The following is a 70,816-nucleotide window of genomic DNA, read 5'->3' as shown; positions in this document are numbered from 1 at the left end:
GGACACATTGAATGTATTCCTAAAGATAAACAAGGGAAAGTCATAATTTAAACTTTTCAGTAAGAAGGGAGGCAGAAATATACTTGATTCGAAAGCAACTTTCTTTGCCTTAATGAATTCCCATATATCAATGTAATGCTTTTATGAAAGAAAACTGCTTTTCAAACTCTGTACCAGGTCGTCAGCGACAATCATGATGATGTGGGGTCTGGGCGCTTTCCAAGCTGATGGCTTTTTCCTTTTCCTTCCCAGCACGTGACTTGAGTTTAGGATGACGAAAACGAGCAATTCATCGACAAGTGCAGTCTGTCATACTGCAACAGGTGAATCAAAGGCAAAATCACTGGTTAACAAGTTGTTCAGTTCACAGTTTTTAGTCCAAACGATTTCATTCTGCAGCATAAATGACATACTTGACATGATCAAGGGCAGAATCAAACAATCGCACGACCGGCCTCCCTGCTGTGCAACTTTCTTTGATTTCAATTAGTTCCAATCGGAATTCTTGTTTAGCACTTCCCGGAAGCAAAGATAGTACACTGCTGGATTAGACCAGCCGATAAATCTTGCAATTAAAACACGACTAACTTCCCAATCTTAAGCGAATTTTGATTTTGTCGTGTCTCTTTGCTCTTTGCTTGTGTCTCGAAGCTCAGCACTGAGCCGCTTGCTAAGCGAATTTGGCACAAACATGAACCTGCCGGGACAATTCTTGTCAAAACAAATTATTAAAATAAATAGACAACTTCTCGTTATGAGCAAGAGTTGACAACCTTTATCCCTGTTGAAAAGCCAATAAAATATGTGTTTGAAAATTGAAAAGATTGACAAATGATATGCTAATCACTTAACACCTTAAGTTGAACAATCTTTGGCAAGCGAAATCTTTCTTTAGCCAATGCAATTATGCAGTTAATCGTTAAATAATTGTCTTAAAATTGTACTATATTATCTCCCTTTTAGGAAATAATTTCACAATCAACACCAAGTTAATTAACTTATAGCTGTTGGTGTGAAAGGGAGGGTTTGGTCTGGTTATAACACAATAGAGAGCAGGTGACAATATTTTAAAAAAGCGTTAACCCCGAGAGAAAATAAGACACTGAACATAAAATAATATTTTAACCAAACATAACTAATGAGCTTGATATTTCATATATTCGCTTTCATAAACTTTACTCAGCCACTCCATCGAAACTAAAAGGTGTGAAGTACCGATTGAAATAAGTTATTCGGTGGAAAATTGCAACCTAGAGTATAAAGGAAGTAGCTCCAGTCTGAATATCTTTAATTAACTAACATAAAATCTTACCAGAGTAGCAACTTCTTATACCACACTCTTTGCGTCCCCATATCGGATATACAAGAAATGACTGGCTATATAAGCCTGTGGCCAATCTACGGTTGTAGTCTTGTAAACAAATCTCCCGACAACCTAAATATCGTCTCAGTTATTAATTATTTAAGTTACCCTGAAAAAAGGCCTTAGTCATTTAAAACTATTGTGTGTGTTTTATTGTTCACTCTTTAACTTGACTATTGTCGAAAAATCGTATCAACCCGTATCGTTCAAGGAAATAAGTTAAGACTTAAAAAAAGGTCAAATACTGCAGCGGATTATAGAAAAGCGTCTCTATTTTGCTCAATTTGAATATTTTTCTTTCATTCCTCAGCTAAATTTTCTACATTTGATAACAAAATAAATCTTTTAACAATCGCAACGATCTGTTTCTCAACACAGTATAGCACTGGTTTACAGGTCATGTATTGTGTATAAACAATTCATCGACAAGTGCAGGCTTTCGTATTGGAACAGGTGACTTAGAAGCAAAATCACTGCTTAACAAGTTCCTATAAAGGGGTTCGTCATGTTTCTTCTAAACGATCTCATTCTGCACCATCGATAAAATAATCAAAAACCGAATTAAAATTTGCACGGCCAGCTTCCTTGTTGGAAGCATTTCTTTAATTTGGTTAATTTATTATTTATATGGAAGAGTTCCAACCCGGCAGAGCCTGCCTCCCTCGGGACAAAGGCACTACATGGTGGATTAGCCCAGCGTATAACATGACCCCCCTTCAAAACCAGAGCAAATTTTGTCGTTTTTCTTCGGGAAAAGAAGATTGGTAACCATTTTGCTAAGCGAGAGGGGCCCAGAAATGAATCGGTCGGGATCTCTTCTTGTTAGAACAAAGAAATAAAATAAACAGGCAACCTTATTAAATGCATGAGGGGTAAAGCTGACAACCCTTTCACCTGATAGAAACGACAGTCAATTTAAAATACCCGTTTATACCAATTGCAGTGATTGATAACAGCTATGACTATTGCTAAAATACCTTCAGTCTAACAGTCTTCGGCACCCGTGCAACGAAAAGTATATCTTGTACTCTGTAAAGAAAGGTATTGGTCTGGACACAACACAAAAGGGAAAGGGTGACCATTTTTTTTTAATGAAAGTTACTCCGAAATAATAGTATTTTAACAGAACATAAATAAGAAACTTTGCTTTGTCTCATCATCGATCCGTACCAAAATAAAACTTAAGGTTTTCTTTTATTATTTTGCGAAAAAACTGCAACATAGGATCTCGCTTTGCGTCTCGCACTCGCCAAAAAGAGAACGCGTGGGGACTGGGCTGAGCTTCTTTATTCGATAGAAGACTTAGATTCACATAATTTACATTACAGATAAACTTAACCGAGAGTTAAAGTATCTTAAGCGCTACCCCTAGTCATTTTATGCTGTTAATTTTGTTAGCTCCAGCTTGATAGGTCACCTGTTTTTTTTTTTGTTAGAGGCGTTTGCTCTGAGTTTGCTCAAACGAGCGACGAAAAATGGTGATGCCAACGCTATACACAAACTAACCACAGAATCGATTGGGACTCTCCTGAATGCATAAACTACAGTACAAACTATTTTCAACTACTAACTCTATAAAGCTGATGCACAAGCTTAATGTAGAACAAAAGCCTCTTAACAGAAATAATGTCAACAACTACCAGCGCCTTAGCTTACAAACGACCTATTCACGACGTAAACAAAACCGACGAAAAGCTCAAATTAATTAAATTCAAAATTATTTTTTTTAACAAATGCTCGCTTAAGACAGGTGACAGATGTTATCTTTAAAATTAAAGTTGGAAAATATAACAATGGAAGAGATGCCAATCTAAAATAATCGAACTCCGGGAAACCGAATTTTGCATTCAGGTACCTCTTCGACCTAAAAACAAAGCAAAAAATAAAGCTTCGCCAATTTAACCACAAAATCGCGTCAAATTTCTGAAACTTTTTCCCAAAAGGTTAAAGGAAGTCATTCTTTTCATACAGTTGTGTATGAAACATCATTGTCTTAGTTTTCGTTTGTTCCTTTTGATGCGTGGCCTTTTTTACAAACACATATGTTACCAAGGTTTTTTAGGAGAGCCTTGTCAGGGCCCAAAGGCCTATTCTTGGCAAGTTCGACTCAAAACGATTTTTAAGGTGATGATTTGAAATTTTTTAAAAATACCTGCAGTGGATGCAGGGTTTTTTTTCCCCAAAACACGATGGCGATACATTTATAGTATTTTCATTAATCATAATTGTTGTTGTATGATGAATTTTTTTCTTCATAATTTCCTGAATGTTTCTATCGCATTCAGTTGAGCGTGGACCTGAACTCCATGTACGCTGTTTAAAATGTGTGGATCAGTAAAGAATAAATCAAACAATGATGATGATGATAAGCAAAACCTTTATTACTGTCAATAATAAGAAGGATTTCTATAGTTTTCTGAAAAGCTAAATCAGTTGACTTGGGTTTTCTTACTTTAAGTGTATTACCAGTAAATAAGGTCATATCTCTACAATTTCACGTCGGTTACAGATTCTACATCCTTCCAAGACCATGTATTAGTATTTTTGATGCCAAAAATTAAAATTATTTGGCCGAATACAACAAAAAGTCTTCTCGTAAAGGCGTAATACACCAAATGGGACTTAAAGGGTTAGATATTTTACAGTTTCGCCATGCAAAAGAAATAGTGAACAAGCATTTAAGCTTACATTTGCAAAACATTCTTCAACGGTTTACATGTAAGTGTGTCTAAAATTAAAGGGAGCGAAATAGCGAGCCCACAGCTTTGCTCTACCTCGATCCAATGGGATGTTGGTTATGCATGTTATGTCTCAGCAGCATGGTTTTAATAATGTTTGTTTAACAGTCTCCCGAAGTTCTCGCCGACGCCACCAATAAATGACAGGATTTAAAGAAGAGTTAAATAAAATGATTGATGAGGCGTACAAATTAAGTAACATAACATCCTTACTCCGAGTACCTGAGTTAAAAATAATTATTATTGTCAAGCTACAGTAAGGTAGAAAGCAAACCAAAAACGCAAAAACCACGTAAAACGTGTTGATAACAGAATTTCGTAACTGTTTCATTTTCGAAATTGTCTCTGTACTCATTTGAATTTGAATCTGTGCCTGGTGTCTCCTTAACACCATGAATATTTTACTGTAGGCAAAGCACGTCAAGGAAAGACAAATGACGATGAGAGCCATACCGATAACAAGGTAGATACGAAAACCTGCCATCCTTGTCAATGCCAAAAGTCCACTTGTTGTCCAAATGGTGATCTGGAGATAAATTACTTTTTTCGTGGTAATGAACTCCGGATACCTCAGATGAAAGTGAATCGCTAAATATCTGTCAATGCTAATGGCTGTGACGGTAAACATTGAAACGACTACAAAGAAAGAAGACGCAACATTGTACATAACCACGAGCGTGCAATTCACCAGAAGACCCTTGTAACGCCTGAGCAAAATATTGATGAACAGCGGCTCCACTACGACACCAACACCAAGGTCAGACATAGCCAGTCCGAGAAGAAGAAAATTTGCGGTCGAATGCAAGGTTGAAGAACGCAAAATACTGATAATAATCAAGAGATTTCCAACTGTGGCTGCAGCTGAAATAATGCTGTTAAGGATAGCGTTAATAAGTAGAGCTAAGTCTGCCTCAAGCAACAGAAGTAACGGTATCTCCATGACACATGAAGCTTGACTTGACATGTTTAACTCGGCCATCATAACTTAAAGCCAATTCTGAAGCTCTGCCTTTTGCGTTGAAGACACTGATAAATAATTCGTATATTATTGTTTAGAAAGGCAATAATTAAACCTTCTGTCAATCAAATTTTAATTAAAAGAAGGCTTTGAATATTAATTGCTAGTTGGAGATTTGTCTCAGTTAAATATCTTTTCCATAACAAAATACATAATTTATGGAAACAATACTCGACAAAACTCTGAAAGCTCTAGAAGCTGATTATATCAAAATGGACTAGTTTTATTTCGCATTCAGTGTTTTCAATTTATTTTGTAGTAAACCAATTTTTACAAGAGAGATGCATAAGAAAACATTACTGACCAGGTTATATTTGCACTTCTGAGCATTAAAGTAATGTTTAATAAACAAGCAGGAGTGCTTTATCAAGTTTAAAGCACGAGGCGCAGCCGAGTGTTTTAGACTTGATGAAGCACGATCTGCGAGTTTATTGAACGGCTTCAAAGACATTCCTAAATAAGCGTGTCCCAATAGAGTTCATATCATCGATGCCTCTGTGGCGTTGAAAATTAGCATACGAAAAAATATTACGTAGAAAATAAGTATGCAAGAAAATCAAATCTTACACGTGTTTTGAACTGAACGAAGAGGACATGGCGTCCACTTCCAGGGCTTTTCGGAAGCCCAAAAATGCCGAGGAAGAGAGGAAATTATTAGAAAGTGCTACCCCAAAGTCAACATAGGCAGCGACAAAGTGGTCCTTGAAAATTTTTCGAGAATGGCAGAATGGTAGGAAAAACCGAAGTCAAGCAATCGAGCCTTGCGCCTTCAGAACTGACAACTCTAAAGTGCAATGCTTGGACACTGACATAACCAGTACGACGGCTGAGTCATTGAACTTTTGGCTGATTAAATTTGCCGAAGAAGTGTGCAAAGAGAATGGTGAAAGGTACAGAATTTTTCTGGATCTGTATTTAACAACTGTACTATTAATTTTGTACAAAAGTAAATGTACTGCGTGTGTAAAGAACATTAAGGACCGATTATTTAAACGAAGCCTAAGTTAGACGTGGTTTAAGGGTAAATCGAGGTTTAGACGACGACTCCATTAACTATGGCTAACCAGAGTCTAAGGCCCCGTTTACACGGGTCCGGACAAATTTTTGCACGGACGAATTTTGTACCTGGACCGCCTGTTTACATGGATCCGTGCAAATTTTGTTACAGATTGCAGTGGTGTTTACACGGAACCGTGCAAATTTTAGACCAGTCGCGGCATTTGAATGGCTTTTTTACGTCTCTGTTGTGATTGGTTATCGCTAATGTTTTAAGCCAATCATGTTTCAGCTAATGCAGCACGCGGCAAATCAAACATGGCGGCAGAAGCGGCAGACAAGAACTTTACGTGGTCTGATGAAGAAATTAATTTGTTGCTTAATGTAGTTATAGACTACAAAGCAAGCGTGTACGTTGCCTCGATCGATGAAGATGGGAAACAATGGCCATTTGCAGCAACGTGTTCGACAAAAGCCCAGCTAATCCCGCCAAAATAGCGATGCAGGCTGCCGCCGCTCGTCTTCTCATATCTGTGAACTGCTTTCTGGGTTTCTTTTGCCTCAAATGTTTAAATTTTTAAAGCAAAATGTAACAAAATAGGGGCATAATGCAACAAAATGTTTCATATAGACTCTTGGTTTTAGGCCATCGTAACTTGATTAAAAACATAGGCACGCTAAGCGTGCAGGAGTTATTTTTACCGAATGGTATGGTGTATGATCTTCTCTTCTCGGTGCTTCGTCCTCCTTCTCCCATCATTCGTCTACTTCTTCCCTTCCACTCCATACTCCCTCCCCCTCTCTCTCTTCAACAAAACCCCCCCCCCCCCCCCACCTATCATCTTCCGCGGCCTCGCGGGCTGTGCCTGTGTCGCCGTGTGGCCTGGTTCGCGTCGTCCCTCGGGTCCGTTCTGTCGGGGCGGGCTGGCGCCTGCTCCGCTTCCGTGCTGGGGGGATTATGTGGATGTTTGGTGGTGAACTGTGCGCTACGACGCCTGAGAGCGAACAAATGCGAGGTCGACACTTCATTCATCGTCTGGGTTACTCGAGAGCCTTTGATTTCAATTTATGGGGTGGCTTGGGGTGAAACTGGGTGATTGTCCTGTTGGGATGGTTTATGCCAAGGGTTGAGCTATTTGTGTATGGCAGCCCACGGAGTCACTTTTTGCACAAAATTTGCTTGCAAACAAAATAATTTTCACGTGCATTTTGATACATCAGAACTGTTTTATTCAATACGTAAATTTTCATCATTTAATTGAAAAAACAAAAACTAATTCAATTATCAAAATGTCACAAAATGGCACGTTCTTATTCCGTTTAAAGCGGTTATTTTGTTGCTAGCTTTCTAGTAACCATTTCCTTTCTTTTGTTTGTTACGGAATACTTTTGGCTTTTTGCCAAACACTGTAACATGATATTGTTGTTTTTCTCACTTTTGTAACATGGCACCTTTGTTTTTTAAAACGAACGTAACACGATACCCTTGTTTTTCTAAAAAAAAAGCCACGTCTCCATATAGACATTGAACGAAAAGTACTATAATAAACGAAGTAATAAACGAATCAAATCAAAAACCACTTTCTTCGGGAAAGTTCTTTAAAGCGCACTACACCTGGAGTAATTGTTTCCTGTCAGAACTGTTCAACAAAGATTTTCGTTCATTCACAACGTAAATTCTATTCAACAAACAAGAACTAATTGAGTTATCAAATTGTCACGGAATGGCACGCTCTTAGTCTGTTTTTGCTATCGATCGTAGTTGCTTTTAACAGCAAAGTTTATACTTGTACCGGTTCATTAAATGTTTGAACGAGATGTTTTTCAGTTGATTTTTATAGTTTACTTTTGCCGCCCGCTTTGCGAAGTTTGTTGGGAAATTGGAAACTTTGTTATGAAGTTGTCAATTTACGTTGCGAGTTTTGCGAATATAATTGCGAACTTCGATACAAAGTTCCTAACTTCGGCCCGACTGAACTTTTCAAGTTTGGTAGAGGAGAAACAAGACATGTTGCTCGGAAGTCAGCGATTTCTGAACTAGATGATTTTAGAACTGGTCAAGGAAGGTTCAAGTAGCTTGAAGTGCAAGACAACGTTTCGCATCAGCGATCACGCAAGTGATTTGCCGATAAATAAATTTTATGCATGTAGAAATTTGGTCAAATTTTAACTTTTCTGTATGAAAACACATATTTAACGATTTCTGTAAGGCATAATCTTCACTGTCTTCAATTTCAAGTCTTCTGCGTTTGTAAACCGGATGAAACTGGATGGTTTACCCATATATACAATTGATTTTAATCGAAGCCGACGCGACGCGACAGGGAAGACTAATTTGTTCGAGACATGTTTACCGCTCGCGGAACATAAACGTTTTTCATTTTTATGACATTTGTTTCCAACAGTCTAGCGTAGCAAAGCCCTTTTTGATAACATAATTACAGAAGGTTTTAATAAATTCGGGCCGAAGTTGGGAACTTTGTATCGAAGCTCACAATTTGATTCGCGAACTCGCAACCTATTTGGCAACTTCGTAACAAACTTAATTTCCCAACGAACTTCGCAAAGCGGACGGCAAAAGTAACGACAACATTATTCTTCAAATCTACATTGTGCAAATGTTATATGTAATTTTTACTACGGTCAGGAAAGCTAGCCTCTCCAAACGTACGCTCGAATAAGAAGAATAACAAGTTAGTGTTGGGCCTTTCGCTCACGGCGTGTGCGTTGTAAGTAGGGGAGCGTTACGAAAAACGTTTTTAATCCAGGGTTAATTCACAACTCACCAATTCCGCCTCCTACAAATCTAAAATCTTCGAACGAAATCGCTCACTACAACTGTGTCAGATTGCTTCCCCCTTATAAACTACAATTTGATTGGTTCTGATAGTACCTGAAATCTGATTGGTGTGACAAACAAACATACTTCACTGACCCACTGACTGACTGACTGAATGATTACACGGGAACATCATGCCGACTAAGAGCTATTTTTGAAAAAATAACTCAAATATAACACAAACAGCGGTGATAAACATTATGAAAAATCGCATTTTAATAAACTTGACGTTTCGTATGCTAAGCTACATACATTTTCAAAAGTATGACCGTTAAAATTTTGGCAACTATTTATATATTGTTATGAAAGGGGTCTGGAACCGAGACTGAGACAATTGATCTACAGCAGTAACTTAATATTACATTAGGTTAATAAAGTAACAACCTCTCACTGCCGACATTGGCATTTAAAGAAGGTTGTCGTTCATGAATGTATAAGGTCTCTTTAATCTTGCAGTGGGGTCAGTTTTGCCTGACGCAAGGATTTCAAAATGATCCCATTTGATGTTATGGCCTGTGGTTTTTATGTGATCAGCAATAGCTGATGGATGGTCGCATTTAGTGAGGGCCTTAAAGTGTTCAGTTTTTCTGTCATGCAATCGTCGTTTTGTTTTCCCAATGTAAACATCGTCACAGTCCCAGCAGCTAGCTTTGTAGATGACCTTAGATCGTTGAGAACGGTCGAGGCGGTCTTTGTACGGAAAGAAGGATTTGATGCGGCGTGTGTTCTGAAAAATGATCTTGAGGTTGACGAAAGAGTAGAAGTTGGATACACACGATTTAAGGCGTTTAGTGATTTGGATGCTCGGAAGACCTAAGTAGGGTAACAGGATTATGACATCTTTTTTAGGAACTGTCGCAACAGGGGTGTCTGGCTTGTTTTTGTGTCTGTTCAAAACATCGTTAACGTTGTACGTGATAATGCCTTGAGGGTAACCATTTTGCAGCAAGAGCTTCCTGAGATCTTTAATAGCGGATTGTAATAATGAGGCAGAGGAACAGATTCGGAAACAACGATAGGTAAGTGTGCGGATAAGATTAATTTTGTATTTTCGAGGTGTAAATGAATCCCACTTGGTGTAGAGGCCGGTGAAAGTCTTCTTCCGGTAGACAGAGGTCATGAAAGTGTTGTCGGGGCAACGTTTGACAAGAATGTCTAAAAAAGGAATCTCATTGTCTTGTTCAAATTCAATAGTGAACTTGATACTGTTGTGCCTACTGTTTAGATACCGCAAAAACTCATTAGCAGTGTCTTTGCTGTCAAACAAGGTGAAGGTGTCATCCACATATCTATACCAACAAGAAGGACGAACTCTGGCGTTCAAAACCCACTTTTCCTCAAAGTGGCACATGAAGATGTTAGCCAAAACTGGGCCCAAAGGCGAACCCATGGCTACACCATCAATTTGGTCGTAGTACTGGCCATCAAAGAGGAAATGGCTCTTCTTAGTGGCGAACTCCAACAATTTCTGCAGAACAGGACGGGGCAATGTCAGTGGATCAGGAAGAGAATACAATTTTTCTAGACCAAGTGGGATTCATTTACACCTCGAAAATACAAAATTAATCTTATCCGCACACTTACCTATCGTTGTTTCCGAATCTGTTCCTCTGCCTCATTATTACAATCCGCTATTAAAGATCTCAGGAAGCTCTTGCTGCAAAATGGTTACCCTCAAGGCATTATCACGTACAACGTTAACGATGTTTTGAACAGACACAAAAACAAGCCAGACACCCCTGTTGCGACAGTTCCTAAAAAAGATGTCATAATCCTGTTACCCTACTTAGGTCTTCCGAGCATCCAAATCACTAAACGCCTTAAATCGTGTGTATCCAACTTCTACTCTTTCGTCAACCTCAAGATCATTTTTCAGAACACACGCCGCATCAAATCCTTCTTTCCGTACAAAGACCGCCTCGACCGTTCTCAACGATCTAAGGTCATCTACAAAGCTAGCTGCTGGGACTGTGACGATGTTTACATTGGGAAAACAAAACGACGATTGCATGACAGAAAAACTGAACACTTTAAGGCCCTCACTAAATGCGACCATCCATCAGCTATTGCTGATCACATAAAAACCACAGGCCATAACATCAAATGGGATCATTTTGAAATCCTTGCGTCAGGCAAAACTGACCCCACTGCAAGATTAAAGAGACCTTATACATTCATGAACGACAACCTTCTTTAAATGCCAATGTCGGCAGTGAGAGGTTGTTACTTTATTAACCTAATGTAAATATTAAGTTACTGCTGTAGATCAATTGTCTCAGTCTCGGTTCCAGACCCCTTTCATAACAATATATAAATAGTTGCCAAAACTTTAACGGTCATACTTATGAAAATGTATGTAGCTTAGCATACGAAACGTCAAGTTTATAAAAATGCGATTTTTCAAAATGTTTCATTTTTGCTAAGCAACCAGGCAAAATATAACTAGATTCCAGGCCTTAACCGCGCTATCTGTGCAAAAAGTTGCACGGTTCGGGTGTTTACACGAGTCCGTACGAAATATGGAACCATGCCGGTCAAAAATTTGACCTGCTTTTTTCAGGTCCCAAATTTGCACACTTAGCCGTTCAAAAATTCGTCCAGTTCCGCCGGTCCCGTGTAAACGCAAGGTGGAACCGTGCAACTTTTTGTCCGTGCAAAAATTTGTCCGGACCCGTGTAAACGGGGCCTAAATTGCATTATTTAAACGCCGATGGGCCGAAGTTCACGAAGACCACGTTTAGACGACGTCTAACAAGTGTAGCTATTGTTTTGACATCATGCATGCGTGCTACTTCCAAAGGAACACTATTGTCTTGCTGTTGTTTTCTTTTAATAAAAGAGCTGCATACATAATGTAGTATAGAGCTGTGTGGAAATATTTTCAAGAAATTGTACTTGTTTTTTTTAAAGGAAATGAAACAAATGGAATCAAATATCTCTTAAACCAGCTCGGAGGTTCAGGAAGCGCATACAAAATACAAATCGAGAAAAAAGGTGGCTGCAATGGGCTAGAATCAGTGAAAATAAACAGTTAAACGACGTTTAAACCTACTGAGGAGCAGGTCTAACTTGCCATTGTTTGTTAGTCAACGGTTAAACTTCATCTAGACGCGGGTTATGATAAACGTTGTTTTAATAATTGGATTCGCAGGCTAAATTCCGATTTAGACTTAGTCGCGGTCTAAACTTCGTTCAAATAACCGGCCCTAAATAATCACCACCATTTGTTGTTTCAGTTGATGTATTGCTAATTAATATTCATAAATCACGTGCAGTGACTTTATATCTGATAAAACACCGCATACAAATAAGGAAGAGGTTTTATCAATATAAGGTCGATCCACGTGACGTATTATCGACCAGTTAATGGGTTGATGGGCTTATGAATTTTTAATGCATTTTTGAATTATTAATAATTGCTGGATAAAAAACAAAAGTAAACTAACGAACATAAATGAAAATAATTAAATAGCATATACGTCGTTAAACTTTAAAGTTCTACAGTATAGCCACTAACAAAGACAAAAATTGACAATAAAAGTTGACAGTTACTGTGATGGTAAAAATGTTTGTGGCTAGTCTGGCACAGCCTTTCGTCCCGGCCGGGGGTGGGGGGGGGGGGTGTTGGTTGGTTGAGGGTAATAAGTCGGTACTTTACTTTGACGGCATAGCGGAGCAGGAAACGGTGCAAGTATATGTCAATCAAGCCGTTGCTAAGAAAGACGTCACCAAAAGTTTTGTTTTTCTTAGAAATATTCAAATATCAATGACTGCATGCGTGTAAAATGGCGGTTTTTGCGTTTGATTTTTCACGCCGCTGAGATGTTTTTTTCGCTTTTTCAGCTAGATTTCTCCCCTGATGTTTCTCGTCATAGAGTATGTTTGGGCGGTGTGTAGTAACAAGCAAAAACAACAACCAAAATGTATAATCATTTCAGAATCATTGGATTATTTAAAAAAGTATAATTCAAAAGCCTTTCTTTTGCCAGACTGGTCACCATTATCACTGTGTGTTGTTTTGATGTTCGACAAACTTTCAAGGAGCAACAAATTGCAAATTGCTGTTGTCCTTTATGCACGGTCAAGACCAAAACATGCGAACTTAACAGTGAACTTTGTCAAGATTTTCACTATGCCCTTAGCAACCATTTAATAGCTACTGCGTACACTCGGTTGCCAGGCACCCCTATGCCGCATTTGTTAGTCTCTGGCACCAGCCAATAGACTCTTCAAAGACCTTTCTGCTTTCAATTGGCAAACTCGCAAATTGCGCAGCAAGTCGGTGATCATGAAGGAAATTGCGTAAGTGTAAACAGTGTAACAAGACTGTTTGCAGTAGCAAATTTCGTAGCAAGGCTGGATGGTGTAAAAAAATTGCGCTGCAAGTCTGTCTGGTGTAGAAAATTGAGTAGCAAGTGTGTTTAATGTAGCAAATTACGAAGCAAGTGTGTTTGGTGTAGCAAATTACGTAACAAAAGTATTTGGTGAAGCAAATTGCTTAGGTCTGTTCTGGGAATTAGCGAATTACGTGGCAAGGGTCTCTGGTGGTCCAAATAACGTACCATACGTGTATGGTGTAGAACAATTACGTAGCAAGTGTGTCTGGTGTAGCAAATTGCGTAGCAAGTGTGTCTGGTGAAGCAAATTGCGTAGCAGGTCAGTTTGGTGTAGCAAATTACGTAGCAAGTGTGTCTGATGTAGCAAATTACGTAGCAAGTGTATCTGGTGTAGTAAATTACGTAGCAAGTGTGTCTGGTGAGCATTGCGTAGCGGTCAGTTGGTGTGCAATACGTAGCAAGTGTGTCTGATGTAGCAAATTACGTAGCAAGTGTATCTGGTGTAGAAAATTGAGTAGCAAGTGTGTTTGGTGTTGTAAATTGAGTAGCAAGTGTATCTGGTGTTGCAAATTGCGCTGCAAGTCTGTCTGGTGTAGAAAATTGAGTAGCAAGTGTGTTTAATGTAGCAAATTACGAAGCAAGTGTGTTTGGTGTAGCAAATTACGTAACAAAAGTATTTGGTGAAGCAAATTGCTTAGGTCTGTTCTGGGAATTAGCGAATTACGTGGCAAGGGTCTCTGGTGGTCCAAATAACGTACCATACGTGTATGGTGTAGAACAATTACGTAGCAAGTGTGTCTGGTGTGACAAATTGCGTAGCAAGTGTGTCTGGTGTAGCAAATTGCGTAGCAAGTGCATCTGATCTGTTGTAGCAAATTGCGTAGCAAGTGTACCTGGTGTAGCAAATTGCGTAGCAAGTGTATCTGGTGTAGCAAATTGCGTAGCAAGTGTACCTGGTGTAGCAAATTGCGTAGCATGTGTATCTGATGTAGCAAATTGCGTAGCATGTGTACCTGGTGTAGCAAATTGTGTAGCATGTGTACCTGGTGTAGCAAATTGCGTAGCAAGTGTGTCTTGTGTAGCAAATTGCGTAGCAAGTGTGTCTGGTGTAGCAAATTACGTAGCAAGTGTGTCCGGTGTAGCAAATTGCGTAGCAAGTGTACCTGGTGTAGCAAATTGTGTAGCAAGTGTACCTGGTGTAGCAAATTGCGTAGCAAGTGTACCTGGTGTAGGAAATTGCGTAGCACGTGTGCCTGGTGTAGCAAATTGCGTAGCAAGTGTATCTGATGTAGCAAATTGCGTAGCAAGTGTACCTGGTGTAGCAAATTGTGTAGCATGTGTACCTGGTGTAGCAAATTGCGTAGCAAGTGTGTCTTGTGTAGCAAATAACGTAGCAAGTGTGTCTGGTGTAGCAAATAACGTAGCAAGTGTGTCTGGTGTAGCAAATTGCGTAGCAAGTGTGTCTGGTGTAGCACATAACGTAGCAAGTATACCTGGTGTAGCAAATTACGTAGCAAGTGTATCTGGTGTAGCAAATTGCGTAGCAAGTGTATCTGGTGTAGCAAATTGCGTAGCAAGATGAAGTGGGTTTGTTGTGGCAACTTACATAGACAGTTCTTTTTGGTGTTGCAAATTACGCAGCAAGTGTATCTGGTGTAGCAAAGTGCGTAGCAATTGAGTTTGGTGTAGCAAATTCCATAGCAAGTGTCTCTCGTGTAGCAAATTGTGTAGCAAGTGAGTTTGGTGTAGCAAATTGCGTAGGAAGTGAGTTTGGTGTAGCAAATTACGTAGCAAGTGTGTTTGCCGTGGCAACTTACGTAGACAATTGTATTTGGTGTTGCAAATTACGCAGCAAGTGTGTTTGGTGTAGCAAATTTCGTAGCCAGTGTGCTTGGTTTAACAAATGGTGTAACAAATGGAGCAAATTGCATTGTAAACTTAGGTCACAGCTTAGGGAGTGCAACAATTGGCTCGGCAACTATAGTAAATCTAGCAAATGGAGGAGGAAGTCTAGCAAATGGCGTAGCAAGCGTTGCATTGTGTAGCGTGTGTAGCAAATTGCGTTGCAACTGTAGCAAATGGCGGAGCAAGTTTAGCAAATGGCATATCTTGCGTAGGAAATGGTTTAACAAGCGTAGCAACTGGTTAATAAAGCTTTTGTCTTGCAGGATGGAGCGAAAAACTATTCCAGTATAATCTTACCAAATTTAGTCTCTTTATTTAGAACCTTCGAAATATTAATCAATCCAGAAGCAATATATGCTCACATTCTCCCTAAACAAAGTCTGAAAACCCTCCGGATTGTCATAAAGAAAAAAGATTGCCTTCTGACGATTTGCTCTTGTCTTTTGAGATGAATTCTTGCGTCATCAACCTTCTTTGACTATTGTGTTACCTATGGCAGTTTGTCTTGAAGTCATTTGGAACTGTTCAATGTGGATAACAACTTGTTCATCCGGGACACTAAAGAAGAAATTGGTTTTAGACATGCCCCTTGTTGTGAATTTATGGAGGCGTTTCCTTGGACTCGTCTGGGTGGAATAACTCCTCCGCTCATTTTGGCCTATTTTCCATGTGGTTGTCCCTTACTTTTGCAACCTTAAATTCCAATTAAATTCGTCGATTAGTCTACGTTAAATTTCCGCCTGATTTAGACGTCGAATTTAATTCAACCGAATTTAATCTCTCACCCGAGTCTTCAGCACTTCTGACTAGTGGCAGGGATGATTCCGGCTAAAACTAACGGGAGATCGCGAAATTTTTCGGAGCGGACAGATTTAACGAAAACAACCTGGCGAGGTTTAATTAACGAAGGCATTATTGCTGGATAAAATATCCAGAGAAAGACAGGGGAGAAGGCAGCTGCGACGTCGAATGTTAACACGGGTAGTGATGAAGAAAAGGTTTCTTGCGCGAGTTTGTTAATCGATGTTTCTGCTGTTACAATAAGTCGAAGATGAAGGTGTTCAGGGTCACCGGAGTTGTCGTCGCAGTATCAGAAATACATGGTGGCGGGAATTGGTCTGGGTGACATATGATGAAGGAAGATTCAAGAAAGCGTTACGAGTGTCAAGAAAAACATTCAACTTTATTTAAAAGAGCATTCGACCTGACATTGAGAAAAATACCGTGACAGAAATTAAACTCCCCAAGGAGCACACTGCAAACAGTAACCAACACTTTGTTTGCCTCCCATCCCACCGTTTCTTCGTTTTCTTCCGCAATCGAACATTCCAACCGAAGACACACACTTCTCCCACAAGCTATACATGAATATTTTGTGGTCCTGTTGCAATTTATGCAAGCGGACGGCATTTTTTCCTCCACAACCGAAGAGATAATTCAACGACGTGCGAAAAACGCGAGAAGACGCCTGTGCGCATGCGGCATGAACGAGACTTTCCACGAATCAACCACTGGCTCAATGGGGATACATTATGATAATGTATGCAATTAATTCGATGCGTCTGTTGTGCGACGTCTAAACTGAAGACGCACTATCGATATTTTATCCGTTCTACCGAGACGAATTCAACGTCTAGGACGAATTTAATTAACAGACGAATCGTATTTGATTTGTACGTCACACAATCGTGGAATTTAATTGCTAAATGATCCCTGAATTATTTTCGTCCCAATTAAATTCGACGATTGTCCGACGTATAAACAGTGCCTAAAGTTACTGTTCGCCGATTGGGCAAAGTAATACAAAGGTAATACAAAGGATTTTTTGCCCAATTAGGAGGCAGCATTTAGAGAGCTGTTTAGAACTGGCGTGGTAAGACTCTTTCCCTAGGGGCCCCTTTCTTTTGCTCCCATTTTTCTTCGTCAATTTTTCTCGCAGTTTCGACTTTCGCTCGCAAACACTACTTTTCCCTGGGTATCCGAGGATGGCATGACTCAAAATATACTGTCATCCAAACGTTTCCCCTTTCCTTCACACCAAAATTCAATATTAGAGGAACGTTGTCCTTTATAACACTTCAAACTTTCTCACCAACATCCTAGCGCCTATTCAAAATCGTAATGGCTTTTCAGTCCCTAACTCATAGAGATTTGCCAGTGATATAGCTGACATTAGGCATAAATAGATTGTGCTCAGCAACTTTTGAGCAACTTTTAGCGTCTTGAGCAACTTTTTGTAGTACCAGCAACCTAGGGCAACTTTTGCCTTCCTTGGCAACTTTTGAGCAACAAATTGTTATAAAACCGATCCAAACCATAAAAGTCGTTTCATTTCGAGGGATTTTTATCTTTTTTTATTTTTATTTTTTATTTTTTATCTATTATTGAAATTATGTTGAGTTTAAAGAGCATATTGATTACAACAAAGTATTTGTATTTCTCATATAACAATGGCTTTTTGGACTCTTTTAATGATTGTAAGAATATTTAATGAAAATTTTTAAATGGCATCAAACAAACAAACACGTTTTGAGTATTTATCTAAAACAAAACGACTCTAGAGCAAGCAACTTTTCTAAATTTTGGTGGCAACTTTTTGATATTTGAGCAACTTTAGAGCAACTTTAAGGTATATTCTAAAACCAACCTTTCCTGAATTTACTAGCACAATCTATTCATGTCTAGCTGACATCAACATCGTCGATTACCAGTGCAATGTTGTGTACAAAATCCCTTTTACATCGGCGAGACAAAAAGATCGTTAAAATTAAAATTAAAATTAAAATTAAAATTAAAATTAAAATTAAAATTAAAATTAAAATTAAAATTAAAATTAAATTTAAAATTAAAATTAAAATTAAAATTAAAATTAAAATTAAATTTAAAATTAAAATTAAAATTAAATTAAAATTAAAATTAAAATTAAAGTTAAAATTAAAATTTTAAATTAAAATTAAAATTAAAATTTTAAAATCAATTTTTTAATTTTATTTTAATTTTAATTTTTTTAATTTTAATTTAAATTTAATTTTTTAATTTTATTCTAATTAATTTTAATTTTTTACTTTTAATTTTAATTTTTTTGATTTTAATTTAATTTTAATTTGTTTAATTGTAACTTAATTTTAATTTTAATTTTAATTTTAATTTTAATTTTTTTAATTTTATTTTAATTTTTTTAATTTTAATTTTATTTTAATTTTTTTAATTTTAATTTTAATTTTTTTAATTTTAATTTTAATTTTGATTTTGATTTTAATTTTGATTTTAATTTTAATTTTAATTTTAATTTTAATTTTAATTTTAATTTTAATTTTAATTTTAATTTTAATTTTAATTTTAATTTTAATTTTAATTTTAATTTTAATTTTAATTTTAATTTTAATTTTAATTTTAATTTTAATTTTAATTTTAATTTTAATTTTTTTAATTTTAGTTTTAATTTTAATTTTGATTTTAATTTTAATTTTAATTTTAATTTTAATTTAATTTTTTTAATTTTAGTTTTAATTTCAATTTTAATTTTAATTTTGATTTTGATTTTAATTTTAATTTTAATTTTAATTTTAATTTAATTTTTAATTTTAATTTTAATTTTAATTTTAATTTTAATTTTGATTTTGATTTTAATTTTAATTTTAATTTTAATTTTAATTTTAATTTTAATTTTAATTTTAATTTTTTTAATTTTAATTTTAATTTTAATTTTAATTTTAATTTTAATTTTAATTTTAATTTTAATTTTAATTTTAATTTTAATTTTAATTTTAATTTTTATTTTTATTTTAATTTTAATTTTAATTTTAATTTTAATTTTAATTTTAATTTTAATTTTAATTTTAATTTTAATTTTAATTTTAATTTTAATTTTAATTTTGGATGGATATATTTGTTTCGTAGGAATGCTTCTGGATCGTAAGGATTTTTTTCGATCGTAGACAAAGAGACAATTTTTGTAAGTTTACAGATTTTGCCAGACTGTTTTATTCACAATCCGTGTGTAGAAGGACACAGAAAAGAATCTATTACTGTTTAAAGATTTACATTGTTACACAATAAATATTTACTTAGGAACCAAAATATAATGAAAGTCAATTCTATAAATTCCGAGTACCCTGGGAAAAGACAAGTGAAATGACAGAGAGTTTTGTATAGCAAACGGATATTTGAATCAAAAAATTAAAAATATGATGTTGAAACTTTCCGATTTCTGAAACGTACTAAATCGTTTTTGGAAAAGGCTTTAATTAAAGTCATAGGAAATGCACTCGTATCTGATTGGTTGTAACGTCGAACCTTCGCGGTGAGGGTAAAAGGCGGAATGAGTTTGCGGAATGGCATAATTATGCGGAATGTAATTTACGCGGAATGAATCATTTACATAAATTATACTAAAAAGCGCGCCAAATTTTAAAAGAGAAGCCGCCTTGTTAAATACTGCTGGCTCAAACAATCAAGGACTGAGCAGTATGGACGAGGAAACTTCCATAGAACATCGTTGTGAAGATCATTTCACCGTTCAAATCACCGATTTACGCCGAACAGAAGCAGAGAAATTATTTTCGCTATTTGCCGTGAGGCTTCCGAGGACTTGAATTATCGACTTGCTGGCGTTGGCTGAGTACAGTGTGAGTAGTTCTGTTAACATGAATGAAAACTCTCGTCTATTTGCCTCAAAATACAGAACGATATTCGTTCTAAAGCTACGTACTTCAAGGCAAGACACACAACTGTCAAGTTCAACCCATTTGAAGAGAAGTTTTAAAAAGACAACGCATTTAAATAAATGAAAGCAAGTGACGTGTTGTTAGTCGCCCGCGAAATAATGTGTGACCGTGTCACTGCCTTGTTCCGGGAATCGTTTCTTTCTAAATCAAAACTTGCTAGGGGTGGGAAAAAGCTAGTGGTTTCATTGAAGGCAACTACTTTTGGTATATTTCTAGCTTTTTATTACAGCGATGAAGAGATCGTGACACGGCCTCTCCGCTGGTGTGATAGATAGTCACTGCTAAATATAATGGCCCCCCCTTCTTCAGCAAAAATTTTCACCTGGCACCCCCTCGAAATCCGAAGTTTTTTCGATGACCCCCCCCCCCCCCGTCAAAAACACAAAACAGAAAAAAACAATAATAAGGTGAAATTAAAATATATCGAGCCTTGTAGCCTACGCAGGCTAGAGCCTTGTGACTAAAGAATGTATCAGTGTACAAAAATCACATCCCAAATAGCTGGCATTGCCTCAACTGTTTATTGTGGATGCCGGCTGTTAATATGGGCTCTCTGCATTTGTAACCAATAAGCTGTTGGGTTGAGCTAATGGCGTTTGGCACATAACAAAGGTAGGGGGGTCCGGGGGCATGAAAAATTGAATATTCAGAACCTCAGGAATGTCATTTTGGGCATTCTGGCAAGACTTAAAAGTATAATTATTTTCAGTGACCCCCACCCTTACAGACCATATTTTTTTGGCTGACCCTCCCTTTGAAGTCAAATTTTTTGGATGGCTCCCCTCAAATCCCACCAGCCCCCCCCCCCCTACCTTATAAAAAATGAACCGTCCCTAACGAAAAGCAAGGCTAGTAAACTTCAAATGAAACAAATATGCCGTAGTGTTCGTAATCTCTCTGCTTTTTACCCTGTACTTACTGAGGCTGAGATGACATCTGCCAAAACTGGACTTTCTGTCTCGATGTTTTGTTTAACTTATACCAATAACCGCTACATGAATATTAATACAAAGATGTATAAAGATAAAGATCTACGGTCGGATGCTTTTCCGTCGCTGTTTTTATCTTTTGACTAAAAGCGATAAACCGTCCACAGAATGGGAAATCCTTAGCATTGGGGAAACACTGGCCGCCGAAATATTTTTCGTAGAATCCGTGAAGAACATCATACGACTCTGCTATTTTCAATCGATTGTCATCATTAAGCCCGCAGTATTTAATAAAGCGGCTGCTCTTTAAAAATTGGCGCGCTCTTCAGTAAAATTTATGTCAATGAGTCATTCCGCGCAAATTACATTCCGCATAATTATGCCATTCCGCAAGTCATGCCACATGCCATTCCGCAAACTCATTCCGCCTTTTACCCTCACCGGAACCTTCGTGTCTTTTTGTGAACTGTCAAAATCACTTTAAAATAAAATACACATTATTCCTTTGTATGTCAAGTATTTGACATGATTAAACTGATGTATTGTCAATCATAAGAAATATTTCTTGCTAGACATTTGAAAGTCTGTACTTTCAGCAGTTGTTCTTGTTGCTTTTACAACTACTTAGCACTCTTTCGATGCATCTCTGGGAAAATATGCTTCACCTTTATCTGCGTTCTACGCCATGGAATATTGCCAAGCCAAATCTCGTTCACGCTATACTTTCTCTTTGCCTTTGTTGTTCCTTTGTCCATTATTACACATTCGTATTGCAAGACTTTTATTTAATTATGTTCTCAGATTTAGTAAGGGTGTACGGCACCAGGACCAAAGTTGAAGATATTTCTGTCAAACAAATTGCAATAAGTATTTCGTTCACAAGCTCGGTTATTCATCCAGCGTTATATGCATTTGGAAATGCAAATTTCCGACGCGAATTTGTAAGAGCTTTTTAGAGACTGTAAAACATGCCTTTTATGAATGAACATTGAGAAGTCTATTCGAGGAAAAATCAAATTGTAAATAATGAATCAAAGCCAGTTGGAAACCCCGTTGGCGGATTTTCTTCCAGCTACAGTCACTGATTGATTAAGCAGTAGCCAGACAACCTACCTAAAAAAAACTTGGAGGAAACTGTAGACAAAAGAATACCATTGTCTCTGCAAATGTTGTATTAAAAATAACACGCGATGGCGTAAAAATTGTGACGGAAAAGTAACTCGTTTTAAGAAAAAAAAATCGTTTTGAGCGTGTCCAGAACAATAAAAATTCGAGTTACCTTTCATGTTTTAGTTACTGTAAAGAAGCGCTTCGCGTTATGTTTGGACAAAGTTGTCAGGTGTTTCCGAAGTGTCTACGGATTTTGATATTTTATTTGTCCTTTGCTGACTGCTTGGTTGTGTTTAGAAAATAAACCCGTTAAGGCGGCTGGTATACAAACTACTTATTAACCGAGTGTGAGGTCATTACAGGGGAATCTCAGACCGAGGCCTTGATGTATTGACCGAGCGACAGCGAGGTCAATACATCAAGGTCGAGGTCTAAGGTTCCCCTGTAATGAACGAACGGACGAGGTTAATAAGTTATTTATTATATGGCCTTTAAGCACTATTCAAAAAAGAGTATAATCAAGGGAAAAAACACTGGAGGTAAAACTCGTTCTCTATGGCTCTCTTCGTCGCTTATACTAAAGAAGTATCGGTATGCTTATATTTTTCTTCTTTCAGTTATTGAAAAGATAGTTATATTTTGTCGGCATTTTTTGTTGTTTTTGCCCCCTCGCTTTTACTCAAAACTCAAAAAACCGTCGAGCCGAGAAAAATTTTCATAATGCCCGGTCATTACAAGAAAATAATGCCCGCTCAGCAGCCAATCAGAGCGCGCGTACTATTGTAGCCATATAATAATAGAAAATAATGCCCGAAGGTAAACGATTGTCCGAAAAATAGACAGTTGGCCGAGAAGCAAAGTTTCTTCATTTTGGGAAACCTTGCTGCCATGCATGACGAAGTTACTTTCGAACGTATTGTCCGGAAATGGGATAACTTTTTATGCCCCCCCCCCCCCCCCAACCCACACCAAGCGCCTTAAAATAGACACTTTGCAGAGGAATAAAAAATATAGAGAAATGTTTGTCTTCGTTTGCTTTAATTTCTCATTTGGACGATTGTCTTTATTCATTTTCTCGGAGTTAAAAGGAAGTTTTCCTTTTAATTGGATTTATTGTTTATTGTGTTGCAGAAGAAAGATCAGTCTGCTTATCAAAAAACACAATATTGGGGTTTTACTCATCAAAAGCTCTCAGCGTGATCTTTCATTCTAAAAAAGATCATTTAAATAAAAGACAGTGGAATTGCCGCAGAGTAACAGGATGTTTGCAGCAAAATCAAGATAAGCAGCTGCTATCACAACTTAAATACACTCGCGGCTTTAAATGCTGAAAACTCTAAACTAAGTTACCTGGCATATTTGGAGAAGAGCTTGTGTCTTATGGCTTTAAGTCAAAAGTTATAAAAACACAATAATATAGCCTTTAATTTTTTCTAGCTTAACATTTAATTTGACTTCAACTTACACCCATTCAAACGTGCTCATGGATATAAAACAAACAAGACCTGCGTGTTTAGAAAAAATAATTAATAAGTCACTAATATTAATAACGTCAACGGGCTTCTGATTGGTTCTTACGTTACATTTTATGCTCGTTTATTTTATGTCAAAATGAACCTCATAAATTCATTTATATAGTACGAATTCTATTTGATTGCAAACTGCGAGACATTTTCAAGTTTTCATGCAGCTGCTCCTCTGTCTCTTAACTTCTACAAATAGTAATACTTCATCACTTTCAGTGGTATTGCGATGGGCCTCGCGGAGGATTTTCCCAAGTTTACCTTGGTATTCGACTCTGTTTTCCTCGCTCTGGGTTTAGCCAGTAATCTCTTCGTATGCTTTATTATGACACGACGCAATTTAACAGGAAAGAGTATCTCCAATTTTTACATATTTCATCTCTCACTGGCAGAAGTGATTTACAGATTGGTTTTGGCTGTTATGGAAATCTTCAAGTCGATGACAGACTACAGTTCGTTATCCGACGATCAATGCAGAGCCATGACATTTTTTCCGCATGCAACGTGTTCGGCTGTTTTTGTTTTCCTCGCTGAAATAGCCATGGATCGTAAAACTCACATTATAAATCCATTAAAAAACTTGGGTCTCGCTAAGTACCGCAAGACGAGAATTGCTTTGATCTGGTTATTTTCTGTGGCCATTTCTGTCCCGATAATATTTGGTGCCCACGTCAACCCATTCCTGTTCATGGGAAAGAATAACTCATCTCAGCCAATTTCTTCATCATCGGTGTTTATCTGCGTTTTACTACGAGGAAAAAGTCTAAGCCAAATCTGCTTCACGATTTACTTTCTCTTGGCCTTTGTAGTTCCTTTGTCAGTAATTACACATTCGTATTGCAAGATTTTTATTTTCTTGCGAAAAAGAGCCACAAAGCGTACCATGAGTGCATGTTACATAAAGTCCAAATACAAGGCCCTTCGTATGTTGGTGTTAATCGTTGTGAGCTTCTTGCTCAGTTGGGGACCACTCATGCTCATGGAACTAGCAAAGGTTTACGGTGCTGGTGTTCGATTTGAAGATATTTCTATCAAAAAAATCGCAATGAGTATTTCGCTAACAAGTTCGGTAATTCATCCAGTAATATATTCATTTGGAAATGCAAATTTCCGATGCGAAGTTGTGAAGACATTTAGATGGTGTAAAGTATGTATTTCCTCAAAGACATTTCCATGATAGAATGAGAGACGTGTTGGAGCTAGACTAACCCTTGCTCTCAAGTGTAGATATGATAGTAAAGGAATGAAATGTAGTCATGGTGGAGGACACGACCCCACAAGCTATCATCGGACACCGCGCACTCGTATGATGCTGCCAAAGTGATCCATTACTTTCAGAATGGATCACACAGAAGCTTTGAATCTATGGTTTTTAGAAAGCATCCATTATTCTTATGGCTAACGGCCACAGAAGATCACATTTACTGTTCTGAAATTTGGCATAAAAAATATACTGCATCCCGGCCAGGAGCACTTCCTCGGTCTTTTGCAGTGCCAATGTTAACTTCTGCAGCTAGGATCTTAGCAAGAATCTTCCCAGCAATGAAGAATAAATGGCAATCAATGCATGCTGAAGCGATGACGTTTCACAAGGGGTCTTACAAAAGTTTAGGAAATTTGTCAAAAACGTATCGTAAATAAAAGTAGCTGACACCTTGTCGTGAAAAAGACTGTTATTCAACTGCAGCGTACATTAACTTGAGGTCTCAGAGAAATTGCGTAAATATCATCATACTACACCGTAGCACTGAGGCAAAAACTGAATGGATACTTGATTTTAGGAATCAGAGAATGCTCTGACAAATTCAAGATCTACTCCATACGCGTGATCAGAAGATGCTTTTGATACACAGGGGGTACTACTTACGCTAATTTAGATTATCTGCAACCTAAAAAACAGTGCGTATAATCGAGGGAACTTGATAACCATAGCTTCTAAGAAAAATCTTCTGTTCCAAACTGTTCGGCAACGGAAACGAAATTAACTTAATATTAACTCTGCGCGATATTATTACTAAACTGTAGTTCAAAGCTGCAAGTAACAATAACGGTTGAACGGGATCGAAAGCTTTTTAGTCGATACATGGTTCCGCTTTAATAAGGTGCTACGCCACGGCGATTTCGCAGACTTTTGGTCTAAACTGTTCTAAAATTAGTGGTAGGCAATGTAACCCAAGAAAAGATATCTTTGAACATCTAAAGAAAGATATAATCTTAATTTGCTGAAAAACGTCAGATATCGGCTATAAATTTCGATTTTTTTAAGAAGCGCGGAAAAAACATGAAACGTTTAGCCTCCATTTTTTAAATTGCAATCCTTTTCCATCCTAGCCATCCACAGCCAAAGACGCTAATCAGAGATAATCAGTTTCGGTGCTCTAATATAACAATTTTTTATTTAAAAAATGGACCATCATTTTTATGTTTCCTACGACGCAAATATAAATTTTGGATGTTAAAAAATCTGGGAAAATCCGCGACAACTTAACAAGTAACTAAAGAGACTTAAGGGGGCACCGGTTAGAAGTCTCACTTCAACTATGTAACCTTAACGAAAGAAACTCAAATACAAATTAAAACTCAGGTCTTGGTCTTTCGACTTTGTGGTGTGTGGTGTTGCCTATGAACAACTTCGTAAATAACGTTTCAGCGTTAAGCGTAGGCCAAAAGATAGTTTCGCGCTCAGTTTTTTGGACACCTGATAACCAGACCAAGGGCGTAATATAACAGGCGCCGAGGAAAGAGCTTTTCGAGTACCTGTCAAAGCCTCAAGGCTTATCAGTTAAGAATGTCGCCATGATGGAAATAGGTAAATTGTCTTTGGCAGCCCCTCTAAGATCCATTCTTCAGTTTAAGTCGAAAAGGCTTTGATCTAGCTGAAAACTAAAAAAACACCGCGAACCATTTTTTAAGTGACTTACCCTTCTCCCGTCCTCCCCCCCCCCGGCTGCCCCTCCTGCGCCCCCCGCGGAGGTAAAGAATTTGTGTTTCGATTGGTTTACGGGCCATGCTATATGAGCTCATATTCAATGGACCATTAAAATGGAAGGTGTACGCGACGGTGAGAACAACTGTGAAGCTCAAATATTGCAATTTTTAATGGAACAATTATTCCGCTTTTCGTTCGTTGGATATGAGAATGTTATAGCTAACGAGGCGCGTAGCGCATTGGCTTTCTGCCATCTCATATCCAACGCGCACTCATCGAATAATTGTTAAATAATACTCGCTTGCATAAATTAAGCTAGGCAATGTAGCGTGGACGCAAATACACGTAGAAGACTAAAATTCTTATATTGCGATTTTTTTAATTATAACGACAGCAAGAAAAAAGAGAATAAAGTACTATACAGTGAATTAAGGCTTCCTAATAAAAGATTATTATAATTATTATTAAAAACTAGCAAAGATGCATATTGAAGTTTTTCGATTAATAAGACTCCCTAGCTTAATATGAAAATCTGCGAAACCTAGCCCTTTCCGATTACATATTTACATTAAGATTTCAAGCAAAAATTTTAAATCCATTTTTTCTGTTATACAAAACAAACAAATTATATAAGGATAGTCTGTTTCTTCGAAATAGACCACTATAATTTCGTTTCAACAAGACCTGCAGTTATATATATCTATATAACGGTATATATTTTCAATTTCAAATAGGTATTCAAGTTTTTTTTTTTTTTTAATTTCATTTATTTTCCTTGGCTTCGGTCTCTTGTGGTTGTTCAGGTTGTTTCATGCTTGAGCTAAAACGTGAAAGACTTGGACAGCGAAGGACAACACTTGTGACGTCTGAACTGTGTTTCATCAAATCTTCACCTTCGACTGGATTTACAATATAACACAGAGAAGGCAACAACATCATGCTAAGGGCTACGGCGACACACTCTGGCACATCATCTATGTCGACTGGAAGACTTATCTGTCCCTGGTCTGGATTAACGACAATTAACTTGTCCTCGTTTGGATTAATCTGGATCAAAAGTGAATGCTCCGTCTTTTGCACGTCACACCAGCCTTGTTTATCTCCCAGCTTGAAGAATTTGACCTTAACAACGTTCTCCTCTTCGTCCAGGGACTGTTGATGGGTTCGTTTTAATCCAACGCATATCCCCCAGTCGGAGCGCCCTCTCACCAACAGAACTGTCTCGCTGCCAGACGTGTTGGTTGTCACGCACTTGGACGAGTCATCTAAAGGTTCCGAGGTGCTGGGAAATAAGTTGTTATCAACTAGGTGAGCTGATGCGACGGTATTGCCTTCAGTGTTAACAACCTCCAATACCATGACGTCAGCAGGCTCAGCATTCAGCACACGGCATGTAAATGCAGTTTTTCCACAGTAGCTGTAGACCTGGTACACTGATAACTCGCACGGCACCCTTTGCATTGTGAGGATTTCTCGCTTAAGCACCGTCTTGGTAGCTGAGACGACATCTGCTGGATGCAGAAATTGGGCAAACTCTGGTTCTGGATTCAAGGTAAATCTGTAGCTCAATGGGTTTGGAGACCCACACGTCTTAATGGTGACATACGCCTTCCTATTAGCTGGACCAAACAGTGGAATTGGGATTCGGAAAATGTGCGTCGTCTCTTCCGCACTGATAGCAGTTTCCAAGCACTCTGAGAGATCGATTGTATGACATAGCCTTGGAGATTTGGAGAACAGCTTTCTTTGGTGAAACGAAAGAGTGATGCTGTTTTTGTCGTCTGTGTTAACAATGAATTTAGCAAGAGCTTCTTGATCTCCTTCGAAGATGTGGCTTCCTCCTTTGGCCCTCCTCTTCCAAATTATTGCTTTTTTGTCAAACTGCAATGTGAACGAAAACGTTTTGTCCTTCTCAAAGTTCTCCATCTCGAACTGGAAAAGTTCCATTTCAAATTCAAAGACCGCAAAGATTCGATATACATCCTTTTGTTTCCCTGGCAGGGGTAAAGGAGATTCACCACGGAAGATCGCCCCGGGTCTTGTAAACTCCAGGTCGTGCTTTTTCCAGACTGCTTTTGTTTCTTTTTCGAATGCCAAGTACTTGGTAATCTCCAACGCACCAATTTTGGTTTCTGGATGTTCAAGGACATATCCAAGAATGGTTTTTGTGTCAGCTCTGTAGATCAAAGGATGCAGAAGATGCGTTTTCCAGATGAGATCAAAATCACAGCATGGTAAAAGGTTGCTCCCCGGATTCTCACGCGTTAAGATTAAATGCTGCTTGTAGCGCCGCAGAGAGGACAAAAGAAACATCGGGTCTTGGAAATGAGGGAGGGAAACGTTGTAGTGTAGGTTTCGTAGACGGTCAGCAGCCTCTTGTAAATCGCATTCTATTCTGGAAATGAACTGTGGAGCAGAACTGGGAACATCCTCGAGGTCCACCTCAAAAGGTTCTTCGGGATAAGCTTTTTCCCAAAGAGCTCGTGCTCTAACTAAGGCTTGCTCTTTCTCCAGTTCAGTGTTTATTCGATGATTAACTTCTCTGGATACGATGTTTCTACAATCCTTTTCATAAACACTGCAATTCAGCATATGCGCTTGCCAAATCCATTCTATGTCCAGTGGAGCCTGAAGTTCCTCACCATCGATATCAGGACTTTGAAAGAGCGGCAGCCAAAACAACTCATATCTTCTTAAAGCGTTGTTGAACACAGGACCCTGGAACAGGTTTGGATAACGATCTACAAGTTTCAGAAACTGCAGTTCACTCTGAGTCGCCTCCACAAAGTCAATTTGGGTAGAGAGGTCAATGGTGTCTGCGGCAGCGGCCATTGATGCCGTGCCTGTAAACGAAAAGATGACTTTTAGCTGAATTAATTGCAGAATGAGCTAATATCAATAAATGAATCTTTTTAGTTTATTTTTACGAGTCTTGCAGTATTTTGGCGAGCTCGAAGAGCAAAATACAAATGACGAGCAAAAATGTTCATCGATACTACACACTGAAATGAACTGAAATGTCTATAAAATATATAGTAACCAACGCTTACTTTTCCCGAAATGCTGACTTTCCAGCGTTTTTGACGCGCTCAAGCAGAATACTGCTAAACCGGTCTTGTAAATATAGAGTACGTGAACAAATATCATTTAACCGGTTTTGTGGAATACAGATATCGTGAATTATTATTCAACAGATGCGCGCGCTGCCCATATATGGTCAAAATGTTAACGATATCTGTCATCCGTACATAACAGATATCCTGCGATATTCGTAGGTTGCGAAGATTCGTCCGAAATCTTGTAAAGCGCTGCACAATTACAGTTTTTCTATGTGCAAAATGTGTTTCGTTGACAATTTGTTGAATAATAAAACAGTTATCCTAACGTCTGATTTTAGCCAACTCGGCCTACGGCCTCGTCGGCTAAGTATCAGGCGATATTCCGCGCGATTTCGCAGGATAATTGTTAAATATTCGTACGCCTTTCGCGCGTTATTTGTACTCCACGAAGCGCAGTTGGATAATAATGAACTTTCTGCCGCAACGAAAGACACTCAATTGTCTGCCCTTTGAAAATATAATAAAAGTAGTCAAGAACTTTTAATTTAATTTTTTACTGGCCTGATTGGTTTTATTTTAATACTACCATTGTTGTCCGATTAGAAAGTATTCACAGTTTGAACTACAACTAAAAGTTTATGGCGAACATGTCTTGCTTCTCGTTTTTTAACTTAAATCGTTCTTATCATTACTACCATCGTCATTGTCGTCGTCATTATCACTATCGATATTAATACAGTCAATCGTCGTTATTGCTATCTCTGTTATTGTATCTTTAAATATGACCGCGTTTCGCTGTCGCAGTCAAAGGCTCGTGCTTCTCACCCCTTTGATCCAGGTTTTATTCTCGCACTTGATGTATGGTCACGTTTAATGCAGTCACACTAATGACAGATTGATTAGAGTTCTGTCCTTATTAGTTATTCCCCATGTGTTGTCTTCTGGTTTGCATCTCACAAAGAAACCACACGACTGTCACGCAGGGCGTCCGAGGGCTAGGGGAGGGTCCCAGGGAAATTTTTCCTTCTCAAACATGACATTGATATGCATTTTGAACGGCTCCCCACATTTTAACTAACCGCAGTGCTAACTAGGCTAAACCGCAAGCTAATTATTATAAAACGTTTGGATGAAGCAGTTATTTTCCTTTCATTATGGTCCTGGGCCCGGTTGCATAAAACGTCCACTTAAGTGCTCACTTAAGTAGGACACTTACGAATCTGCTATGGGTACACTTACGGGTGTTGCATGGAACATACTTAGCGCACTCGTAAGTGTCTTCCTTACGGGGTAACATACGGGATCACTTACGGGCACACTTAACTTTGTGTAGACTTTCTGAAAGTCATTTTGTATTTTTTTTTTCTGATTGAATTTTTTGTTCATTTAAGATATGTATAAAGGCTTGACTTTCTACATTAGACATCAAATGAGACAACAAATGAGTGGAAATGATACTCAAACGTGATTTTACTTCGACATCTGTCGAAAATCTATGTTGTTTTTTATTTTGTCGATGAGGTGTTTAAAACGTAAGCAGTGGATAACGAAGCGCATTTTAAGTATTAAATAAAGACAAAAACCTTCCCTTTCACCACTTAGAAAAAGTTCTCGTCAACTTCATTGAAGATACGGGACCTATGTAGGTCCCGTAAACTTACGTGCTATTTTTCTCGTAAAAAAGTTTTATGCAACACCCGCAATTTCTGTTGCATAAACGACACTTAAGTGCACACTTACGAAAATCGTAAGTGCAGTCACTTTCGTGTACCTCGTAAGTGAACCACTAAAGTGATTTAATGCAACTCACTTAAGTTATGAGTACACCTACGTATACTCGTAAGTGTTACGGGCGTTTTATGCAACCGGGCCCTGGCCCTCAAGAGGACAAGCTCTGACGTCGAAATACCCTAGCCCTTTTGCCGTATTGTTTTATATACTATGTGGTATAATTCATCATCAGGTGTCCATCCTCGTTTATGTGTCATTGTACATGTGTCACGCAACTAGATTCAAATGGCAAAAACAATCTCGAATAAAACTAACGCTGCCAATACTGATGTGATGTAAAGCCTAAAAGAATAATTAAGTTTAAGAGAAAATTGTTTGTTTGTAAGCAAAGCTCCTTAAAATAGACAATACAATTAGCCTTCTGCGACTTAAAATTATGCTGCCTTCCGCTTCAAAGGAGTTACTATAAAAACAACTTTCAGTCTGTCTTTTCGGTTTCCACTTACTTGTCACCTAGCGAATTATGCCTTTATCAGTCGTATCAGAATCTACTCAACAAAGCCTTCAACTTATTTTTTTGCAGTAGAGGAATTAGATTTGTTAGCATATGAACCTAAGCGACATGAACTTCATTACAGCTAAATTTAACTCGCTTGGATATTCAGGACCGTCAGATTATCACCAAAGCTTGGCTTTGTAAAATCGGCGTGAAAATGCAGTCTACTCACCTTAAAATACGTCGAAAAACAGCGGCTATTTCACTTCCTTCGTACTGTAATTCCTCCGGCCGACCTCACGAAACAACGAAAGAGCCTCTGAATTGCGATATTTGATCTCATTGAATTGATAGACAATGATGACACATACATTCATGCTCAAGAGTCACGCATGGACACACAGATGTCATTTCCGGCTTGTGTGAAATTATGTGTAACGCACGTAACGCACGAGTCAGGAAAATTGAGCGCGTGCTATGAGAATAGAAGGGGTGGGGGTGGGCGCGATAAGTAAAAAAAAACGAGCCTAATGACGCGCCGAATGAGCGAAAAAACCGTGCGTGATCGGAGAAGAGGCGAGTCTGCAGAGAAAGCCAGAGGAAACTGGTGATGGAAATTAATAAAACTGAATTCTTCAAATATTCATTCATAATTTGTTTCTTTATTGTTTTTATTTTCGTATGAGCAATATTAACATATCAACATCTTTTTTAGAACTGGAAGCGTTTTAATGAACGTAAACGTTACTTACACCTAAGTGAAAAAAGGTTGTCATAGAAAATAGGAAAAAGGAAAAAAGTCAAATAGGAATTAATTAAGCGCACGCATGAAATTTATTCGTACAAATGGCCTCAAAGTGCCTCAAAATACGATTAATTAAATCAATTATCTTGCTACAGCATAAAAAAGTGGACTCAAAGTGTGCAAATAAAACTCGTGAAATTTCTGTAAATGCTACCAGCTATGAAACAACGCTAATTAAGTCCTATTTACCTTTATTCTTTTCTACTTTTTTCTAGGCAACCTTATTGCGATTAGGTGTATATACCCTGTGACGATGAGCTTGCATGTCCCTTATTACTGAACTAACAAAACATTTTGCGCATTGTTTGATCAAGTTGTAGTCTTAAGTAAGAGTCAATTTCTCTTCTACATTGTTTTCGTCGAGTAAGACTTCTTAGCTGGCTTTGTTTGCTAAACTACCGAATTAAGTGTCCCAGGTCTCGCGTGAATTCTAGTAACATATAACCGAGATCTCTTAAAATGACGTAATTTCTGACGTCATAAACCGCTCTATCATCGCTATCAGTCGCATCTTCTCCACCTGTGACGTCACTACCAATGTTTTCCTTGTTTAAACCACTGAACACCTCCTAAAAGAAAAAGAAAATTAAATTTAGCCAACAGAAGTAGCCAAAACGTTCTTCTTATTAAACTAAACAGTTGAGTTATGCATTGAAACGTTTCTAAGTCTGGGTTGGTACTTCTTACAGCTTTATTATTTCAAATTAGAATTTTCAGTATAGTTCATGATATAAAATATTTTGTTTTGCACTGAATTCTCCATATACGCGGTTTTCGTAGCAGAAAGCACTCTGTAGACCCCAGGCCCTCCCTCCTTCAACATTTGCAAGTGAAAACAACTCGACGTCTTTGGCTGGAACCCTAAATTTATCTGAAGAGAAGAGGATTTCCCAGAAAAATTAACCACAAAGATTTGTGTTCATCTGTCACAGCTGGATGTAATAGTATTATTTTAATTTTATAAGGGAAGCGACCTCTGTTATTAGCGGCATCTCACCAGAAAATCCTTGGTAGTCTTTTTAAGGTTCTTTTCCAAGTCGTCCGAGCTGGGCGATTGAGGAATTGAAACATTGTTAATTCTTAGCTGTAAGAAAAGAAGAAGAATTTCAGACTCTGAATTCTGAAGAAACATGAAAGGAAAATTTTATGCAAAGCTAGGAAAATCTTTTAGCTAAATAAACCGTGTCACAATTTGCTTTCGTAAGTAAGACAAGTTGCTACATCCAATTTAATATACCTAGTTTTAAACAGTGACACAAAAAAACATCACCCGACAACCTATTAGATGCAGATGTATACGAACAAGCTATTCATTGTACATTCTCCTTTATAAAGATCAGCAAGATGAATTTTGAAACATTGGCCCAAACAAAGAGCTCTCTTGCCCGAAACGGTTTATTCTATATAATTCCTTCAATTTAAGATACTGACTTTAATATTTTCGGTTAGTTTGAAATCAGATCGCATAGCATTTCTTACCACTCTCCAGATTACACTTGTCATGTCTTTTAACAGTAATTCCATCTTTTCACTCGGTTCCTGTCTCCTCTCATTATCATCTGCACTCTTTGCACTCTTCGTTACCAGTCTCATGGCCGCGTGGAAGATCCGGAACCTTTGCAGATTATCCACTAGGATACCTTCATCATTGCCCTAACCAAATAATGCAATGAACTTGATGAGTGAACGAAAGCTAATACAGTCCATTTGTGGCTCTCTCGCGGTGTTACGCAACGCTAACTGTACTAAAGCACCTCTCCCCCTCCCCGAGCGGGTACTCCCTATAGCGGCCGGCGGGGAGACTCTTCCCGAAGCCCGAAGCTGTGCCTTTTTCGGGCTGAAGGTATACAAAAGGGAAGGTTTTCCTGAGAGCTAGACTACCTTATTCTCACTAAATTTCGCGAGTACTTAATTTCGCGAAAAAACAAGAGCCATATTTCGCGAGTACTTAATTTCGCGATTTTGAGAGGAAGGTACAGTTGGAGTGTATAAAATTTCGCGATTTTTATCTATTCTTCAATATGAAGCTTTGACCTCGAAACTGTAACAACATAATTAATATAAAAGTCATCGTACAAACAGCAAACAAAACAATATACACATGACAAAACACAAGGTATTCGACAGTCTAAATCCCTAACAGGTTCATCTACGACTGCAAAATAATAATAATAATAATATTTAATACTTATATTGCGCTTTTTCTATAAAAATATTCAAAAGCGCATTACAATAATTATTATTAAACTAAATTAAAAAAGTTACACAATAAAAATGAATTTAAAATTACAATATTTACATATTAAAATTTCCAGAGTAATAGTGAAAGGTAGTAAAAAGTAAAATTTAAGAATCACAATATTAAATCAAATGAAAAGCGAGATTTTGAGGAACATGGCGGCAGAGAACAGTTCGAACAGTGCGAGTGATAGAATGCGAGATAACTAATGGACAAAATTAAACAAAAAACTCCTAAACATGAAGCTCAGACATGTTAGAATAACTATGATAAAACACATCGAGTTTCATTGTTTTTTTATATTATCAGTACGATATTAAATTTCGCGATTTTAAACTTCGCGTGTCCTATATTTCGCGAGTATTAAATTTCGCGATTTTGAAAAAATCGCGAAAATCGCGAAATTTAGTACTCGCGAAATTAAGTGAGAATAAGGTATGTAAAAGAGTAAAGAAGACTGTCATCAAAAGGACTCAGTTATACTCAAGAACTAGCTATTTGGCCTTAAAGGACAATTTTACAAAAGTAAACATCCAAGTCAGTTAATACTCACTCTTTTTGACAATGACTTTGTGAGTTCTGGGAACATTAGGTTAGAAACTACTGTATCGACGCCATGACGTGCAATTGCTGGTTTCTATAAGAAAGTAAAACAAAACACACAATCCAATGAATCTCACACAGTTCCTCCTTATAACATTGAATAATATACACACTGTTAATGTCCCCTTCCATTTAAGTCTCCTCGATTATAAACCCATCAGTTCGTTATTAAAGAAAAAAACTCCGATTATGAGCGCTCGGTACAGGATATCGTCCGCACTTTTACTTCCTTATTCGTCTACTGTTTCATTACTAACGTTTATTTAGAGCAACTTCTTGCAATTTCTTAGCGGATCTTCACAAAACAACTGAGTATATACTTCAAAAGTCTATTCAACGATTTTTTCTGTACAGGTGTACAGCAATTAGAAGTCATAGATACATCTTTAGTTAAACGAAGTTTTCTTCTCTTCTCTGCACATTTGAGAGCGATTTAAAGTTTGAAGTTGTAATTTTTCAAATTGCCATACATCAGCGTAGATCTTTGTAGCAATGAAAAATTAACCCAGTAATATTGAGTAGCATTAATTGTATAATTCTTGGGCAGTATTTCAAACATAGCTTTTTGAAACAATGGTATTATTATGTTGTTTTATGGGAAAGTGAACCTTCATACCAAATATTTCTGACATGTATCCCGTAACTCATCAAGTTGCTCCTGTAAGTTTAGGAAGTTCTTTACGTCTTCACTAGAAACGAGCTTTTTTGCCTTCTCAGCCATAGTTTGAACTAAATTGAAATCCTGTGACACTTGCTGTCTGTTTATTCAATACTGATCACTGTTCTGAGTTCTGCAGGGGCCTTTTAAGAGTAATTTCGTAGAAAAGGGAAAAACCCTTCGCGCTGATATGTCACGAGATGTAACACTCTTTTAATAGCATTAAACCAAACTTCATATTTAGAGTTAATGTAATCCTTCCATTCTCTATTAAAGGGTTATGAAAAATTACAATTTAACTCCAACAATGATTTTTTTTTCTGTTTCGTCTCATCAACCTTATTTTTTTCCGTTTTCAATGTCGATCAAGGTCATGTATGATACTGCAGGTAAAGATACCTGTTAGGTTACTTTCGGTTTCGAGTAGTAATACTGTTACAAAAATACCATTATATTCCTTATTCAATGGGATATGGGAATATGATGGGTCACCTGATGTTCATAGGACCTTTTACTCCCCGGCAAAGGCGCTAGCACGTAAATGGTTTTCCGGAAATGAAAAGAGCAGGTTGAAATTCAACCTCGTTCCCAGAGCTCTGGGTGGCGGGGAGAGAGAGAGAGAAACGAAATTTGTAAGTTGTGAAAATGTTAACCTCCCCCCCCCCCCCCCAAAGAATTGTCAAGAACGTGGAGCTCTTAAAACTTCACGATTTGTTTTACAAACTTTCATTTTCGCAATCATTCAAGTGCATTTATATTCACCTTTTTAGGCCAAGTAAAAATAAACAAATGTTTCTCGTCCGGATTTCCATAAAAAAGAGAGTGGGCGGGCGCTTTTTTGTTATCTTTTATTTATTGTTTTTTGCATTCCTTACCTGTGCTGTTCGAATATCGCGTTTGTCTTCCTCAATAAATCCTGCAAGGTAATTTAACCTATCCAGAACGGTCCTAGCGCCAAAGGCTTAAAAATTGTGGCCCGAGTTCGCATTAAAACGCAGACTAAAGCCATGTCTTACAGAACTTCGAAATAGGTACATAATATTAAAAATAACGTCTGTTGGTTTTTATTCGTTTCAATTTTTCCAATAACAAATAATAAAGGAAATGGTCATAACTAATGTACTCGACGATGACCCACCTTGTGTAGGGGTAGGGGGCTATACAAGATACCACCTGTCTGATTAGCCAAATGGACAAAATTTATTGGCCTCAAAATTCAAGTTGAGACTTTCATATTCGGTGTGCATGAATTGTATTGCCGGAAAGATGGCACAAGGAGGTTTGAATCTTTTTCTTAGTTTCTACTCCTGATAGACTGGGGCTATACAAACAAGACATCATCTTTTAAGGTGGGGAAGGCAGGGTACATGAAGAGACCACCTGTCTGTTTGCGGAGTGGTGGGTCCTGTCTGAGTACAATAGTTTTGACCATTTCCCTCCCGCTTTATTTTTGGGGCCGCCTCTCTTATTTAAAATAAGAGAGGCGGCCCCCAAAAATAAAGCGGGCGGGGGTGAGAAACATTTGTATTTTTGTCATCAGCCTCGGTCCCAGAAAACACACTGAGAGCAACATGGTGACGGACCACTTTAAAATCGACACATGACATTTTTGGGGCTGAGCTGTAAGAACCACTGACAATGTTAGTTTTCGCTTTCAAAGGTAATAAAGTTTTCTTTCAGTCACGTACTGGCGGCTTTTAATAATGAATGATGTTATCATTTAAAGTGTCTACTAATTTATAAGAAAACAAGAAATAACATAAAATTCTGGTAAGCCATGAAGCAAACTGCAATAGTTTTTTAATTTCCATGAATCTCTTTTCTGTTTTTGTTTTTCTTCTTTTCTTTCTGGTAAGGTGTATTGTTATTCGTTAGGCGCGCACTAGTGAAAAAAAAAAAAAAAAAAAAAAAAAAAAAAAAAAAACAGCTACGCCACAGAAACTGAGGAATTAGTGTTACTTCCGGAATGTGTCATGTTTGTTTTCTTTGTTTTCTTTCTTGGATGATAACATTTTCTTCCGCATATATTTGACTATAAAGCCTCGATCAAACGGTCATGATAGTTGATGAGAGTTGATGAGAGTTCCAACTATCACGCGCGTTTGAACACGAACTATCATGCACTATCATCAACTATCATCAACTATCACGCAGTTTGGACGTGCTCAAATTCGACATGATAGTTGATGATAGTTTTTACCGTTTGATCGCGGGGATGATAGTTTATCGGTCAGTGGTTCCGCAAAGGAAATTCTATCGTTCGTCGAAAAAGAAAACCGAAATTTAGATTAATATTTGGACTATAGTGAAGCTGAAAACGAGAAAGTAAGTGGAAAGAAGAAGAAGAGTAAAAACAGCGTCGAGAAAGCACTGAAAATATCACTGCCAAAAGCAAGAGATGGCGTGAAAGCATCGCAAACAAGAAAAAAAAAAATGAAAACATTTCTGCACCGAGTGATAGTGGAGTTGAGAACGAGAAAAGCAAATTTAAAATGAAATGCGCGAGCGCATTGCGTGATTTCGACAAACTATCATCAACTATCATGGAGCGTTTGATCGCAAACTTGATGATAGTCAATATGATAGTGAATGATAGTTGGAAGCAGCGAACTATCGTCAACTATCATGACTATTTGATCGAGAAGCCGAGACCCTAAACTTCCGCATTTCTTCGAAGCAATCTTTTCACTGGCTTACACCCGAGACCCTGGTCACGCTTCCTCTTTATTGATCGTCATCCACGTTGTGTAAAACACAAGCTTGCAGATAACCTTTATCTTATTTGACGATAATTTTCGTTTTCATATCCATGTTTAAAGTCTTTGTTCCTTTAAAATGGCAACAGAAAATAAGCCCAAGTTTTAACTAGTGTATTTAATATCTTCACGAAATCTTTTTTCAGATATTTATAATTGTTGTTGAATTGGTATGTGAACCCTTTGAACGTTTGCGAGCTTGTTCTAAAAATAGCCGTTTTTTTCTGAATATTATATATAAATGTCCTGATATCTTTTGATAAAGGGAATTGTATTAATTTATTTATATCTATTTTCCACGCATTTTTAAACAGTTTCGTTGTAACGGAGCCACCTCAGAAAATGTTGAATCATTATTTAAAGTTTTGAAAATGCTAAAATAACATGAACGCTACATTTAAGTATCTGACAAGCTTTTATTATTAAAATTACTGTACATACAAACACTTCATGTGTTAATGTTCAATGGTACAGGATAAACAAATTACGACAGTTAAATTGCCCAAAAAATACTGCTTTGTAAAAAGTTCTGACAGAGTCGATCATCATCTGTCTGTGTCTATTATTTTTATATCTTACAATTTCTACATTAATTTGTGCAACTTATTCCAATACGATCAATGAAAAAATCTACCAATCTAGTTCTTAGAATAACAACGATTTAGTTCTGCGGCAGAAAATCTGCCCGTTCGCCTTTTGGCTAGCTTTCGTAACAAAATCTTAATGTAATTTAAGTTACAATGCATCGTTATATTGTTTATTTAGGTATAAATTAAGACATCTTTCTCGAATCTTGTAATTTTTAAGCAGGCAGCTTCACAAGTATCCGCATGGGGATCATAAACAGGAGGGCGCCAACGAAGTAACACCAGAAGGGTCCAACACTCCAGTAGACTAAGGGACACAAATAAACGAAAAATCATTTAATCAACGAACAAATGAATACAGAAGTAAATAAAACAAACTTACAAGAAAATAACGAAAAAACGGACGCACGCACGAACCAATAAAACGAATACCATTACAATATAAAACGCCTGATTTTCCTCCAAAAAATGCGGGTATATCAAGATAATAGAGCGATTTTGGATTGAGTGTTGTAAAACCAAAATAACCACTGGGCCAATCGGAAAGGACACAGACAATCCAGTTAGCCAATCAAAACTCGGAGCAAAAACATGTAGCCGGCACAAAGCGCGGGAAAAAATGTGTGAACGAGATACGATTGGTTTGGATTACTTCTGATTGGTTGAGAAAGTGGCGCGAATTTTTTAAACAAATCACTAAGCGCAGTAATGCAAAACCAATGCCAAAGCGAATTACTTTCGACACTCGAGTGAAAATCACGCTATCCAAGTTGACGAACTATTTATTCTTATGAGCTGTCTGCTAAACAATGTATAAATCTTGTAAAGGAGAATATAGATTTTGATCACGCTTGGGAGGTAAAGGTGGAGGCAAGGGTGCATGAGGCGTTTATTGCGGATGTTCGACAGCTGACTGCACAGGACTGCAAAGACGTGGCTTAGCGTGACGCCGTCACGTGACATATTCGTATGACGCCAAACAGACGTGATAATTCTGGCAAGTACTCGCGTTATTTCTGGATTGGAGATTGTGGTCAGAAATACTCTTCGATTTGTTTTATGAATATTTACCAAAACCGAGATTTCCTCCTTCAACAGGTGACTTAAGTACAAGTTGCCGCCCTTTTCGGAAATTCATACTTTGTTCGAGAGTCTCGAGTCTTATCACTTTCGCTAGCTTTACATGTATCAGATAATGTATTGATAACTGTAACATAACTTCGTGAGACCAAATTGGACAGTTAATCAGACAAATACAATCCCAATTACCTGTGCAGCTCACAAAAGGACCAATTGCTCGAGACAAGGCCCCAAGAGACCTGAATATTCCCATGACCTTTCCCTTCTGATCAGCGTTTCCTGAAAGAAGCGATACATTGAACTATGAAATCTTATAACTGAAAATTTGTCAAAACCCTCCTCTCCCTCTCCCCCCTCCCCAAAAAAAGGAAAACAATCAAACAAACAGACTGTTACGTGGATAGTCAAACTTGAAATGAAACGATTATGTCATCCGCTTACCGTGATGAGAAATCATAGTTGTCAAACAAGGTACTACCGTTGCTGAACCTGAAAGAGAGAAAAAGAAAATCACTTTCCATTTACAGGGAAACGTGTCCAAACACTGCTCCTCGGTAACATTTTGTAATTAATGTTTTGAATCTTTTTAAGCTAGCCTGGGTGGTGAAGCATGTTACAGGCTCTCGGGTAGACTTGGGGCACGCACGAGAAGTACACGGGAGCGGCGAAGCCGCGCGCGCGTGCCCCAAGGAGGCGCCCCTCGCCACTCGCGCGCGCCCCTATGGATAGTATCCATGGTGCCCCAGAGTATATTCGCGCGTGCCCCAAGGTGGCGCCGCTCGCCACTCGCGCGTGCCCCAAAGTATATCCGAGCGAGTTAGGACAGCCGGTGTATATTCAGCCACTGTATAATCAAAACATGTGCTTTTAAAGAGCTCCAAAATCAAAAAGGAAAGCATTTATCGAAAAAAGAACTTACCAAATGAGAACAATGCTAGCCCCATGTAAAGAATGGGGATAGTCTTTGCCAAACCAACAATCACCATCGCTGGCATAATGGCTGCCATGCCCTGCAGGGTTCAAGAAAATGAAACAATTTGATACAATTGTCATCAAAACAAGCAGAACTGTAGCCCCACTGTTAATACACATTAATTTTCGGACATTCTGTCAATCTCCTAAATATACGTACTGTATATGTTAAATTAAAAAATAATGAGCATCCTAATTTATGCTTCTTTTTTTCTGTCAGATAATTTAACAGAAAATTTACATAACTTCTCAAACATAATTAAAAAATTATGCCTCATAATAGCTGTAGTTGAATAATCAACAATGTCTCAGCAAATCAAATTCACGGATTCGCAATAGGCCAGCCATGTAGACAGTGCTTGGTCGGCCCTCTGAGCAAAATGATGACGTCACGAAAATTTCGATAATATTCTTCCAATCGCAATGCATTTTGGGATTGCTGTCACTCTTCCTCCGGGTAGTATCCAGTAAAGGCGAAATCAGACAACATTAATTTTTTTTACCGAATGATTATGTGGTTATACCTTTAGAGCTGTTTTCTTTTCTGTGCCTGGAGCTTGTCTACGGACATAACCACCTAACGAGGACAAAAGAAGAAAAAAATGTAAAACTTTTTTTTATTAATTACCTAACCCAGGAAATTTCCTCAAGCATGAAACTGCACGTTTTTGAGATCGTTGACATGAGTCATGATTGATAAATTATGTTCACCCTCAAATAAAGCACACAATCTTGTTTTAAACCTAAAGCACAAGTTTGCATGCATGCTACGCCGTACATCTTCCGTTTTCGACCATACATTGGTATGCAATAGCATCATACGTTAACAGCAGTGAAAAAATCTAAACTAAAAAACTGTTGCTAAATGTTTTTAACCGGACCATTAACTAAAGTTCGAATTTCAAAATACCACAAGTCTCGCTAGTAAACGATTTTTGAAATAATTTTTGATAATTGCGCATAACACGTTTCTGCATTTCCACGGTAAAATTCCGTGACATGACGCTTCTCCGAGAAACATACAAGCTAATTACGCGTGAATTACGCACGAGAAGATAGCAACTAAAAACCCGTCGGCACTGTATCGCCCTCTAGGTTTCTTTTCTTTCTCTTTTTGGAAGATAGAAGGATGTGGAGGATAACTAATTTTTTGCAACGTTCCCCACAAATGCAATTTTGTCTAACAACCGCGTCTGTGGAGGTCACAATAAATCGAATTTCTTAATTAAGCTTCTCTACCGAACTCAATCAATAGGACTTAGTAATTATTTAGTCTCTACCTTGCACAAGTGCCATGGTGATTCCTATGAAAAAAAACATCATCCCTTGCTGCATGCTACAAAATGAAACAAATTCAAAACATTACAAAGCCTGCAAGTCATTTTTTTATCACCTCAGTGGAGAAGACCCTCCCAAGAATATGACAACAACAAAGAGAAGACATTATATGTATAATCCTGAACTTCTTTGAAACAGTACGTCTGACTTATAATTCTAACTGATTTTTCTAATATTTCAGACGTCGAGAAAGGAAATTCTAAACGTTTTTTTGCTAATGCTTTAAACGTCCTAAACGGAGATTCGAACGATTTTTCTTAACGTATCAAACGACTCACATATTAAACTTCATTAACGGTTTCTCTAACGCTTCAAACGACAACTTTTTCTAACGGCCATTCTAACGCTTCTAACGGTTTCCTATGACGTTTTAACGATTATCTGATGCCTTACAAACGCTTTGAGTTGTTAAACCGGAAAGCGTTAGTGCACGTTTTACCGTGCAAGGTCACAATTATGTAAAATAATGTTTCCAGTACAATTTTGTCTAAAAACTTTGCAAATTTGTAGTTACATACCTTGAATATTTGAAGTTCTTGTGTGTCAAAAATGTTAATGTAAACTCAAGGCCAGAGAAGAAAAACAGAAACAGGAAATACACCAAGCCAAGACCACGGACTGTATTCAAATCTACAGTTCAAAAAAAATCATTCAAGTCAAGATAAAGTTAATTACTTGAACCAGTTGATCAAATCTTCTTTTAAGAAACACCCTAACAAAGTTGCAAGTACCAGCTTTCACAGTTTATTGCACTTAATCAGTGAAAGTTAAAAAAACAGATATCGCTAGGGAACAATACATGTACCACTAAAACCTATCAAAAGAAATGGTCTTGGTTTTGGAAAGCCTAACTCAGCAGAAGCTGTGGATCCATGTGATTTGTTTATTTTCGAAATTTATTTCCATAACAATTTTTTATATCTTTTCTTTTATCTATGTGTCTAGATCATAATTAATGTCGATCATATTAATTTTTATGTAAGTAACAAAAACAACGACTTTAATTTATGTAAAGTGAAATGGCAACTTGGATAAAGTGAAAGTAAATAAAGAAGCGTTCTCAAGTTGAATACTCGGAAAAAAGATTTTCCGAGTTCCCCCAACGGGAGTCGAACCCATGACCTTCCAGAATATCGGTTGGACGCTCTAACCACTGAGTTATGGGAGACTCGTGGTGAGCGAGGTCATATACTAGGTTCTTATGTGTGACACATGTCCTGCCAACTGCAGGCTCAAATATGTCCAAATGATGAATGTGGATAACTTGAGAACGCTTGTTCATTTACTTTGACTTTAATTTACTCATGGTAAAAACTTGTAGCCCCCCTTGCTCCCCCCTATGAGTATTGTGAGTAGAGTATCTAGTACGTTAAACGAAAAATACCAAAATTACAGTCAGGAGTTGACATTAATACTCTTTATAAATTCTGACGCTGACTTATTTGAGCGTAAACAACGCTCATAATGTACTCAAGACGTTTCGACCGAGAATCTTCGGTCTTCTTCGGTTGTTATCATGGCATAAAAAAAAACGGCTTTTTAACGGTTTCACATTGTACGCGCGTGCGAGTGACTAATACAAATACACCTGATGTATATAAGTCACTTACATAATGTTCATAGTCTCGCGCAGCGTTCGCGTGTATTTGTATTAGTCACTCGCACGCGCGTACAATGTGAAACCGTTAAAAAGCCGTTTTTTTTTTTATGCCATGATAACAACCGAAGAAGACCGAAGATTCTCGGTCGAAACGTCTTGAGTACATTATGAGCGTTGTTTACGCTCAAATAAGTCAGCGTCAGAATTTATAAAGAGTATTAATATCTAGTACGTAACTAGTGAAGTATCATACACTATGTAATGTCCAATGTAATCTCAAAACACTCATTAAACAAGAAGCTTTTAAGGCCCGTTTATACGGGCGATTTTTGCCGCGCAACTCAATGCAATTTTTGTCGTGCTTAAGTTGCATTGAGTTTCAAACAGGTTTGAAACTCCTGCGATATCGTGGTCATTTTATCGCCACTAGTTTACACGCCTGCAAATTGCAGCAATTTCATGGCGATTTTATTGTGGATTTTTATTGTGGATAACTGCCCCCTACAAAAGTGATCAACGTCAAATAGATTAACTCATGTACCGTACAGGTATATATTTACTGCTAAAATGAACAATTCTTTTAAAAGTAACTGAACTCTTAACAATTTGTTACTGTTACAGTTTCTGTTATTGTTAGTTATTTTAATATTTATTAAAGTTTTGTTATGAACATTAAGTGGTTTCTTAAAAAAATTAAACAAGCTCCCTGTCCCAAATAAGTGCCCTGTCTCAAAAAAGCGCCCTCCCTTGAGGTCCCAAAAGTACACTCCAGGGCTCAAGACTAACTTTTTGCTAACTAGCCAAATGGCTAGTGACAGCTTTGATTTCACTAGCCAAAACTTATTTTCTACTAGCCACAATTTTTAAGCATAGTTCTTCTTTTAAAGGGGGGGGGGGGGGAGGGTGAAAACAATGTGCAATAATGTTTAAACCTTCACGTTTTTTTCTTCTTACAAAATTGGGCTTTGTTCTTCACTATAAAAATTGTACATGTACATGCATTTTTGTCAACTAGATTGTTTAAAGCTTCACATTCTATAATGTCAACAGTTTACTTGTTACTTATATTCTCTGAGAGACGATTTTAATAAATGCGGTTTCTTGCCACTAATGCCTGATTTTTTCACTAGCCATTTTGGCCAGTGAAAGGCCAAAACCTACTAGCCAAAACTGCATTTTTACTAGCCTTTGGCTAGTTGGTTACCGTTAGTCTCGAGCCCTGCACTCATAAATTCATTTTTCCCACCTTCTTATGCTTACCTTCTTTACTAGACCTGATCTCCACAGCATCAAATTTTAAAAGTGATACTGGGCTGAGAAGCTGGCTGGCATTTCTAAATTCCGATAGCAAAGACTTTGCCTTTGAAAAATTAGGGAAAAAATAATTATTGCAAAAATTAATTTGGTATGTAAAGCTGAGTGATTAAATTAACCTTCTCAATTCTCAAGATTAAGAGTTTATACAAGTTTATGGAAAGGGAGAGTTTCCAAGCAAACAGTTCAAACTGTTTGTCTAGACAAAATGTAAAAAATTTCCCCAAAATATAAAAATTAAATAAAACATCGAAGATTGCTGTTGCAGCATTTACCATAAATGTAAAGCCGTCCTTTGCTGTTGACATTCATTGAAGGAATAAAAAAGTTAATTCCAAAGTTTTCAAAACCATTAATTGTTTCATGTGCAAAGACACACAAGCAAAGCTGTTAAACTTGACATATCGACACTCCAGTTTGTCTAAACAAACTTGAATGTTTTATGCCTGAAAAACACGGAAAAAAAGTTGGCCATTCACGGTAGCTCAAAATGGTAACTAGTATCTAAAGCTTACCCTTTTTTCTTTTGGCAGTGTCTCCTTGAGGCATAAATACACAAACAAGATGTCTGCTACAGTCAAAGTAATGGCAAACAAGGCTGGTAGGAGGTATGGGTTACCACTCTCAAGTGATGACCTCTTGGCAAACACAGCACCAATCACAGGCCCAATAATAAAGCCAAATGAATATGCAATACCCACTAGAGCCTGTTGAAATCATTATAAAGAAAAATTGTTTATACATGTAAGAAAGAAATAAAGCCTTAAAGTTTGCATTTTTTTATTTTTTATTCTTTCTATAATATCTCATACAGGTGTTAATCAAATATTTTTTGTATTAATATTCTAACATTAAAAAAAAAACTGTAAATCCTCTGTCCATAAAGTGTTCATGTGACTTTTGTATTAGATCTAACATGTAAGGTACATAGAACATGTACTGTATGTCATTAAACCTAGATGTGATTTTTTCATAAATCTCCAACAACACCACGCCCCCCACCCCACCCCCAACCCAGTCTGTCAAACCTCAAGTCAACCAACCTGGCTGTCAACGTTTGTTTCAGCAATATAATTTATAAGCATAATGTAGCAAAGCTGTATTATTACAGGGTGCCTGAAAGCTCTCATGTAAGAAGTCTTGGGTGCCCAGCTCTTAAAAGCTTTCATGATAGCAAAAGAAGAAAAAAAAAAAAAATGTTTTTAAGTTATACATGTACAAGTCGCCCAAAGACAAAAATTAAGTCGCCTGTGGCACTCGGGCTCTGCTAGAGGCTGTTTCAAATGAAAGCTAATGAGCAGTACTTTCATGTCAAGCTAAGTGTTAAAATAGTTTTCAAATGTTATAAAATGCAATTTGACTTAATTTCAATTGTTTCAAATTTTATTATTGGCCTACCATTCCTTTTCCCCTGTTCTTTGTAGAAGTGACATCAGTAATAATAGCTGTAGAGATGGTTACATTGCCTTTGCACAAGCCACCAATGATTCTGGCAATGACAAAGATAGTGAAGTTCCACGAATACGCCCACACGGCATAAGAAGCCAGCACCCCAATCTGAAATGATATGAATAAAAATAGAGTAAACACAAATGCGTCTTGAAAGTTGTCTTCCCTGAGAAGCCCAAAGAGCACATGTACACATGCATACAGTACATCTAGAGTCTTACAAATGTGCAAGGGAACAAGGAGTGCGCTGGAGGCTTGCCAGACAAGGCGAGGCGTGCAAGGTGAGACAGTGAGGCATGCAAGGCAGAAATCCCTACTCCAAATAGAAAGGCTAACCACAAGCTACCTACATGTATATATAGTAACCTAACTGCGCTGTATAGTAGGCTAACCGAAGTGCTATTTAAGCTAACTGGAGTGCCATACATGTATGTGGGCTAAGGCAAGTGCTATTTAGGCTAACCAAATAGATAGCACGCCTCGCTGCCTTGAACTATGTGACGACCCATACATCTAGATCTGTCAACATTTTTCTTAATATTCCTGAGATTTTGCTGCTACACTCAGTAGCTGCTAAATTAAAAGACATTCGCACAACACAAATGTTTTCAAGAAAGGTTTTCTAAAACCTTTGAAAGAAGGTTTCCTTGTGAGAGATTTCTTCAGAAGCCTGAAAGACCTTTTCTCACCATGCAAAGCATCATTGGCAATCTCCTTCCAAATACATCTGACACAGCTCCAATCAAAGGACAACATAAAAACTGGAGAAGGGAAAACAGCGACCCAATGAAACCTGGAAAAATTAATAAAAACATTACAAGTTTTAGACAATAATGGAGTTTTTCTCATCTCACTGATTGGCTGGCACACCATACATGTACAAGGCAACCCTCCAAGTTAAGACCAATTAAGTCACCATGGCAACTAACCAAATTGAAACCGAAAGTCACCAACTTAAATTGAGAAGATGGATGAAAGCGTGAGCTTTATTTAGTGACTAATTTTTTTTTCACTTGCGACCAAACTTGAGCAGTCGGTGGCTGAATGGCCACTAAGGAAAAAAATAAACTTGGAGGCCTAAGGTTGCAAGGGCTTACTGAATCCTCAAAAAACGGCAGCCCCAAAAAACAAGGAATCTCCGACATTGTACAGAAATTCCCATGTATAGGCTGTCGTGGTTTGATTTAATTAATATTTGGTTTTAATTTAATATTAATCGATTTCCTCTGTTACACATCATGATAATAATGAATTAAAGATAATGAAAAACAAAAATCAAACTGGTTTGAAAAATTTAAAAAGAATATATTAAATTAAACCACAACATAATTCTACCTCCAAACAGCACAACATTGAAGCGTTCATTGTCTGGCATCCCCAGCAACTCCCTGAATGTGTTGACTTGCTGCATGATTGAATGGTATAACCAGTCCTGAACGGGAAAAAAAATATCATGTGATATTGTCAGTCACAGACTCAGACCTGGACAGATCATCAAAAGTTCACACTCAATTTGTTAGGTCAGTTAGCTGACCTGATGTCAGTTTCTGGCCTGAGATCTCTCTTATCTGCAGAGAACACTGATCACAGTTTAGTTAACTTACCCCTAGACTGTTCACAGTCCCCTATTTTTCCCTGAAGTTGTAGAGATTTTTTTGCACTCTCCCCAGTTTTCGTTCGTGTTCATGAACAAAGATGGCCATCCGTCAGACTCAACCATCGATCTCTACGACTTCACAGAAAAATAGGGGACTGTGACCAGTCTAACTTGCCCCATTTCAATTCAACTCGAGGTTGTAAATGTCTAGTTCCATAAATTATCTATACCTCCCCCTTGGAAAAGAATTTTCCTAAGACCTCCTCCCCTGCAACCCCACTGGAAATTCCAAATAAGCTTCATACATTTCCTTAACGTTTTTGGCCTTTGAGAACCCACCCTCCCCCAGAAATTTCCAATTATTTCTAAGCGGGGAGTATGGACATTTTCTGGAACCACTCAATATTAGGTAAGAACTCTGCCAATAAAAGAATTGCCACTCTTTTGAGAACAGATGAAGCTGTACTTGCATTGCAATGTCATGCACAACATCACTGTCCTTTGTCAAATCACGATTTCGCAATCTTTCAAAGGAAACAAAAATAGGTTCAAGAAATTGGGACACTGTGATATCTGTGTTGTTGCAGTGTTCAACAGAGTATAGCAATTCTAAGCAAAGCTGTGCTATTATAATTGCAGGGTGCCCGAAGGCTCTTATGAAAGAAATCTTGGGTGCCCAGGTCTTAAACACTTTTATGATAGCATAACTATACAAGATGCCAAAAGACGAAAGGAAGTGCCTGTGGCACCTGGGCTCTGCTAAAGCACAGCTCTGCCAACAGAAACTACTTTTGGTTTGAGTTATCAGGAGATTCAAGAAATTAAGGGTTGATAAATGGGGTTTTCATCATCCATGGCATCACACCCTCTAAACCTATTAATTATATTAGCCTCAAGCTCTGGATTCAGGCCTAGGTGACACGTATGCACAGTGAGGATAAATAAACAATATCACATTTAAGTGACACGTATGCACAGTGAGAATAAATGATCAATATTATATGCACACATGGCTATAGAAGGTCTGTTCTGGACACCAGAGGGAAAACAAGAATGGTGAAGGCCTAGAACAGCTTGGCAAAGGACAGCGGAGAAATAAAAAAGTCCCTGCACCTGATCATGACCTAGAATGAGATCTGGAAGGCATCACAAGACCGCTCCCACTGGAGAGAGACTGTGGAGGCCTTATGTATGTATCCAATGGTGTGGAAACATCAGATGATGACACGTATGCACAGCGAGGATAAATAATCAATACCAATCATATTAACCCTGAAATTGCATCGTAAGCTAAATATCAATTTAAGTTGCTGTTGTCTCTGGTACCATCAACAATAATATTTTTGTTCTCTACAACCCTCCAAGTTTTTTTTTTCCTTAGTGGTAAATATTTGGCCACCGACTGCTCAAGTTTGGTCGCCTGTGAAAAATTTTAGTCGCTAAATTAAGCTCATGCTTTCAATCCTTTTTCTCATTCTTGGTCCTCAGGCAGGCGACTTCATTTCCAATTTAACCACCAGTTCCAAACTTTTAGTCGCCATGGCAACTAAAATGCTCTTAACTTGGTCTTAACTATTATATTCATTGTGAAATATTTGGCCCTTTTTTTAACACTTATCAGCATAACTTTATCAGATTTGATGCTTATTGCAGTCAGATATACTACTGTAGCTGTCTCCACTTTGAATTCAGGTTTCATGTGATGAACATATATTAATATGTACATTGTACATTGAATCAGAAAAGATGAAATTAAGACAAAGAAATTACACATATTTTTTTAAATTTAAATTTGTGTAAATAAGTTATGTCAACAATATTTAAACCATTTCTACCAAACAGACAGATTAATATTAGACCACTTATTGTAGTATTGTATTTGTATGTCACTCAAAGAGATAGAAAAGAAAGGATTATTTAGCCAGGTCTTGAATAAATTATCATTTGTTTATTTTACACAAACAGGAAAAAACACTGTGTTTGTTTTAAAAGCAGCTGATACTTTGGATTTAATAGTGTCATGTAAAGTCTGTAAATGAGAGAGCCTTGATCTAAACACCATTAAAACACAGATTTCCCTCCCAAGTGTTTAGTTTGCATGACTGATATTAATTAAAAGGGTTTTCCCATATACATGTAGACAAGTTAACATGTTACATAGTCTTAATTGATGCATCCATAAATAAGAAAGCACTCTTTAAATTCAAAGAATCGATTTTTACATATTTTCTAGCCAGTGATATACTGTTAATTTACAAATTGGTAAAAAAAATATATTTTTTAGCTTAAGCTTGACCGTGCAGTTATTGGCAAGTTTTTGCCATATCATATCAGCTGGCAATATCCTAGCTGAATTGAGATTACGTGTCAGAAACAACTTTGTCATTATGAAGATCATCTTTTTAGAGCCAAGTTTCAAGAAGTTGTCTTACCTTTTTGTTGTTCGCGTAAAATTCCAGAAGAGAGGGAAACAGGGGCAGAATTACCGTGAAAGCGAGCAAGTCGATGAGCAAGGAAAAGAAAACAATCCAAACAGCCCGATCGGACGGTAAAGCTCGAGTTTTTCCCTCATCTTTACAAGATCCTGCATCTTCGTCTGTTTTCACTTCATGGGAATAAGCGGTTGGCTTTGAAACTGGTCTGTTCTTGAGCTCGAGATTGTCCATAGCGTGCTGTTGCGTGTGTCGCAGAAAAAGCTCACTGTTCCCACTTAGTAGTTCGTTAGCATTATAAAGCATATAATTACCCCTCTGGTGTATTTAAAGTTCAGATATTGTTCTGTTATCACCCCGTTTGACGTCAGAGATATTGCCTCAGCGCTCAAGGAAATGGCAAGCCACTGCAGCAAATGAGCGAATTAGTATTCACCATAAATTATAAATCCGTCGTCAGGCAATATCAAGCTTTAAGCACGTCTTTAGAAAATCAAATGCAGCTTTTTCACATTGATAAATTATATTCTGCGACCAACGTGGCAAAGTAACATCCTTGATTTCCGTGAAGTCAAAGTAAAATTGCAAATTCAATCAGGCGTTCTATGCCGATTCTCAATTGTGCCGATTTCATCCGACAATTCCCGAACTTTATACGAGCGCTTTGTTTAACTAATATAGTTGTTTTTTTTTATATTTTCACCTCCCGAATGCTTTTAGTAGACTTTTTTTCTAGCCCAAGCATGCAACAAATAAAAAAGATAACACTTAAGAGAAGTTTTAAGTGAGTTACTAAAGGCAATTTTTTTGTTGTCGGAAACACTCGCCGTTCGCCGTCGTGGGAGGTACCCACAAGCCTTGTTGGCGCGAAAAGGAAACGGAAGATCTCGAACAAGCCTTTAGCCGCTTTGTAGCTCTTCAACGAGGCATAAAAATGCCAACGATAACAAAATATGTCCAGTAACACATAAATATGGGAGAGCACATAGTGCCGGTTCTGCTTATAACGGCAAATGTTGGTTCCATCTTCGAAAACGTGAGTTCTTAAACCAAATTTGTTTGTTTTTAATTGAAAGCAGTTGGAAGATGTCGTTACATGTAATCTATTCACATCCTGTGATCTCCTGTGTGGTTTGACTTTTTATTGCCGGCCAATTGCTCAAAACAGTGGCTTAACCGTAAGGTTTCTCTCAGTCACCTTTTTGTTATTGGAAGACGACTTTGTAAAGAAGTGTAAAAAGCGAGTATTTTGTTTTGCTTTTGTGTCAAGCTTGTTTACAAAAGGAGGCCTTCGGTTTTATTCCCTTGTCGACAATTATCGGGGCCACAATTATCGATAAGTTCTTGTCTGTTTTATTTGTAGCGTGATGGCTTAGAGGAACAGTGGATTCGAGAAACTCTCGGTGTAAGTATCGGCCTTCTTTGCAAATAAAACTGAACGTGATGTTGTATGAAATCTCCTTCACTGCATAATACTCGCACTCTTGCGGTTTTGATTTTGTTAGTTTGCAAATTAATAAGCTAATAACTGTCTTTTTGGGCTCTTATCGCCAGACAATAACCAGACTTAAACCAAAATTCGTGGCACTGCACTTTCAAGAAAGTGGAGGGAAAGACTCTGGCGAGGAATCCCTAGAAAATGTGAAGGATTTTACCCGGTAAGAAATTTGCGTCAAATGTGAAGCTGTCTATGGCGTAACGAGTTTGTTATTACGAAATCATGTTTTGTTTTGATAAAGCTAGAGATTCAAAACGGTCTTCAATTCTAATTTCAGAGTCTTCCTCAGCCAGGCTCAACTGAAGGAAAAATTTGACAAAGTGCGAGCGTGGTTCGATCAAGACTACAAAAGACAAGAACATTATACGGTAGCTGACTCGAAAATAAATTGAATAATTGTTAATTTTAACAGTTTACAGGTGTAATAACTACTATTATTTTTATCTCTTTGAATAAAACTTCTTATAATTTTGGGTAGTTAGGTTAGGTTATCTACATGTTGTTTCGCTGTAAAAAGTTTTTTATACAAGCCCAATATTGAGATCTGGCATTTTTGTTGTCAAAGGAAAGTGAACATAGTCGGGCTAAAGGCATGTGTAGTTTCCATACATGTACATGACTAATATTATATTAACAACAATTGACATCGCTACTTTTCAGTTTCCAGGCATCGAAATTGTTTTAAGCTTCACCAAATTATTGAATGTGGTGTAAAATTGTTGTGTTGATAACTGGTATAAATTTGTACATGTTTGTACATAAATGGCCCGCAAGGGGTACATGTAAATTAAGGAAAGTCAAGAGGTTGTTTACTCAAGAGCAAAAGGTGCTGTTTAGCACTTGATGCTTGATTAAACAACCACATTTGCCCCTAGCAACAACTGCTGTTTAAGAAGAAAGGATATTTTGCACATTTTCCGCAGTACATGATTGTTAAAAGTGTGGCAATGAGGCTAAGAAAAAGGTTTCTCATAGAAGCATCAATGGAAGTTTGGGAGAACAAGAAATTCTTTGGAGTTATAGATGTTGAAGCCAAGCTATAAAGTTCTCCCAAACTTTTACACTTTCTTATGATCTCCACAGAATATTGTAGGAAAGCTGTAAGTGTAGTTGGCAAACTCAGATGAAATAGCTTGAAGTACATTGTGTGGTTCCAGAAAATATCCATACCCCCCACGGAAGGGATTTACCCTATGACCCCCCCCCCCACCCCTCTGAAAATTCCAATTTAGCTTCATACATTGCTTTAAAGTTTTGGGTCTTTGTGCCCCCCCCCCCCCCCCACACACCCCTCCTCCTTGGAATTTCCAATTCCTTCTGTGGCAGGAGTATGGATACTTTCTGGAACCACGCATTGTACTCAACTGGCATTAAGTTTTACTGGTCACTACAGTGGAACCTCGATTTAACGAAGTGCCAAGAGACTGGGGAAATTTGTTTGTTATATCGAGGGTTCGTTATTTCGAAAACCTCGATTTAACGAATTTGCGGAAAAACAACCAAAACGTTCGTTATATCGAGGTATAGTTAATCAATTTTTAACAATTTTACGCTGCACTACAAACCCAGCATTTCCGGATGACGATTTCTGAAAATAAAATTTATAATGTCTAATATATGCACATAGTAAGAGCATAATTATGTATTTGAACTTGTTCTCTTGTTACAGGATTAAAGGATTTTTATCTTTGTTGGTCTGTTCCGCATTCATCTTTTGTCGTGTGTTGACATTTTTTCGTTATATCAAGGTACATTTTACGTTTGGGTCTCTGGATTGTGTTCGTTATAACAAGGATTTCGTTATATCGAGGTTCGTTATATCGAGGTCCTGTTCCATACATTTTTACTGTATTTTTGGACGGGCAGAAGAAAATCGTTCGTTAAACCGAGGACTTCGTTATATAGAGGTTCGTTAAATCGAGGTTCCACTGTATCTTAATTTTGTACATGTATTGAAAGTCCTGTTGATATCATTTTTGCCATCAGGCTCTTGGATGTATATATCTGGTAAGCAAGTCCTTAGAGGATGTGTCACTCTGGAATTTTGAAGGTATTTTATTAGTAGGTACTTTTATTTTATTGTTGTTATGCGGTCATTAAAGCTAACCTATAACAATTTTAAAGGGTTCTCACCTTTAGTTTATGGGCATTTAGCGTAATAGTCAAAATTCCCAGTTAGGATTATCAAAAAATTCATGAACTTCTACATGTTGTATACCAATTCAGATAAACCTTTTGCTTGCTACAATATTCACATCTTTAATGCAACCCTCCAAGTTTAGTGGCCACCAACTGCACAAGATTGGTTGCCAGTGAAAAATTTTAGTCACTAATCCTTCTTCTCAATTTTAGTCGCCAGGGCTGGCAACTTTGGTTCCAATTTAGCCGCCAGCTCTAATATTTTAGTTGCCATGGTGACTAAAATGGTCTTAACTTGGAGGGTTGTAATGATATTATTTGTGTGGTTCATACATGTACATTGTACATCAAAAAAATTGGTTTGAGAATGGCATTCGGAAGTTTGAACACCAGTGATCTGTTAGCACAATGGTATTCAATATACAAGTAGAAAATATTTTTTCCTTGGTACTCATGTAGCATCATTAACATTGTTTCTTTCCCTTTCTCACTTTCAAAATGTCCTTTAATAAAGATTCTGCATTCACCAAGGTTCAAGGTGAAGAAGTAAGTAGAAACAATACTTTGCACATACTTTAATTTATTATCTTTTTAGATCTACTTAAACTAACTTTTACTCTTTCATCAAACTCTTGTATCAAAATGTCATACATTGTATCTAATATCAATTCTGTAAACTTATATGACTATGTACATGTAAATATATGTATGTCAAATATGTTTTGCCTTTTTTATTTCATGTTCCTTCTTAATATATTCTACATAGAAGTTGTGCAGTACGTATTTATTTAATGTTTGATTATTTTAAGACCTCTGTTGGAAGCCTCACAGATATCCCCTGTCTGAAGAAAGAAAAATTTCCTCTGGATTTTTTCCCACAGGTAAGGTTAAGGTACAATGTTATTAATATTACATGTAAGTAATATATCAAACAGGACAGAGAAATAAATTTGTCGACAGAGCAAGGGACTACTACAAGAGACTTCTTCTTGAAGCTTGGCACTCTGAACGTGACCCTAATGCGCGCGGGCAATGAGCTTATTGACATACCAGCAATTTACAAGCCTTTCATGCGATTAAAAATATGACATGCAGCAGAGTATTTCTGACAGACTTCAAGGTGTTTGGAAATGCGATGAAACACTCTTATTGTTTGAAAGTTATCTTCTAAATCGTGCACTGTGACTAAAACCAATTAGCAAAAAGGAAATCCTAAAGATGCTAATTAAGATTACATTTCTTTTGTGCACTACTTTGCAGTTCAAATGGTCACGTAAGGGCTTCATGAGAACACGATGGAAGATAAACAAGTGGTAAGACATATAGCTCTTAATCTAGTGTAGAGAATATTAAAAAAATATATAATTTTGTGGAAAGTCAAAAGTGGCCTTAAAATGGTCCGAGGGACAGTGGCCTAGACCCTTTGCATAAATGGCGCCCAAATTTGAATAACAATACTATGTACATCCTTAGCCTCATGTGGATGTTTTTTAACAAAGGATTTTTTACGTGAACGTGAGGCTTAGGATGTATCTGTGTTGTTATTCAAATGAGGACGCCATTTATGCAAAGGGTCTATTGGTTAGTGCACTGTACTCTGGTTAAAGCAGTCCAGGTTTCAAGCCCTGGCTGGGGCACTGCATTGTGTGCTAGTGCCTCTTTCCACCCAGTTTGTAAAAAAAAAATGAGTTCTGGCAAATTTAATACTGGGGGGTAACCCTGTTGTGGATCAGCATCCCATCCAGGGAAAAGTACATGTAGGGAAAAGTACATGTAGAATTACTCCTAGTCACTTCATCCTATGGAAACTGGGCTAAGCTCTGTCCTGATGGACCACTGGGACTAGGCTTGAGCATACAGCAAATGTTATTACAGTCGAAGCTCTCTTAACGGACACTCTCGTAAGCGGACAGCTCTACTTACGGCCGCCTTCTTGGAAACCCCGTTTCAACTCCCATACAAACTCTGTATTTTTACATTCTCGTAAGCGGACATTCCCGTAAGCGGGCGTGGACACTTTCACAGATTACGACATAGACTTTTTTCTTTGTTTTTAAGCTCCCGTAAGCGGACACCCCAAAGGAAATCCCTAAAAAAGCCTCTGTATCTTGTTTTTATCAATCAACTTTACATCGGCGTTCTTCACAATGATTTAACAGTAATTGCAATACCATATATCAGTGTTAGTTTTGTCGTCATCTACGTCCGTCCGGTTATTGTTAGCTGGGCAAGCTCCCGTAAGCGGCCATCTATCCCCTACACCTCTAGTGGCTGCTTCCGAGAACCATTCTCGTAAGCGGCCAGCTCCAGTTACGGACACTTTTTTTGCATCCCGAGGGTGTCCGCTTACGAGAGCTCCGACTGTACTTCTTACTAATCTAGCCTTGAGGATGTTGGAAGAAATACATCAGATAGGTTTTTATTACTTATAGCTATTTACCAAGGGTTTTTTAAAGAAAGCTGGCAACTGCCAGCCTGCTGCCTACTTATAACTACAGTAACTGTTGTATATGTTGCCAGTTACACAGGTCATACACTGCAGCAGTCAGCTCACAATTAACAAGCCATTATTACTCAAAAAAATTGATACAAAGTACGCTTGATCAGCTATTGCATAGTAATAATTTGTCATGGTTTACAGTTCATCTGGTGTATGTACTATACAGTGTACAAAAAAATGTATTTAATATAACATTAGACAGGTACACTCAAACACTATGCAGTACATCACAAAGTGTAGTATCTGAGACCTCCTTTCTCGTTAATGTAACATAATGGTACTTTCAAATGATTTTACCTTTTTCATCTCAGTTTCTTCTTTTAATAACAATTTTTAATATCACTTTCGTGTTTCAGCGTGTTTGATTTGCTGAACATCCATCTCTTCCATGATGCTTCAAACTTGGTCTCCATTGAGGTGGTGAGTTGAAAAAAAAAACACTGACTCATTCTTGCACTTTAATTTTCCATCTAAAAGGTCATTATTATTGTCACCTTCATTGTGATCAGCATTAGCATTGCCATTATCATCATCACCATCATTTACACCATCACTTAATAATAATAATAATAAATATATTTTTATAGCGCCTATCCAGGCCTGCTCTAGGCGCTTTACAAATGTTTAAACTTTACCATTGAGATCATTGCTGTTGTAACCATTACAGTGTGAGGCCCCTTACCGTGGCCACCCAACAAACGTTTTTACAATTGTCACCTTGTATTATGTTACGTTTTCACTGCATTTTTTTGATAAATACGATGTAACAATTACTAATTTGATTGTATTCAACTTTGCAAGGAAGCAAAAAAAATGCAGGCAAAAAAAAATTACAAAAAAACTTTGCAAGGAGGTGTTTGTCAAACAAATAATGATATTACGATAGCACTCTATTGTCTTGTAAAAAAAAAAGTTTGTTAGGTGGCCACGGTAAGGCTCGTTGCATTGTAACAGTTATTCTTTTGGGCCAAGTTCGTTCATTGGATCTTTCTTGAGTTCTTCTTTCACCGACAAGTCTTCCTTAAAGATTACTTGGTATAAAAATATGCCAGGTCAGTTTTCCCCTAAATGTTGCACAGCAGTAGCAGTTACCAGGGCCATGTGCGGGAATGCACACTGTGACAATAATATTATATTGTTAAGTATTGTTTTTGAGAATAACAGCATGTTATCATTCGAAATTAAAAAATGCTGTGACCAAAATCCAAACCAGTTAGGGTACTAGGGTTATGGATAGGGTGATTGGTGGTCATCGTCATTAATTAAAGTTCTTACCGTAATTGTTCTTTCAGACCCCATCCCTGTACACTAAAAATCGCAAGAGGGCTCTTGACCATGTGCTAGACAGGTAAGATGACAACATCAATTTAGACATATTAAGCTTTTTTTTTTTCTGCTGCAGTTGTTTTGTTGCCAGGTACATGTACATTTTCCAGTGTACCATTTTATGAGAAGCCATCTACAGTGTAACTGTAACATTAATTTTTTAACAACTGATATCTCAGTTATCAGGAGAGGTACTAAAATGTTGAAGTACTTAATACTATCAACATTAACAATGTTATTAATGAGTGAAGAGTTGTCAACAGTCAACATTTTTTAGAACCTTTTTTCCTTAGTGGCCTTTGGCCCCCGCCCTCGGGTTTGGTCGCCAGTGGAATGTTTAGTATCAAATTCCTTTTTTTTTTTTTTTTGCCGGCGGGGCTTTTTTCCCCCCCAATTTTGCCAAAATTAGTTTTTTATAAAAAAAAAAAAAAAAAAAAAAAAAAAAAAGACACATTTCTCTTTAGCTGCAAAAGAAAGTTCTTTGCTAAACACCCCCGAGTTAACCACTCAGCATGTACTAAAAATGAATTTAATGAGCTGAATTGTAAATACTAATACAATTTATCATGTGTTGTTGGTTACAGTGTAACTGTACAATTTTGACAATGTTTTCTCAGATTACAACAGAGTTCCATTCCTTTGGTTCCTCATATGATATTTGGTGACTTCAACTTTAGACTTGACAACAAAAGAGTAGTGGAGGTACAGTATATTGTGCTCATATTATTCTAACTTACATAATGGTGGTTTATTTTGCAGTTCTCCATAAAATCCAGTGATCAATGTACAGTATTGTGAAAAAGTAATGCACCCGAAATTCGGCGAGATTCGCGCTTTTCGGGGCTTTTGGAGGAAATTTCTTGAAGCGATATTTCTGGGACTCGCGCTGTTTCTCTTTTTCGTCGTCTTTTTTGCTGTGTGTGGTATATTTCGCGATTATCGCGCACTCGCGAATTTTCAGGCACTTTCACGCGATATTCGCTTGATCCTGAACTTTCGTAGCGTATTTCAGCGAAATATTGCGAATTATCGTTGAGGTAAGGAAAATTTGAAGAAATATCGGCCTTTGTTCTCACAAAATTTCCCTCGGTACGCAAACTTTTTCGTGCTCTTCGCGTTTCCACGTGTTCGCTGCGCTTTTCGGGTGCATTACTTTTTCACACTACTGTATATTATCTGATACCCATCCTCCAATTTTGTGCCGTGTGATGTTTTTTTTTTTCAGTGAGACTGAGCATGCATGCAGAAATTAATCAGTATCTTATACTTAGCTGCATAGTATCACTATATCACTAACCAGCCTGAGGACAGTGTAAGGCTGTGTTTACACAAGACTGGTTCCAAACAGATCTAAATGGATCCAGTCCAATTTTCGGACCGGACAGGCCTTCTGTTTACACAGGATCGCTCTGGAACTGGACTGGAGTGGGTCCTAAACTTGAACAGGTCTGCTGGTTTGCAGGTCCAGTTTTTGATCCATTCTCAGACCAGCTCCAGAAACGCCCCATGTAAATATCTGGCTTACCGGTAGTTCCAAACGGGTCCATGTAACAGGGTTCGCACATTATTGAAAAGTCTTTGAATTTTAGGGGGAGTCCTAGAAAAGTCCGTGAATTCCATTTTCCCTTGAAAAGTCCTTGAATTTTCTTTAAATTTTCTTGTAGGGGGGTGAAAAAGAATTGCTTTACACAGACTTTGGTCTTTTCCTATGTAAAGCAGCTTCAAAAACTGAAAAAGAAGGTAATAAAGGGAAATTGAGAAGCAAAGTAATCCAACTGCGCACCTGAGATCAAATGTCAGTAAAACAATTTCACCATCAGTTTTGTATAGAACTCTTAAGGATGCCGCATCCTTTTAGGCATTTAAAAACCTTAAAACCCTGTTAGCTTGGACTGGGAATGTGCATTAATGTACCATCTGTAAAATTACATTCCTGGTAGGTGGTCCTTGAAAATTCAGTTTGGTCCTTGAAAATCCTTGAAATGGTTGCATTTTTGTTGCCCTGTGTAACAGAAGTTGACCCGGTTCTCTATAAATAGCCTATCGGGGGGCTCCACCCGAAAGGGTACCTTTTTCACGCTTCAGGTATTAAAAGGGTGGGATTTCATTCATTTAGGTTTTTTAAAAGGGCTTTTAATTAAAATATTTTGAACAGATGAAATTTATGGCTGTATTATCTTTCAGGTATATGAAAGGGGTACCTTTTTCCAGTAAAAGGTATACGAAAGGGGTACAATTTCTGTCAAAATGGTATATAAAAGGGTAAGGGGTAAGAGCTCAGGGCGGAGCCTCCCTGTATAAAACTTTTTTGGGTACCCCTCCCCCCCCCCCCCAGACTGTGCAACCTTGGATTGTGTTGATTTTCATGCTGGGTGTTTTTGCAGTTTCTTTGTGCTGGGCTGCCACAACAACATATAAGAAAAGATGGAGAGAGTACTCCTTCAAAGATCATCTTCAGAGATAGAAAGAAAGCAGACAAGGTGAGTCATCACTGTACACAGCATATTTTCTATGGCATGGTATAAAATAGTTACACAACACTTTCTCCTGGTATACTAAACAATTATTCGACAAGCACGCGTTGGATATGAGATGGTAGATAGCCAAGAAGGCGCGTAGCGCCGAGTTTGCTATAACTTTCTCATATCCAATGTTCAATAATTTAAGTGTGAGTGGAATAATTGTTTTGTTAAAAACACCAAAAGAATTGCAATATTTGAGGTTACCAGCCGTTCTTTCTGATGTGTACACCTACCATTATTTGTGGTCCATGCATGGTATATTAGCTCATATACCATTGCCTGTTAACCAATCAAAACTCAACTCGGGGAGTGGGGGGGGGGGGGGGGTGGCACTTGACAGGCTATGCACTACATCTATGAACCCAGACAACCAGTGAACTATTAATCATAAAAATTAGATTACTTAAACCCTGTAATATAATTTATTCACATTGCTGATAGTGATACTTATACTAATTAACAACATTTTTTTAATTACTTCATTTGGTAGGTTTTCCTTACACTGGAACCTCGGAAATTTATGATTCATGACCAAAGTATCTTTAGAATCCACAATGGAAAGAAAATTTCAAAGTACAACAGAGAGTTTGATGTCTTCAAAGACAGACTGTTTGAGTTTGATATTTCATTTTGTCCTAGGTATGAAAAGATAAACATGTACAGTTAATGTTGGATATTGAATATAATTAGTCATAAATTATTGTACTGTGTGGTTAAATTAATGAAGGGGTTTTCAGTATGGTTTTGATGCTATGCAAAAGACTTGTTCAGACATATAGTTTCTTTGAAAACCTCTTCTGCAAGAAGTTAGGCAGCAGTTGCCCCTTTGCTGTCCAGTACCAAAAAACCAAAAAATTGTACTTTGTTTCATAAACCTATAGTAATCAACTTACATCTATATACAGACTGTAAATGTGGTCATGTAATTTTATGTTGTTTTTTTTTTTTTTTATCAGCTATCCTTTTAGTGAGAATATCAAGGAAACAACAGTTTATGGAGACTCAAGGTATGTCATTCATGCAATTAACCACTTTGTACATTGAAGTCATCGATTGGTCCCAGAGCAGTTGAGAATGCCTCATGACTCATCTCAGAGATCATATAATATTATGGACTTGATTTGAAAAATGTTTTCTTTACTTCAGTGCATGCAGGGCCCAAAACTAACTTTTTTGCTAGCTAGCCTATTGGCTAGTGACAGCTTTGATTTCACTAGCCAAACCACTAACTCTGTTTTCGTTATCTTCAGGGTTAATTTTAGGTTACTTTTTGGTAATTTCAGCTTGTCCACAGTCTTAAATGATTTTTAATGTGATACAGTGTACTTGTGAGTTCTGTTCTCTCGCTTTCTTCTGTTTTCTTTTTTCTTCCAATCAAATTACTGATATTTTAACTAGCCATTTTGGCTAGTGAAAGCCCAAACCCTACTAGCCAAAACTGCATTTCTACTAGCCTTTGGCTAGTTGGCTACCATTAGTCTCGAGCCCTGGCATAATGTGACCTAAACTAACTAACATTTGATGAGTTTTTAAAATTACCTAAGACTGTTGTTTTTCGAATATTTTCAGGTGTCCATCATGGTGTGACAGAATCTTCTTGAGTCATTCAAGCAGAGCTATAATAGATCAGGTTGGCCTTTTTTATAAATTATGTAGTAAGTAACAGAGAAAATGAACCAAGACAACTAATTTCCTAGAGACCAGTTATTTTAGTCTCTTGTCCTGATATCATTATAGCGACAATCAAACAATCAATCAAGAAAATCAATCAACCAATAACATCTTCATTTAATATACAAGGTAACTGCTTATGAATAACTTCTGTTTATCTAGGTTCTGTGTACATGTATATAACCTATCAAGACAAAACATACGACTAAGACTAAGGGAGCTTCAATTCAGATCCAACCAAGCTGCATTTTAGCGGAGCTCCACAGCGGCTCGAAGGGCCGTAGAGTGAAGCCCCATAACCATAGAAAATCCACAGATGTAGGAAAACCATGAACTTGAGTTTTCATGGAAATCATGCATGGCTAGCAGCATGGCTCGCGGGCGCGTACGTCCATACGTACCTACAAACGTCGCCAATTGACAGCTGTCAATACAAGGTGTCCGCTCACCAGTATGACGTGACCATATCGCGGGCTCAGGTGTATACATGTAACTCATCGAGGTCATGTGTTTTTTTTTTAAGTTCACCGCTGATTAGAAAATGGTTTTTCTATTGGATTAGCTCAAGTCAAGGCTGTGCTCTAAGAAAAATTACAAGGAGCCCAAAGGTTCCAAACTATGAGATTCAGGGTGCCTAGCATAAAGCTTATATGACAGAAATAAGATTATCTGGTCGCCCAAAGACAAAAGTTAGTCGCCTGAGGCACCCGGGCACCCTTAGAGCACAGCCCTGTCAAGTGCTATTTTTTATGAATTCATTCAGATTTATAAATGAAGGGCAACTGAAGTAAATTACCGTGGAGCTCCGCTTTTAGGCTTAGCTGAATCTATTTAATATGTTCAGGCGAGATTTACCAAATTATAACCACAATGGGATTTGACTGTTTTAATATGGTCATTTCCATGTGACCAGTGAGAGTGTGTTTACCGGCCCTTATTCATTTAATAAATACTGATCATCACCCCTGCCAGGCTCTTCCTCGCTGCATTGTTTTAACCTTTGCTGCATGTAAGATGCCGGGGATCTCCTGTTGTTTATCCTCATTATTATTGCTGCATAATTAAAAGAATATAGGAGAAATGCATTACAATGTTGTCTTTGTTCTGATAGAAGAAAGGATCCGCAGTGGTTTATGATATGATTGGTAAACAAGTCTGCATGGGAGATCACAAGGTACATAAAACTATCCCAGTATCTATAATAATGCTAAAGTATTTACTTTTTTCTAACAATCACTTGTGATATAAATCACAATGTTTCCACTGCATGCTTCAAGTCTTTATTGTTTTGTGGCATGGTTGATAGATGTTCTATCTTCACAAGTTCTTGTTGTTTCTTTACAGCCTGTATTTTTATACTTTAACATGAATTCGTCTGAAGACACTTTTCCTCAAGGTTTGTTAGTTCATTTTTTGTGGGTAACTTAATGATTATTCAGTAATTTTGAGCCAGTAAATTTAAAGTAATTTTCCAGATTATTTTTTTTTACTTGTATATATTTATCCATTGAGCCCCATCTCAGTTAGTTGTGTATTTCTAAATTTTGTTATAAATTTGATGCTAAACTGGTTTTATGGTGAGGATTAACAGCCTTTATGAAGCACAGCTGTACACGTAGTATTATTAACTTACATGTACACAACCATACATGCATCTTAAATGGGAAAAGACACCCTCCATTTCAATAAATAGTTGCTGTTCACCTTTCTACTTTGTATTTTTATTTTGTGTTGCACCTGTAAACTAGCATTTTAGCTATTTGTGCTGACCACGCTTGTATTAAAGATTGCCGGTATTGAACAAAGGTTGAAGCATCATTTGATGGACTTGGGGTAACAATATATAACTTGGTGTTGGTCTTCAGTTGTTCAGTGTTGCTTTCTTTTAACTTGCTTCCTAATGCGTAATCAGTAATGCTTTTTCCTGCAAGTAATAATTAAAAATAAATCCATTGACTTACATTAACACATAAAATAATAACGTTTTGCTGAAGCAAAATTCAAGTTTTAACAGTTTAATGCAACCTTAGCCGTTTCTTTTTGTTACCTTTGTTTTTGACAGACCTGATCTTTCACGCCTGTTATATGACTTTGCTAGAGGCCTACTTTGTCTTAATTTTTCTGAACTATCAGATAGCTCCATTTTTGGTGATCCTCTATCTGCCACAGTAAATAACATCCCTTTGATGCCTTCATTTAGAGCAGTAACTGTTATTGTCTTCAAAGTTTATCCTCGTTTATCAAAGCATTTAAGACATGATCTTGGCAATAAATGTTACATTTTTTAGGCCCTTGTCACCCCCTCCCCCTCCCCCACAAAACAAGCTGTACCTCATCCTTTTTAAAAAAAAAAACAAATTTCAAATTTTGTTTATCTGTTTTGCTAGTTATTTTTTGCACATATAGTAAGCATTCGAGTCTTAAGCTGTGCGTGAATACTGTTTCTATGTGTCTGTGTTACTGCGTGTATCTAACATACTGTACTTAAAAAGCTGCTTAACATCATACGTGCTAACTTGTTTGATGTCCTAGGTGGGAACTCTGAAGGGTGAAAACGCTGGGTATTAAGGTTAGTTGCATTTCTTTTTGAAAGCAACAAATCTTAAAATCCGTGACATAACCTTGGCGTTGGCGTGTTGAGAAAATGCAAACTTTAACTTTGGTAAACGTAATTTGAGTGACTTCTCACATTGTTGGAGGTGGTTAAAATATTTTGTCAAGTTTCAAGCAGTTGAAAATCTCGTCCACATGATTTTAAACCATAAGTACTGTTCTTGGAAACCAGAATGCTATTCCTCTTTCCGTTTTCCTTAGTGAATTTTTCTTTAAACAGAAAGTTTACTGTACATATAGGTACGCTTGTTTTTGAATTTTAATTTTTTGTTCCCTTTCCTTTCACAGCTGGTCTCATAAGAAACGGCGGACCTCTTGAAATTGTAGAATATCTAACAAGCGTTTGAGAGTAGAAACTGATAACTTTTCAGTCCTGATTTTGGCAAACAAATTTCCCTCACTGGTCCACACTTAATACATCGTGTTTCAATAATGTACAATCTGGGAGAATCTTTTAGAGTGATTACACTTTTGGATATTGTTAGACACTAATTCCACTGTTTTCTTTTGTTTAGTTTTGACTTAATTACGCACTTATTGTTAGATATTGTTTCACGGGTTAAATAAAATCACTCTATTATATTAAGACAGTTATTCCTTTAGTGAAACGTTTGTTTATTCCTAAAACCTGCCTGCCTTAGTTCGTTTTATTCATTTTTGTAAGAAAATAGGTAGTGATCAATGTTTTGTAATGTCAGGGCTGAAAAGGTTAAAGCTGATTTCCAGTCCGTACTGCGCAGACTCGGGGTTTGTTTTCGTTTTTGTTTTGAATTCGTTGAAACGTTACACTTCGGTGACAGCATACATGAAGTTTTTTAGTCCGCCATTACAGTTCGTTTCGTTTAAGAATTTCCGATGAGCTGAAACGTCGGTTTGAAATAGCGTCAAGGTTCTTCTACTCGTTATTATCTGTTCTGCAAGGATATCTGGCGTTAATGATGAAGAAAAATGTAAGTTTGTCGCGGAATTTTTAGTTTTGCTTGTAAACATTCCTTCGTGTGGGCTCACATAAACATTGCAGCCGAGATTGCGCAGTACGGACTGGAATTCATCTTTAAGTCCCAGTAATAATTTATTACCACGTTACGTAGTAGAGTAAAAACAAAATAATTATCAAAATATTACATGCAAGTCCTATATAAAGTTAATTATACACAAGGGGTTTCAGTTCACATGAGAACAAACAGTGAAAATGGGATCAATTTAGGTTTCTGGGAAACTTCTCACCTACCCCTCCCCAAACCTAACATTTTGCCCAAAGCGATAAGTAAGGGGTAATGTTAGGTTTGGGGAGGGGTAGGTTAGCAGTTTCCCAGAAACCTAAATTGATCCCGAAAATGTTAATGAAATGCACTATATGATTAACCACTGTTTAAATCTAGGCATTTACTTCTTGACAGGTTCAAGAGAACTTTATTTTGTCTTCCTAATGAGACAGACTGACATCAAACATGTCATTTCTGGGTTGTGTTTTTCTTTTCTTTTTTTTTTTCAAAATGAGGCAATGGTGAAAAACTGTTGGAATTTAAAGAACTTAAGGTCATTGCCCTGTATTGCTTGCGCTCCTTCTGCGCGTTCGGCGCCGCGCGCCACACACATCCGCTCCGGGGTCACTCCTGGCGGTCATTTCTCTGGGCGTCAATCTGGGATCATCAGTGTGTCGGCGCAGGGAGGGACGTCCGGGTTGTCCCTTGTCAGTGCAGTTGGGGTGTCTGGTGACCTTAACTTACATGTTTCAAACATTAAGTTGCACGAAGATATCATTTCGTTTTATCAAACTCATTTTTGGGCACTTTGAAAAAGTTTTGCAAGTTCATAAACTTTAAAAAAAAAAAACTATTTCTTCAATTTAGATGTAAGAAAAAGGCAACCCACAATGGCCTTATAAAGAAACTAATGGTACATATACAGAGCACACTGGAAATCAGTGTTTTTTTTTTTTGATTTTGGATAATGATTGACCTAGTAAGAAGACGATCATCACTTCAAGCTAATTGCCAAAGTAAGCGAGCTTTGCTATGTTAATCAATAAAAATATTAATTTAGATAGCTAGTGCTGGTACAAATAGCGAAGGTAATTTTATGTACTGTGTTTTTCTTAGTTTGTTCGATACGAGCTTAAAGATATTTAAAACTGAGGTATATAATTATTTTAATTAGAATATAATACAAAGATATAATATTATGTACATTACATTATAACTGAATCAAGAGGTTGATTTAATGGTGATTCACAATCTTGCTTTTGTCCGGTCAATCGGATTCCAAAGATTAAAAACTATATATTGGCATTTTTATATTCTTTATATTTGAGATGTAAATTTAATTTTGTTATGTGTATCAGAGATGTTTAAAATTATGTAGCTTTCAGATTATCAACAGCCTTTTTTAGCTTTTATTGAGGCTGTTTTGACCTTATGCAAAAAAATGGCTCCCAGTGTCTTAGGCTGTCTGGTCAAGTTTTCTAAAGCAATGATAGTGACACTTTAAAATTAATGGAATGATATACTACCCTGAGAAATTTCAGTGATTTTTGTTTAAAGGTTGCAAAGTTGTTACTCATTTAAATCGAAGAGATTTGTATAGAAAAAGCCACCCTGGCCTGCCTAGCCTCGTTTTTTCATGTTTTTTTTTTTTTTTTGACAATAAAAATGTCTCAGTAACTTCTGATTAGATAAAAGTATAGCCTTAAAACTTCAGACATTGACTCTTCACGTTCAAGTAATTTAAAATTCTATTGAAAAGTGTTCCTTCTGGGAGACAAGAATTAACGGCGGCCATATTTGCACTGGGTCTAAATGTAACTTGACTTGTTTATTGTAATTCTAAAATAGTATGTTAGTTGCCAGTAGGAGTTGATTGACTTAAGTAGCGATTAAAAGAACTGTATATGCTCATTAAACATTGAAGAATCAGTAGTAAACATTAAAAACTCCAAAACTCCTTTAGCAATGGATATAATTTTACTTGTCGTAAGTAAATAGATGTTGAGAATACAGTCAGCTACTTTCAGAATGATTGCGAGGGGGATTTCGCAGATTTTTGGTCTATGTTCTGAAATTAGTGGTAGGCAACTAAACCCATGAAAAAACATTATCTTTGAACATCTGAAGGAAGATATAACCTTAATTTGCGGATAGAAATCAACCTACGGCTATAAATATCGATTTTTTTGATGACACACGGAAACAACTTGAAAACGTTTGCCTAACTTTTTCAAATTGCAATCCGTTTCCATCCGAGCCATCCGCAGCCGAAGATGCTCGTTAACAGTTTCAGTGCTCTTATATAGCAATTTTAAATAAAAAATGGACTACTATTTTAAGGTTTCCTGCGACACAAGTATGAGCGTCTGAATGGGGTTTAGTGTTTAGTGTTATTTGCCCATAATTTTTACTGTTTGCTGTTATATTGGCCAATTTATTAATGTTTACTGTTTCCGGAGAAAATACTGTTTAGTGTTTGGAGGGTTTTTTTGTGAAAAATCTGGCATTGTAAATTCTTATCTGCCCGTCAGAAATCGGATAAAATCGCTCATGAACTAAGAGAAAATTTTCGGATTTCTCCTCGGAAATCTTCGGTAGTCTTCGGACATCTTCGGTAGTACTCCGAAATGTTCGGCAGTCTTCGGGAATGTGCAGTAATTTTCCCAAATCTACCGAAATGATCGGAAATCGTCGGAAAATGACCGTAAACTTCTTTATATACTAAACAAATAATATTGGCCTTTTAGAACCGTTTTTGTTTCTTTCTGGATAAAAATTTACTGTTACAGTGATTTTTTTACTGTTAGTGTTAAAATGCCTAAAATTTTACAGTTTCATGTTACAGAGCCAAAAAATTGAATGTTTAGTGTTATCGAGGTACCCTTATTCAGACCCTCAAATATAAATCCTCTTCAGTTCCTCTTCGCTCCCAGTGATGTTTCGCCACTGTCTGGTTTCCCGTTTTCTGGTAGTGTCCATCTTGCGTCGAACACGCTCCTGTAATCATTGATTATTACTGGTAATAATAATAAACTTTATTTATACACGGTAAAATTTAAAGCTTATAGCTTGTGGGGCCGTGTACAACAAAACATTTTAAAATACGAGTAAAATGATGTATATAAAAATACAAATTCCTTAACACGAAAAGACTTAAAACTACACAATAACATAAATTCGCTACTAAAAATTCAAAAAGGATTCAGTAAAATTAATTAACATCATCCTTTAGAACAAATAAATCGTTACAATCAATCACATGCAAACTGTTATACTCCGTGAGACTTGATTTCGTTGATTTCTTCAAAAATCAAATGTTTTCCTTTTATTTTGGGCTAAGTGCGGTGCTTAACGCAGAATGGTCTAAAGATTTTCTGAAATGTCAACGTCAAGCTTTTGTGTAAAGTCTCTTCGTATGGATGGAATTAAGAAGCCCGCCTAGAACATCTGCAAACTGTAGAAAACTACAAAAATGACAATGTTCATGAATAGAACATGAAACGTTGTTTGTTTCCAAACAGACCATTTCCTTTCTGCAGCTTACTGGGCATAAAGCAGATAAAGGAAACTGATACAAAACGAACCCTAACAAATCCGGGTGTTTCTTGTTAGAATGCCTTTTGGTAACAATTCGCCTAATGCTATAGGTTTAGTTCGGCTTCGACAGACTTGCTGCATGTAAACAACGCGTTAAGACTGGAAGCATATATTCATAAAAGAGAACAAAGGAAAGATAATATGATAAATTACTTTCCCGCTCTATTGCCTTGCCTTTATCCATTTTCATAAATATTGGATTTTATCCCGACGTCCGCATTTGTTATCAGAAGTCCGATATCGCTTATTGCATTTCATTTGAACTATATCCTCAAATCGATATCCACGTAAGCGTGAAATCTAAAAGTTTTGGCTTTATTCTACACTCCATCAATAGTTGTGGCAATGTCTAGATCTGTTAGGACCTTACCTACGCAAACGACTGCACAGAACACCAGGAAATTAACAGGAAGGTTTTTTCATAGTTATAGGACTTGCAAAGGCTTCTCGAGACCAGCTATAGTTCAATAACAGGCTGAACGAAGCAATGTGTGTCAGACACTAGCATATGATTTTATTCATTAAGTCAGTATCAGTGACGTTAGAAATGTCGCTGAAATCAGCCAATCAGTAACTCGACGAATCAATCTCTAAAGGTCTTGTGCACACAGCGGTGGCCAGCGGTCAAACGCAAAAAAAGTTAAAAAAAAAAAAGTAACCCCCCCAAAAAAAAATTAAAAAATATAAAAAAAAAAAAAAAATTTTTCTTCTTTTTTAAAAAATAAATTTTTAATTTTTTTTTTTTATAAAAATTTACTTTGAATAAAAAAATATTTTTAAATTTTTAACATATATTTCGATTTTAAAATAGGTTTTAAATAAAATTTAAAATAG

General features: G+C 37.2%; 6 protein-coding genes and 1 long non-coding RNA gene across 10 annotated transcripts; 3 read left to right on the top strand and 4 right to left on the bottom strand.

The window, feature by feature from the left end:
- Window positions 1-3,738: 3,738 nt before the first annotated feature.
- LOC144641731 (adenosine receptor A3-like) lies at window positions 3,739-5,123 on the bottom strand. The gene has a single exon (XM_078500761.1). It carries the CDS (start codon window positions 5,081-5,083, stop codon window positions 4,175-4,177), a length of 909 nt encoding a protein of 302 aa, XP_078356887.1. The 5' UTR covers window positions 5,084-5,123; the 3' UTR covers window positions 3,739-4,174.
- Window positions 5,124-9,508: 4,385 nt separating this feature from the next.
- On the top strand, window positions 9,509-11,114 carry LOC144641730 (uncharacterized). The gene is made up of 2 exons (XR_013568611.1): window positions 9,509-9,973; window positions 10,180-11,114. It is a non-coding gene; the product is annotated as an uncharacterized LOC144641730 (long non-coding RNA).
- Window positions 11,115-23,710: 12,596 nt separating this feature from the next.
- On the top strand, window positions 23,711-25,148 carry LOC144641729 (neuropeptide FF receptor 2-like). Its single transcript, XM_078500760.1, has one exon. The coding sequence runs from the start codon at window positions 23,715-23,717 to the stop codon at window positions 24,660-24,662; it is 948 nt and encodes a 315-aa protein (XP_078356886.1). The 5' UTR covers window positions 23,711-23,714; the 3' UTR covers window positions 24,663-25,148.
- A 1,975-nt stretch (window positions 25,149-27,123) lies between these two features.
- Window positions 27,124-32,038, bottom strand: LOC144642721 (uncharacterized). Its single transcript, XM_078501766.1, has 2 exons — window positions 31,933-32,038; window positions 27,124-29,257 (listed from the first exon to the last, which is right to left on the bottom strand). The coding sequence occupies exon 2, from the start codon at window positions 29,244-29,246 to the stop codon at window positions 27,177-27,179; it is 2,070 nt and encodes a 689-aa protein (XP_078357892.1). The 5' UTR covers window positions 29,247-29,257; window positions 31,933-32,038; the 3' UTR covers window positions 27,124-27,176.
- A 468-nt stretch (window positions 32,039-32,506) lies between these two features.
- On the bottom strand, window positions 32,507-36,218 carry LOC144641728 (uncharacterized). The gene is made up of 5 exons (XM_078500759.1): window positions 35,964-36,218; window positions 35,298-35,381; window positions 33,985-34,158; window positions 33,503-33,589; window positions 32,507-33,074 (listed from the first exon to the last, which is right to left on the bottom strand). The coding sequence occupies exons 1-5, from the start codon at window positions 36,066-36,068 to the stop codon at window positions 32,901-32,903; spliced, it is 624 nt and encodes a 207-aa protein (XP_078356885.1). The 5' UTR covers window positions 36,069-36,218; the 3' UTR covers window positions 32,507-32,900.
- Window positions 36,219-39,157: 2,939 nt separating this feature from the next.
- On the bottom strand, window positions 39,158-51,721 carry LOC144642720 (major facilitator superfamily domain-containing protein 10-like). Its single transcript, XM_078501765.1, has 13 exons — window positions 51,131-51,721; window positions 48,437-48,533; window positions 47,791-47,894; window positions 47,051-47,209; window positions 46,168-46,359; window positions 45,599-45,698; window positions 43,257-43,368; window positions 42,681-42,736; window positions 41,925-41,977; window positions 41,348-41,438; window positions 40,870-40,917; window positions 40,618-40,707; window positions 39,158-39,655 (listed from the first exon to the last, which is right to left on the bottom strand). Exons 1-13 carry the CDS (start codon window positions 51,434-51,436, stop codon window positions 39,564-39,566), a joined length of 1,500 nt encoding a protein of 499 aa, XP_078357891.1. The 5' UTR covers window positions 51,437-51,721; the 3' UTR covers window positions 39,158-39,563.
- A 281-nt stretch (window positions 51,722-52,002) lies between these two features.
- Window positions 52,003-66,738, top strand: LOC144642719 (inositol polyphosphate-5-phosphatase A-like). Of its 4 annotated transcripts, none has more exons than XM_078501764.1 (19): window positions 52,003-52,166; window positions 52,494-52,535; window positions 52,685-52,788; window positions 52,906-52,996; window positions 54,615-54,678; window positions 55,282-55,313; window positions 55,577-55,648; window positions 56,028-56,080; window positions 57,624-57,687; window positions 58,560-58,615; window positions 59,211-59,295; window positions 60,978-61,073; window positions 61,606-61,754; window positions 62,072-62,122; window positions 62,685-62,745; window positions 63,901-63,960; window positions 64,131-64,182; window positions 65,319-65,355; window positions 65,688-66,738. In XM_078501764.1, exons 1-18 carry the CDS (start codon window positions 52,104-52,106, stop codon window positions 65,336-65,338), a joined length of 1,215 nt encoding a protein of 404 aa, XP_078357890.1. In that variant the 5' UTR covers window positions 52,003-52,103; the 3' UTR covers window positions 65,339-65,355; window positions 65,688-66,738. The 4 variants fall into 4 exon arrangements, with proteins under 4 accessions (XP_078357890.1, XP_078357889.1, XP_078357888.1 ...); XM_078501763.1 differs by having other exon boundaries at window positions 63,898-63,960; XM_078501762.1 differs by lacking the exon at window positions 65,319-65,355.
- The last annotated feature ends 4,078 nt before the right edge of the window (window positions 66,739-70,816 follow it).

This window comes from Oculina patagonica, chromosome 2, assembly GCF_052425735.1.
Source record: "Oculina patagonica isolate OP01 chromosome 2, crgOcupat, whole genome shotgun sequence".
NCBI lineage: Eukaryota > Metazoa > Cnidaria > Anthozoa > Scleractinia > Oculinidae > Oculina > Oculina patagonica.
The sequence above is the reverse complement of the archived record's forward strand: the minus strand, read 5'-3'. Positions and strand labels throughout refer to the sequence as shown.

Bases quoted from the DNA above. Each gene is read 5' to 3' on its own strand.
- LOC144641729 (XM_078500760.1), top strand. From the start codon at position 23,715: ATGGGCCTCGCGGAGGATTTTCCCAAGTTTACCTTGGTATTCGACTCT.
- LOC144642721 (XM_078501766.1), bottom strand. From the start codon at position 29,246: ATGGCCGCTGCCGCAGACACCATTGACCTCTCTACCCAAATTGACTTT.
- LOC144641728 (XM_078500759.1), bottom strand. From the start codon at position 36,068: ATGGCTGAGAAGGCAAAAAAGCTCGTTTCTAGTGAAGACGTAAAGAAC. The intron at 34,159-35,297 runs GTGAGTATTAAC...TTATTTGGTTAG, and splicing joins CAAAGTCATTGTCAAAAAGA to GGCAATGATGAAGGTATCCT. The intron at 33,075-33,502 runs GTGAGATGCCGC...TTTTTCTTTTAG, and splicing joins AGACTACCAAGGATTTTCTG to GAGGTGTTCAGTGGTTTAAA.
- LOC144641731 (XM_078500761.1), bottom strand. From the start codon at position 5,083: ATGATGGCCGAGTTAAACATGTCAAGTCAAGCTTCATGTGTCATGGAG.
- LOC144642719 (XM_078501761.1), top strand. From the start codon at position 52,104: ATGGGAGAGCACATAGTGCCGGTTCTGCTTATAACGGCAAATGTTGGT. The intron at 52,167-52,493 runs GTGAGTTCTTAA...TTTTATTTGTAG, and splicing joins TTGGTTCCATCTTCGAAAAC to CGTGATGGCTTAGAGGAACA. The intron at 59,296-60,977 runs GTACAGTATATT...GTGTTTTTGCAG, and splicing joins ACAACAAAAGAGTAGTGGAG to TTTCTTTGTGCTGGGCTGCC.
- LOC144642720 (XM_078501765.1), bottom strand. From the start codon at position 51,436: ATGCTTTATAATGCTAACGAACTACTAAGTGGGAACAGTGAGCTTTTT. The intron at 41,439-41,924 runs GTATAACCACAT...TGAACCCTGCAG, and splicing joins AAAAGAAAACAGCTCTAAAG to GGCATGGCAGCCATTATGCC. The intron at 39,656-40,617 runs GTAATTGGGATT...TGTGTCCCTTAG, and splicing joins TCCTTTTGTGAGCTGCACAG to TCTACTGGAGTGTTGGACCC.